The sequence below is a fragment of the Sprattus sprattus genome (genome assembly GCF_963457725.1).
Source record: "Sprattus sprattus genome assembly, chromosome: 18".
Taxonomy (NCBI): domain Eukaryota; kingdom Metazoa; phylum Chordata; class Actinopteri; order Clupeiformes; family Clupeidae; genus Sprattus; species Sprattus sprattus.
The window spans coordinates 12880158-12952246 of NC_137916.1; the positions used below are offsets into that span (position 1 = coordinate 12880158).

Here is a 72089-nt window from a genome sequence, read left to right on the forward strand (position 1 = left end):
AAGATGCAGTGTCTTCAGATCTCGAATAATGCAAAGAAAACAAGCTCATATTCATTTTTAAACTACACAATACTAATGCTTTAACTTAGGAAGAGTTCAGAAATCAATATTTGGTGGAATAACCTTGATTTAAAATCACAACTTTCATGTGTCTTGGCATGCTCTCCACCAGTCTTTCACATTGCCGTTGGGTGACTTTATGCTACTCCTGGCGCAAGAATTCAAGCAGCTCGGCTTCTTTTCATGGCTTGTGACCATCCATCTTCCTCTTGATCACATTTCAGAGTTTTTTTTATGGGATTCAGGTCTCGAAATTGGGCTGGCCATGACAGGGTCCTGATCTGGTGATACTCCATCCACACCTTTACTGGCCTGGCTGTGTGGCATGGAGCATTGCCCTGCTGGAAAAAACACTTCTCAGAGTTGGGGAACATTGTCAGAGCAAAAGGAAGCAAGTTTTTCTTCCGGGACAACGTTGTACTTTGCCTGGCTGAGGTTTGTAAAAGACCATAAGGATTGAACCAAAGCCGACTGGAGGGTCTCCTAGTTCGTCTTCTCTGATGAGTCCAATTTCACAGTAGGTGCAAGACTCTGTGGCTTGTAGGCCTCTCCAGGTCTCCGTCTAACCATCAGATGACCATGTGTTGGGCAAAGCTGAAAATTGGACTCATCAGAGAAGACGAACTAGGAGACCCTCCAGTCCGCTTTGTTTCAATCCTTATGGTCTTTTACAAACCTCAGCCAGGCAAAGTACAACGTTGTCCCGGAAGAAAAACTTGCTTCCTTTTGCTCTGACAATGTTCCCCAACTCTGAGAAGTGTTTTTTCCAGCAGGGCAATGCTCCATGCCACACAGCCAGGCCAGTAAAGGTGTGGATGGAGTATCACCAGATCAGGACCCTGTCATGGCCAGCCCAATTTCGAGACCTGAATCCCATAAAAAAAACTCTGAAATGTGATCAAGAGGAAGATGGATGGTCACAAGCCATGAAAAGAAGCCGAGCTGCTTGAATTCTTGCGCCAGGAGTAGCATAAAGTCACCCAACGGCAATGTGAAAGACTGGTGGAGAGCATGCCAAGACACATGAAAGTTGTGATTTTAAATCAAGGTTATTCCACCAAATATTGATTTCTGAACTCTTCATAAGTTAAAGCATTAGTATTGTGTAGTTTAAAAATGAATATGAGCTTGTTTTCTTTGCATTATTCGAGATCTGAAGACACTGCATCTTTTTTGCTATTTTGACCAATTGTCATTTTTCTGCAAATAAATTATCTAAATGACAATATTTTTATTTGAAATTTGGTAGGAATGTTGCCAGTATGTTATAGAATAAAACTAAAATGTACATTTTACTTTAACACATACCAATAAATAGTAAAACCAGAGAAACTGATAATTTTGAAGTGGTCTCTTAATTTTTTCCGCGGCTGTATACTAATCCTCTCACAGGAGCTCTGACAGCAATATGAAATATGAATTAGACAAAGTACAGTAATATCCATAATTAAAAGGCTGCATTGTGTCTCACAAGGAGCACAGCATGCTGTCTGTTTAAGAGAAACCCTACAGCACTTCATAGGATGGCTCCCACTCTACCACTAGAACCACTTCATGCTCAAGAGTTCCATGGCATTACTCAACGACTTTCAATACACTCACAGCTGCTCAATCAGTCAGACTCTTACAAAAAACAAAGACACAAAAACACATACTCAGATAAACACACACATATACAGTATATGCAAACACACACACACACATTTTCAGTCTCCATTCATAAACATGACAGATGACAGACTGTAGGCCTTTTACCCTAAAGCCTAATTTATACTTCTGCATCCCTCTCCGTCCTCGAAAAAAAAATGGGCGGGCGGGGGCAGGCGGTTGATTCAGAAAAAATTGAACGTACTGGTCGGGCTTATATACTACTCCGACGGCTATGCGTCCTAAAGCCTATTCAACCTATTCAACGCCAGACCGCTGGGTGGGGTAACTACTGTTTGTCGAGCCCGTAGCTACCACATAACCTCTTTATTGGAAGTCATTGATTGTTTTTCTTCCCAACTGTCACTGACATGACACGGATGCTACTTCAAGACCTGTCGGGCAGGTGCAGTCACATGGACCTTGGAGACATGTAGCACAGTTAATAATAACATGTCTAATGCTATATATTCACTTGAGTAGGCAAATGTATCTCCATCGTGGTGGTCATTTTTTTGTGAAAAACATTGCGATTTATAACAAAACGATATGCTTATCTTACATACAATACAGAAACTATTATAAAACGATCCAATAAAATGAATACGTTCTTATTTTCTTTGGTATTTTTGTCACATTCATACTGCAATGATCGCTGGGTAACCTTTGAATAACTACAACGCTATGACAATGCACTCATTGGCCACGCGACGGTTGCCCTTGTCAAAAAGTGGTAACGTGAATGTGTCACTATGAAACAAAGCATGCACACTTCGAACAAAATTACCCCCCAAACTCTGAGGACAGGGCCAGAAAAATAAACCCACGGTATTCATCATACATCTTACATCATACATCATGCAGTGTTATAGTTATATCAGACACACAGCAAGAACATGCATACCTCAACATACAGTTGTGGGACTGCGATTTCAACCATGAATATGTTGGAAAAACACATACATTAGCACACTTACTAATGATCATCTGCCAGGCTCTCACACACGAAAAGTTGATTCCAAAACTCTCGAATTTAAGACAGAGTGGACTGACAAGTAGGCTATGCATTTGTGCTGCTTGTGGGCAGGACAAAACCGATGTGTTTAATCTGCAACGAGACGGTTGCCCTTGTCAAAAGTGTTAGCGTGAAACGTCACTATAAAACAAAGCATGCACACTTCGAACAGAAATACCCGTAGAACTATGAAGTAAGGGGCAGAAAATTAAACCCACTGCAGTCTTCATACCAATCCACATGCAGTGTTATAGTTATATCAGAAACACAACAAGAGAACTAACAACTAACAGACAATGGTTGATGGTGGAGCTGCTGGACTAGTTTGAGTTATAAGCAGAGGACGTGCTTGTAGCGATTTGAGCGACAACTACAACAACAACAGAACAGGAGACAGGTGGTACGTACGTTTACTAGATTTTCCGCTAAATCAAGCGTTAGCGTATTCACAATAACTCTCAAAAGTGTGCTGCTAATAAGTACAACGTTGTCGTGCCGATTATGCTCTCACACGCCACCCTCATTGAGGCAAAAGTAATGTTTGACTCAAATGTCTTTCACTGCCGTTTTATGTAAAGTCAGTCATTCTAAATAGGTTCTACACATACATGAAATACATTTCCTATTTAATAGATGCAAAGTAATTATGCTGCCAGCATTACTCCGTAGCAAATTACGTTAGATGTCAGTTGAAGCTGGTTGGAGAAGGCACTTTCAACACCGAGCCACCAGCCAAGAGACCAACAGTGGTCGGGAGAAATGTACTTTTCGAGGGTTTATATAAAATACGGTAGCCTAATGCTGCATGCTGTGCAGCTTTGTAGTTTACCAAAGTCGTACTAAAACATTTTGACAGAAAACAGGAAATGTGAGGTCCTGACATGTGTGATTCCGGAAATGATGTTGTTTGGAAATGATGTTGTAAACTGGCCAATCACAGCCAAGGGGGTCTCCGACTCTCTCCGTCTCTTTAAGAAAAGTTAGAAAAAAGCGTTTGTCTCCGACCAGCTCTCCGACGGCTCTCCGACGGGTCGGATGGGCGGCAACACCTGGGTGAAGGTGTTACCAAGGCGTGCCAAGGCGTGCCAAAGTGTCCCTCTACGACCAAATCGGAGAGAATCGTAGAAGTATAAAAATGCCTTAATTGCCTATTGACACTTTGTTTGAAGTAATCAATCTGACTAAGCGTTGAGTCTCCCTGCCACTTCAGCCCCCCCCCCCCCCCCCTCACTATCCTAAACCCACATTCAGCTGAGTCTGGTCGTCTGGCTGCATCCATTATGGAAGCCAGTGACCTGGATGGAGGATAGCATGACCAGAGGGAAGTGAAGAGAACAAACACATATGGCCTGATACGGGATGTGTCTGTCTTTCCCCCTCTAGAAGTGGTAGACGGCCGAGGCCTTCGAGGCCCCTCACTGACGAAGCACTTTAGGAGGCTTGCGTGACACAAATTACATGCATAATTAAATGCATTTGGAAGATTTAGGACACCACCAAACAGAACACACACACATTCAATAAAAAAACCCTAATACATGGATTTTTCTCCAGAGCTGTAGAGCTACTCCGCAGGAATTGCTAGAGCTACAGTTTAATCACTGTAATGGCTGCTGTGCTTTTGTTTCACGTCACAGTCACTAAGTATATCCCAGTAAAATCCGGATATCCATCCCAATGAGCCATCCCATTTAAAAAGGGGAATCAGCCACACAATAATGCCATTTATTATCCAGACTCCCAAACAGAGAGCGCTGAGGCCCCGGGCCAACTGCACCAAGGACGCCATCTTAACTGTACAATGTACAGTGCGGGGCTTTGGTAGGACTCACTTTGCACTGGGGCAAGGTGACATGAACAGCAGGAGACGTCTCCGTACTCAGGCCATGGCATCATCCCAGCCGGTGTGGAGGGCGAGAGACTGGGCTGCTGAAGAGCTGCTGTAAATAGCCCAGAGGACTGACAAGATGATTTAATGCAGACGTGATGGACAGACGCCTCAGGGCTCTTATGGTCATCGGCTAAAAAAACACAGCCGCCGGCCCTGGTGCATTCTGTGCGAACTCATTACTCTCTTCCTCATCAGCCACCCAAGTGTGACCCTGCTCTTGTCACACACACACACACACACACACACACACACACACACACACACACACACACACACACACACACACACACACACATCACCTGCAGCCCATCACACCCTCCACGCGAAGCCCTGCATGACAAAGGCCACCTTCACCTCCTCAAAGGAAGGCTCCTTCTCCCAAGAGGCAATAAAGGAGCGTTTACACAAACCTAAGACAACTCTGAGCTAACACAGCCTTGCCAAACTGAGGCTAGGTTCACACTGCCAGTCCAAATCAGATTTTTGGCATACCAGCTCATACAATCTGATTGACTGTCTACATAACATATTGCAAGTGTCCAAAATAATGTCATCTCACTCTTTCACACTATACACCTCACTCTATCCTTCAACAGTTAGCTGCTCCATGCTGCCAGAATGCAAACAAAAGGTCTGAGGCTTGTGTAACGGCTATGCAAAGGTTTACTGCTCTCTCAGTGTACACAAGATCAGACCTCTTGACAACATACGATCACCTTTAGAATCAGATCAGATAACTGTCCTTAAACTATAACAAGAACCGTATGAACCAGGATGAGGTCAGAATGAGGCTGTGATGCAGGGCCACAGCAGACTGGTGGTGGACTAGTGAGCTGGACCACGGTCAACAGCCAAGGGGGGACAGAAGAGCAGAGAACATCCCTGCAGCCAGTCATCACCTATAATGCAACGGCTGAGAGAGAGAGAGAGAGAGAGTGAGTGTGTGTGTGAAAGAGAGGGTGAGCGACCCGTCTGTCATTTTTATGGCCTCATCCTCCAGACACAGTAATAAATTGACTCTCTGGAACGCTGCTATGAAGATGGAATCCATTTCACGATGACTGAGTCCAGCTGGGGTGCAACAGACAGGCGGTTATGGGTCAGGAGCCAATGGGACTAGGCTCTCTCACACACACACACACACACACACACACACACACAAACACACAAATACACACTGCAAGCACACGCACTGTAGGCACTGCAAACACAGAACACCCATAAATAGCTTTCCTGTGATTAGATAAAAGAGCAGTGACCGTGGGGTCTGGTGCCCCTGAGGAAGGTGAGCAGAGCAGGAGGGGAGTCACTAAACGCTAACAAGCCAGAGCCACGGCCGCACCAAATCACCCACAATATCCCCAGCTTACCAGAGCCATGGCCGCGCAAAATCACCCTCAAGATCACCAGCTTACCAGAGTCATAGCCGCGCAAAATCACCCTCAAGATCACCAGCTTACCAGACCCTCATGAGGATTCAAACATGTACGGAATGAATCAACTAGCTTTCTGCATTTATGGCTTTTTTTGAAAAATTGATGTTTCACAACCACTATGTTGGATATTTCTGTGGCTTTGCCATCAATAATTGAGTGTGTCTGCACTGATGATCATTTTGATTAAGTGAGTGTGCCTGTGCGTGTGCATGTGTATATGCACACACACACACACACACACAGACACACACACACACACACACGTGTGTTCACAAACAGTGTGTTTGGGTAAATGAAGGGCTGTGCTAACAGGAAGGGCAGGGAGTATATGAGCCACTCAAGCCTCCCATCTCTACGGAAATAAACTTCCCCTGCCCTTCCTGGACACTCAGTCATATAAACATGTCTCATTAGAATTACAGGATCACAGAAAACACACACACACACCAACACACGCACGCAAGCATGCACTGTGAAGGGTTTACCACCAGCAGAAAACTGCTGGCCTTATATTGCTAGGCAAACAATGGATTAAGCAATTCAGATTGCACTCAATTACTTATAATAAATTATTAGACTAGTATCACAATAGTTATGGTACAGAAAACACAAGAACACACACACACGCACACATATTTAGTGTCAGTACAACAACAGTTTCAAAATAACGGCACCTTTGATGTCTTTTTTCCCCTTTAAAGCTCTTCATCAAAAGCCAGTTGTGCACATTTCATTGACAGAATGATGATGATATACTGGTTATTTGTTCCCTTATAGCCTGTGATTTTGCTGTCAGTGTATTTGATCTTTGGAGGAGGTAATAAGGACCTGTTTTGGGGCAACCGCCCTCTTTTAGAAAGTTGGCTCATAAATACTTGAGCCAGGTCAGAGCTCATGCTCTCCTCCAGTTGCAAGGTGCTCCGACAACAGCCTGTCCAGGTGTGCTGTTGGACTGGAACCCCATAAAGGAACATTTTGAACAACTTGATAGAATCTCCTGTAGAAACCTGGTCCCTGGTTTCGAAAATGTCAGGAATGCACAAATTATGGGATCCGTAAAAGAAAAAAAAAGAGTGCCGTTGAAGTGTTGAAAAGCAGCGTTCCCACTCTCTCAAGCGCTCGACATCAGACGGATAGGGCCATTAAAATGCCCAGCTGAGGCGGCTCCATCATCAAGGGAATTTGTGTAGTGGCCTTTAAGCAAGGCTGGATATCTTTTGATGCTTCTGGTGCTGGAGTGTACGACTAAAAATTGCTTCAAGAGACATCAAGCACAGAAATGTCATAAACTCATGTCATCACAAATTCTACAAGGTTTCAAGAATGCAGCTTTTTGCACGTAGCAAGTAGCAGCATACTGGTAACTACCCAGCGACAACATAAGAGTGTTCGAACATGGGAAGGAAATACTAGGCGTCAGCCACCAACGTCAAAAAAGTTGTCAGGCATGTGGTAGGAAAATAATCAGGTTTGGAGCAACATGTTGTTCCATGATCAGATTTCAACGTGATATTTGCTTGGTGCAAATCCTGTTGTAAACATCTTCCAACAATAATGCCATTTCCTTTCATTCATTTAATCCGGAGACAATGAGGACCAACAAAAGCATCAGATACGAACACAAAGCTGTGAATGTCCACTCAGTGACATTTGAGACAGCTCTGGAATGCCGTGAGCTCAGGTGTTTACACATTGTGCGCTGTAAGGTTAAGCAAAGTTTAAGCGGCAGGTCATTTAGCTGGGGGTCAAAGTGACTGATGTGGATTGGACAAGAGCGAAAACACCTCCTGACCTTAAACTCTTTTTAAGCAACAACAAGGAAAATATACTCTGTGGAGATTTATGCTAAATGGTATAAAAAGGTGGTGACTGTACATCTAAAATAGAGCTTCAAAATGTGTGATTACAGTACATACAACATTATATTCTTTCAAACTAAATGCATAGCTGTGTGAATATCTACTGTAGAATGTCATTAAAAACCATTTATGTTGGAATTTCCTGTTGTGGAAAAAAAAGTTGGACACACACTTTGACAAAACACACAGACGTGCACGGACACACACACACACACACACACACACACCAGGGACAGCTGCATAACTGCGGAGAGACAAACCACTCACATATTTCAACACAGAGCCAAGCATGGGGATGCGCAGACTTACACCAGATACAAAGGGACCGCAGAAGACCCAGGCAAAAAAATACACAAAAATGTTAAGTATATGCCAATAATGCCCAGTGTAAGGCAGAGGCTGCAGAGGACAGTTTTGACACAAACTGCCAACATGCTGAAATGTCTTAATAAAATAAAATGTGCTTCTTTTTGAATAATTCTAATATGTAACACCCTTGCACAATTTGAAAACAAAAGCGTATTATCAAAACTTGATGTTAAAGCAACTTTGGATCCTGTATCCACATTCCCTCTCACTGCTCCATAAATACCTTTCGACCAAGTTGTGGCACTTGTCCTTTACTAAATGTAATAGAGATCTTGGCATACTTTAACCTTTATGTCCGCAAAGCTTTGCTGTAAGATACGATATCAGGCAGGGACAGCACTCTGCCATCAGGGCCAAGAGCAATGAGACTCAAGGACTGAGTCCTGCCTAGACTTCAGTTCAGATGTCGTTGTACAGTTTCTGACTGTCAGTCTACGTTCTTGAGACATAACCAGTGATCGGTTTTAATGCCAGCTGCAGTGAGGTGAACATAAATCAGTCTGGGTAAACCCCTTTCTCCATTCAATGGAAATTCTCGAATGGAACGGAATCCTATCTGATGTAATCATAACATGGCATCCATGCCCACTGACACGAATGGAGATGTCATGTTTAGAGAGGAGGTTTGGATGCGATTGCATAATGACTGATGAAAGGCTGAAGAAATTCAATGGCAGTACTGTGAAGTAACAGGAAGACTAAGTAATGGGTGCTTGGCCACATTAAGTGTTGAAACAATAGGCAGAAATTCAAGCTCCACTTCTCAAAATTAGAAAGCACCAGAGAGAGAGAGTCATCAGAGGCCAGACTACTAGAAATTCAGCTGACAACATGATGAGGTTTCCTTCAATCAAATGTGCAACCCTAGGCTAATGAAAGAACATTCATTTAAGGAGTTGAAATATCCATGCAAAACAAGGCTTTTTCTTCTTTGCCTCTGAAAGTACATATGCATGTTTCTGCAGCTGCAAGTTTTTGACTGATTTAGCTTATTTGACTTAAATAGCTTTCACGGTAGCGAATAGCTTGATGATAAGACATCAGCATGCTCTGATGAAAACTTAAAACTAAAGACTACTAAAATAGAAGCATACACTGTGTGCAGAGTGACATTCCAGCATGCCATTTTGGTTCAGACAGAACATTTGTTGTAGCGGTAAGAAAAACTCAAAAGTGCCACACATGATCTCCGTAAAGAAAGCAGGCGCGTTTTATTTGTTTCTGACGCATGCGTTTTGTCTACACAATGTGAACCTTAGGTTAGCTGCACGTGCTCCTAGAGGTAGTAAACGAATTGCTTGCGTTTAAAAAGAGAAAGTTTGATCAAATAACTTTCAGAAGAGGAAAATAAAGATGTAAGTCACAAGCTTCTAAAACGTAATAAGGTAACATTTAAGTTCGTTACGACATATTGTATCATATTACTGAATGACTGATTGATTCGTCTGCGTCTGAGCGATGTTTTTTAATTTACAATAAAACACTCGAATTTTGGTCATTATTCTATCAGAGGCTATTTTACACCACTATGATCTCATTCCATCTGACGAAAGGAGGACAATAACACTCATCTGATCGGAGTGGAGCGAGGCATGGATGCCTTGTCACCTTACGTGCTATTGTAAGACCGTTACTGATGGGATCAAAATTAAACACGACTTTTAAATTCTAAACTGGTAAATTATGAGAAGACAAATGTTTTGATAGTGATAGAAATAAAATGATTAACTGATTTTTTTTAGATCGTTTCACAATAAGCTATATAGCTGATCAGCCAATTTCCTGACACAAATTATGACACTCCCAGGATGCGAGAAGGGTAGTTAGCCATATTATAACAAAAATTAAACATGAAAAAGTGGGACCCAATTTTATGAAGTAGTTTAGACAGGTAGCCTATAGCCTACAAAGCAATCATAAGAACGACTTACCCAGCTCTCCATCCACCCAGCAGAAAGACGGTGTTGACAATATGTCCAGGGTTCAATAAGTGAAACAGTAGGCTATAGCAAACACAGTATTTATGTGTAACTTAATTAAGCCTGCAACCGGAAAGAAAAACGGTCGCCTTGTAACCTACCAAGATTCCGTACTCTTTTTTTGTTAATTTTACAAATGTATTCCACGTATTTGCACAATGAGCTGTCACCTCCTCATGGCACGCACCGCATCCTTCCTGTTGTTCGGAAGCCGTGTACGTTTATCTGGCGCTTTTGCAAACTGCTCATTCAGTGCATTTCCCTTTCTTTGCTGTGGACACACCTCCTCCACGGCCCCATTAAAGCAGTAGGGACCGAATCGCCGTTGTTTCCACCGCGTGCTCCCTCCCAGGCAATGTCACTTTTAAATCTCATGCAAATCATTTTAGAATACCGTCACTGTTTAAGAACTGTATTGTTTGCCTTTATATAGCCTACTTAAGAGATTGACAAACGCAGGCTATTTATCATACGAACGCTCAGTTTTGAATGGTAAAAAACCATGATTGATCATTATAAAAGTGTAAAAAGTGAAGATTTTAAAACCACCTAACGCTATGAAGTTATTTAGCAGTGCATTTCAGATTTTAATGAAATAATGCACTGTAAGCTTTTTTTGGATGTAGGCCTACAGGAAAACATATAGGCTAGTCTTTAAGTAGATAAAGGCAAAATACAGGCGTGGCTATATAGAAACACATTCAGTCTTCTGATAACTGTGGAATTCCCTTAAGGCCACAGGTAACACAACAGGTATCATCTTCAAACGTCTCTTCCCCCTCTCCCTTTCTGAAACCTTGCTGCTCTGCCGACCCTCAGGTGTAATTATGTGGTAAGAAACATGTTGGGTCATTGTCAGTCACACATTTGTTTGAAGAGCCAGTCAGAACCCCTGAGGCAGTTGTGTATTCAAGATGAAGCCAATTGACTGAATCCAATTATGCAATTTGCGCCTCTGCTGTGGGCTCAGCATGAAATGGTTTTCAGTTGGAATAGACTTCCCTTTTTGTTACGGGACGCCGGCTGGAAGTGCTCAAGGGAATGAGTTGTATAAATGGAATGATGACTTATCAGTGGTCAAAAGTCATGCTGTTTGAGCGATGGCAATTGTCATTGTTGGTTTAGTGGAACTGAAAACACCCATTTTCATGTTTGTTATCTGATGTTGTGGCATGCTCTAAAATCAAACTGCTATTTCAGTTGATTTTCATAGTAAAGAATGGGACAGAATGAAAGACCCTTATATTGTGTGGGCTGCATCAATATCAACACGTTAAGACATGGCTGCTCAGGGTCCTATCACAGGCAGAACAGGAGAGCAGAAATGTATTAGCTGCTTCTTAAACAATGTTTCTTTTTAATGGCCTAAACCGCTTCAGAGGAGGCTGCACTGGAAAATGTCTTTGAGCCATTTGCTCCTATTTGGCCCCATGTACAGATCCCTAAGACCCATCCAGGAGGAGCACAGAGAGTATTTCTGTGACTTTTAATGAGTTATTGACACTTAAGGGTAACCAAGCAATGGTTATAAGTGGTGTGAAATCTGAAAACGGATTGTTTTAACGTTGCATTAATGTTTAAAGATCAGGTCTGGTGTTTGACAGTATAAATTCATTATGCGGTACATTTGAACCCCCCCTCCCCCCCCCCCCCCCCCCTTCAGAACTATTTTTTCTGTCTCCCCATTTGGCCTCATCAGTCTCTTCCTTTTAAATCCTCCCTACACCACCACATCACCACCACCCCACACCCACTCCAAACACCATCAAGATCAATGCTTTCCGGCCTGGAATAAAGAGATTATCTCCAGCCAAACTCTCCCACCCTCCCCTTGACTGCTTGACAAAGTGCTTACTTGTGATCTGGGTAAATTTAACTGGGGACTGATGAGAATCCTCATTTACCCTGAATCAGTCTTAGCTGGCAAAGGGAAATAAGAGTTGAACTGCAACAGCTGTTGTGAGATTTCTTCTTAACTGTACCAGTAAATCAAGTTACTTGTTTTGAACATGCAATTGGAATGTATAAATCCAAGATACCCCCAGTCCATTTTGAAAAATAAAATAATTTATTTTGGAAAAGAACCCTGACCAGGTCCATAATAATTCCTTAAAGATTCATACAGTGATAGTCACCTCACAGGGAACAAGACAAGAGATATCGTAGATTGTGATGACTATTTTGTCCCCCCACCCCCACTGGATTATCTCAGACCATATTCTCATCTAAAATAAGAGTGTAAATGAAGTATTCATTATAATTCTTATTGTGGCTCTGCTTTCATAGCACGTGTACAGATGGATATTGTGAAAACACATTCTACAGTATATTCAATAAAGATTTGCACAATGTAAGAAGAAAGAAGGACATCATAATGCATTTTTTTTTGGTGAGATGGCAAGGGCTGTCTAAACTTGTTCCTCCAGGTCCTTTTAGTGAGAACAGGTTTGCGGTATATGGACGTAAAATGTTCTTACAGGCCCTAAGTAAGAGATCTGTACACAGATGTAGGCACAGTTAAACCATTTCTGTCCTCTTCACTGCAAAATGATGCAGTACCATTGCTGGATAGTCAGACCATGCTGAGTCGTCCATGAAAACGACACTGGAAGTTTTTTTGAGGCCCCAAAAGCAGTAAGAGAACCTCCAAGTGTCTGGTCACGATTCCAAGTAATAACACACAACTTGTGTGTTGGGGCTCTTCTGAAAAGTCTAAGTTCACACATCTGTGTATATCCTCTTCAAATCAAAACAAACCGACAAAACACTTCCAACACTGTTAACATAATGACAACAGGAAGCCATCTTTGTCTCGGGACATAAAGCAGAAGCTGAGGCAGAAGTCAAATGATGTAACTGCTTGGCAACAACCCATACTGCCACTTGCTGAAATCACACACTGAAAAAAAAAAACACTGGACCAGCCTAAAAGCATTAAATGACAAGCATTCAACAATTATATTAATGACTGATACCGTACAGACAACCTTTGAGGAAACAGGAATTGTGTTTAACACTCCCATACACTGTACTACCACTGCAATGCGATTATAATTCTATGCTGGATCAATTGCATATCTTAGTGTGCAATTGAGGGCTGCAGTCCTGGCCGTCATCTGATCATGACGCCCCGTATAATGATATGATTTACAAAAATACGAACTTCTTCCACAATCATGTCATGCTGGCTGACTTTACTTTTACATATGAAACTTTTCTCTGACTGTGCAAAATCTTCTCATTGCCACAACTCTATTGTGATAATGTTAAGTAATAAGCAAAGTGCTATTATTATAATATTTGCAGGAAATAAATAAAACCATGTTACAGCCACCATTCCAAAGGCTATTTAAAGATGCACAGAAATAATGACAGCACTGGGCCTTGGTAGCATTTACCATTCACCATGGCCCTGTTTCAAACTTGATATCCAGCTTCCATTTCATCTCTGGTTAACATTGGCCCTTTGACTTGAATTCTAACAGGAATATGAGGGATTCATCCAGGAATTTTCCCACATGCTTGTATTTACATACTTCAACGTTGGAATTACACTTGATATTGTGACCATCAAGTATCCTACTGTGGTAAAATGCAAAAATGTCAAAAAACAGTTGTTATATATTGTGAGGTTAAGAACAAGGGCATATCAATCTCAGTCACAAACGTTTCTTAGAACATGTACCTTTGTTAAGTGACATGATAACTTTGATGAATCTCACTGATTCATCCTAAAATAAATGTTTTGGTGACTTCACCCATTTGTTCAAGCAACAGAAACATTCTCTCTGAATGATTGTCTGTTTTGTTTGTAGTTTTTTTTGTTTTCTTTTGTTTTCCAGAAAAAAAAGCTCAAACACACAACCACACACCCACACGAGGGGAAAATGAAAATCAAAAGGCAAATTGAGTGTGTTTGCAACACGGTGTAACACCTTCCTATGCAAATACAATTAAATAAAAAATAAATAAAAACAACCAAAAACAACCCCACAACATCTAGCTGAAGTCCAAACCCCTAGGTCTGATGTTGATGCTACTGCTGTTAGCGGAATGGGAGTCTGGTGTCAAACGAAAGAGGAGAATCCCGTGGGAGGTGCCTGATTGGCTGAGCCCAGGCTGCTGGGGGGCCTGTAGAGGGTGCTGTGCTGGCTGTGGGGCTCGGAGGAGAGCAGAGATGGGGTGGGAGTCCGGCTGCCCTTGGGCCTGAACAGGGTGCTCCCTTGGCTCTGAGGCTGGGGGGAGGGGTTGCTCTGCTGGGGTAGGAGTGGAGGTAGGGGGGGAAGAGGAGGTGGCTGTGGTCGGGACTCCTGCTCCGCCACGATGTCAGGCTGGCCGTATCCGTATGCTGGGGGGCGGGAGACGCCCTTCTGCTGCCGCCGCCACGAGTTATAGTAGGTGGGGTCGCTGATGTAGTGGTTGACGAAGGAGTGGGTCTTCTGCCGGTTGGGATCCATCTCGTATTCGCTGTCGCTACCCTGCAAGGAGAAGTATAAAAATATATAAAAAATACATTCATCTAAGCTTCTGATTTGGCAAAATAATAATAAAAAAAGTTGTCAAAATTTCTACTTCACATTCACCGATCGGATGAATGAAGGAATGAAGGGCCTACACTCCTAGGGTCTTCTTTTATCTACATACTATAGGCTCTACCAGTGCCTCTGGCTCCAGAGTCTACACACACATCTACAGAAAATGTCCCCTAATTGAGACTTTCCTTCCTACTGGCAAACACACACAAACACTCAAACCTCACCCAACGCTCTTGGGAGCTGAGATCTTATATGAGAACACGAGCGTCTCCTGAGTGGACAAAGACAAGGGTACAAACGAGGTGACTGATAGAGTTCATCCAGGATGAAGCCATGGTGTGGTTATATAGTTTGAGTCAAGGGCCACCAAGTGCTGACACAGCCACAGCCTAGTCTCTAGAGAACTCTAAGAGTTGGCCACCTCACACAGGAAGCCTGGGACTGTGTGACAGGGAGCTGACAGTGAAAGGGAGTGAAGCTCATTACTGTGCACCCTGACACCCTGGCTGGTATTTTTATGACTTCTCCCAACAAATATGTAGGGCATGGTCTCGTTCCTGAACACCCCGTGGGTTTGTGTATTTAAACAGGAGTGAGGTAAACGGTGACAGGCCGTCTGCACAGAGGAGGAATAACAGGCTTTTGTTGCTCCCAGGAGGGACCCCCCCTTTATTTGTGCCCGGATGAACAAATGTTATCACTGAGAGGGTACCTGACAAACACATGGTGGAAAAAGCAGGCAGGGTGTGAGAAGACAGATGTTCCCACTGACAAAAGTGTCCACTTCCCACCCCTCTCCTTTTGCTAACATTAGCATCAGTCGCACCATGCAGTATCAGAGATATGCAAAAGCTTTCGGTGTGAAGCCGCAGTTCAACAGACTGAACTCAGGGAACACGAGCTCCAGTGCCATGGGCTAACTTTTAGCCATTTCCTGTCATGAAATTACATTTTTAATCCAGTGGGGACTGTCTGCAGTCCTCATCATGTTCCTCACTCTAGTTAGTAAGTGTAGCCTGCTCTCTTTGATCCAGAGATTTAACAAGGCTATAAATGACGAGAGGTGGAAATAGGGGTTTTGAGGAGATTGCTTCTATTACATACTTCAAAAACAACATCAACATGTTATTATGTGCAAAGCAGACTTTCTGGGGACATGGTAATTTCCATTCACACGGACCAATTAAACATTCCACATTTGACATATTCAGCTCAGAAGTTGTCAGTTCTGCTTAACAATGTTATTTTGTCCACAAAAACATTGTCTTTGCTGTGTACAGTACAGTTCATTCATACATTTTTGGGTTGTGTTTGCTGTCTAACTGACTAAATGTAATATAAACATGTATTTGTCATCTCTGCGAGGTTAAGCACCACAGGCTGTGGGTACCTGGGAGTCTGAGATCTCTGAGGGCTTCTCAGTGAGGCTGCTGCTCTCGGCCGGGATCAGGTCGTTGTACTTGGTGCTGACGTCCTCGTCGGAGTAGTGCAGGCTGCCGGGGCTGGGCCTCGGTGGAGACCTGAGGAGGGACCAAGATCAGATAGGGGAAATGAGAGTCAACAACCGAGCCCTTTACAGCTGTCGGCGATGTGGAAAAATGCACATGATCTTCATACAGGAAACGAAACGTTTGGATTCAAAACATCGGGGGGGGTAAAATCCCATCAAGAACTGACCCTGAATCAGAAGTGAGGATTAAAGAAGCACACAGACTTGTTGACCACTCTGAAAAGTGGAGAGAGACACGGTGCAGGAGGTCATACTTGGCCATAAAACTCTCCAGAGCCTCTGTGATCACTGAGCAGTTAGCGAGGCGTCCAGGCGTCCGGCTGCACTCGCGGTATGGGATGGGCCCATTCTCTAAAACCGATCATGAGACATACACAAGACCCCTCTTCTTCGTGGCCATCTGCCACGGTCTAGTTCCCCTCAGCTGATTATTCCTGTGCAGATACCCCGAGAGAGGCCTGAGCGCCTCGCTTCAAAGAGTGCAGGAAACAGATGCTCCACTTAGCGCGCGCTGCACAGGAACCCTAACCCACACGACGAGAATGAGATGAAGCAATTCCGGGGCTCGAGCTCACTCCGTCCAAAGCAATTTAGTCCAGCGGACCAAAACACAAATGACATTCCTCTGCGGCATGAGCTGTTTACATCATTGGACCATAATGAGGTCTGCTCTCCTCAAAGCCAAGGTCAGTGGAGACTATTACCATTTAAATAAGTCTGACTCTAACTAAGCCCCCTTGCTTCAGTGATTTCTATCAGCTGGCTGAGGTTGGCATGTGAATGAGGCGGAGGTCAGTCAGCTGGGGCTGCAGGTTTGTGCAGGGTGAAAATGTAAAGGCCACTACCTCTAATGATGCATTTTGAGAGGCCCTTCATAACAGGACGACTGAACTGGGAACTAGCGGTAAAGGTAGAGACCTCAAACTCCTGACAGTTTAGACATGTTCATTATATGATCTCAGGCACCAGCTGAAACGTGGTTGAAAACACTGTTGGTGCGCCATGTCAACTTCCCAGAAAATGTGTTGATGAGCGGAACCTTATGAGACCCAACAAACAAGCCTCTCTATTGGAATGATGTACTTGAGTGACAAAGGGGACACACACCCCCATGGGCAGGGAAGGGTTAACATAACAAAACAGGGCCCCCTAAGGGACAGCCAGTAATCAGTTGGGGGTGACAAAATGCCTGCTTAAAATTCAGAGGCTACAGTGGGATGGGCAGAGGGAGGGGGAAGTGTCAAACCACCAGCCATCCACCCACTGCTACGGAGCATGCTCAGAATGTGAAAAGGCCTTTAAATTATTCAATTGCTCTGCAGCCAGCTCCAGCTCTCTCTCTGCACCCCAACAACTCCTCTGAAACACCAGCAGCCCCCTATCCCAAGTGCCCTCCATCCCAGGGAGACATTCTTCCTTCTCAGGGCAGCGAGCTCATTACCGGGCCTGCACCCGTGAGGAGCTCTTCAAAGGCTGAGGCCTGCACCCGCAGCCCCACCCCTCCTTTGATCTTCAGCAGAGACCATCCCAAGCCAGGCAAAGGAACTAGAAGAGCCCCGTGCCCCTCCCCCTCTAACCTCCACCCCTGCTCCTCTCCCTCAGCCTACCTTGTGTATTACACCTCAGTGGGCCATTGGGAGCCTCTCTGGTTACCAGCAGAGGAAGCTGACATGAACCCAACCCCTCCATCCGAGCAGCACTGCGTGCTTCCGCGTTTCCTCACCCCACTCAGGCTCTCCTCAGGGCCCACATCACAGGGCAGGGACTGCAGTAGATAGGGCTGGAGTGGGGTAGCAACTCTATCTGCATTTGCGTACATACAGCACCTAAAAACTCGCCAAACTCTTCCTTTTCTTTTCTAAGTCTTTGTTTCTTTCTCTCCTGCTCTCATTTTCTTTCTTTCTTTCTATCGTTCTTTTCTTTATCTTCCTCTCCCTTTAAGAGAGGAAGGAACATGTCCGTAATGAATATCGTCCGTTCTCAGCGCGAGCAGTCTTTGTCTGCAGGACAGACAAGTGTGATCCTCATGAATATAAAGAAAGATGCATTGTGTTGCCTACTAACAGAAATTGTAACTCTCTACACTGCGCCGGCAGAATCTTAAGTAGGCACCGAGAGGAGACGGGCAGATCTCTGAGCTTTGACTTCCCCAGTCTTGGCATACACCCTAAGGCTGACAGGCTGCACTAAAAGGGGGATTGCTGGCATTAGTATACAGGCCCAATACCACCACTCAATAAAGCTAATGGAAAAAAGGCTATGCTGAATCTTAATCTGCTACCAGTCGGGACAAAGTCAGGCTCATTTCTTTGAATGCACTCTCCCATGACCATACAACTAATTTTATACCCATCAGAGTTGTAGCAACATACGACACAGATTGAACCGTACATTGCTTGCTGCAGTGCCTGAGAAAAATGTAATTGCACTGGTACAAGTCTGGTAATGAGTATCAAAAAATCAAATATTGTGTTCACTGACCGGGTATAAATTCCATTCTTGCGGCAGAAAGAGTTCTTCACGGAGAGTCGCCTGTTGTTGAGCTCCAGGGAGGGAAAGCGGCCTTCATCCAGCCTCACCATCTCTCCATGGCTGAGGGGCAGAGACGTGCAGTTGGAGTGGTTACCTGTGTGGAAGGCAGTGGGGAGCGACTGTGAGGGTTAGAGACCGATCATGCTAAAGTCTGGGGCCAAAGCATCAGGTTGGGCTGTTTCTCTCTGGGTCATTCAACAGTCTCTTGAAAAGTATAGGTTTCAGGGCTCTCCGGGATGGGGTGCTGAAAGATTGCTGCCAACCCACAACCTAACACATAAATACACACACACGCGCGCGCACGCACACACACACACGCGCGCACGCACGCACACACACACACACACACACACACACACACACACACACACACACACACACACACACACACACACACACACACACACACACACACACACACACACACACACACACACACACACACACACACACACACACACACACACACACACACACACACACACACACACACACACACACACACGGAGCTCTTGGCTTTCTCTCTGTGTGCTGAAGTGTGATGTGGGGGATGCTGTGGGCAGTGACCTCTCCACCCTCTTTTGCTGGTTGGTGTGATCTCACCTCCACCCACCCCCCTGCCAGCCCCACCCCCACCCCACCCCTCTGGCCTCCATGCTCCCCATCTCTCATCTCCCTCTCTCAGGTCAGCGGGACTGGACCTCAGTAACACAAACAGTCATCAGTGAGACAGTGCTGCCGTGGGGTGGTGGATGGAGGGCGTGGTGGGGTGGGGAGGGGGGGGAGGGAGAGGACACGGGCCCTGAGAGTGGCTCTTTGTGCCCCGCACAAACAGCGGCCTTGTGTTCCCAGGGCTGGAGGGAGCCTTGTTTACTGACCCTGGCCCTGGCCGTGCACTAAACGCTGACCAGGCGAACACGCACTGGAGTGAGACCTCCGAATTGGATGACCTCTCCTCCTTCCAATTTCGGCAGCTCTCTCTGCTCTCTCTCTTTCTCTCTCTCTCTCTATCAATCTGTCTCAGTAGGTTTGTATCTGTGGGGGGCAGAGGGGGAAAGGGTAGGCTTCTCCCCCATAGTCGGTGTCACAGAGTGTAAAACTCTTCATGCTCAGTTAAGAGGAAGTGACCTGTGTTTTACCCTCTAAGTCTCTAATTATGTTCGACTGACATCTATGAGGCCTCTTTTCTATTGGTGTTGCACTTAACACTGAAACACAGCACAAGCTAAATTACAAAAGCCATCCAACTGTTGAAAACAAACATTTAGACAGACACAGCCAGAGCCACAGCCACAGCCACACAAACACAAACACAAACACAAACACACAAACATGCACACACACACACACACACATACACACACACTCACAGTGTGATGTGAACTGGTCTGACATGGCAGAGTCACAGTGTGGAGCGATGTGGTTATCTACATTAGTCTGCTGAGCTTGCCTCTTGGTAATGGCTTTGAGCATCACTCACACTCAAATGCCGCAAACAAAACTGACAGCAATCTCCAGATTAAAAAATAAAGAAATGCTGCAGGCACTTTTTTCCCCATTTCCTTGTTGATTCATGGCAGCCGCGGAAAAGAGAAGGCTTTTAACTTTGTTTTTTTAGAGCTATCTCATCTCACAGTGGATGAATCGGACTAACAGAAAGAGCAACAGGGCATAGGGTGACAGCTATAAAAATAGTCCTCTGATGCTGAGCCCACTACCTCAGATTGTAATAGGCTCATGTTAAGGTGGTTAAAAAATACTATATTTTTTATGTGTGTGTGTTAGAGAGAGAGAGAGAGAGAGAGAGCAGCTTTAATTTGATGTCACAAACTGGGAAGTGTAACTGTGCTGCTCACCTGAGTCAGATTTCTTGGTGTACTTCTTACTCTGTCCACGAATGATGAGGATGAAGACAAGGAGGAGGATGAAAATCAGGCCCACCAGCGCGATCACCACCAGGAACCACCACTCCTCATAAAACGGCGAGATCTTCTGGGCTACAAGAAGATGGTGTGTTAATTTAACGGTGAACTCAAATTGGCCAAACAAAGTGGTTTATGCTTCAAAATAGCTTGTGCTACTGAGCACAAAGTCACTCACCTGATACAGACGGAGAAGGTGCACTGGGAGAGCCATACCCATAATCATTCACTCCAATGACCCGGAAGTCATAGGTGACCCCCTCCCTTAACATGTCTAAGTCAAGGGTGTATGATGTGACCTCCTTGGGAATGTCTTTGATAAGAATATCCCACAAGCCTTCGTCTATACGGGATGGAGTGATAAGATGCCAATGTTATAGTTATTCAAACACATTAACCTGTACATGCTATGCATAGAAGACAGTTAATGTACCCATTAGGCAGATGCCTTCATAAACAGAACACTTACAAGTGAGGCTGTATATGATTTAAAAGTAGGTACTCACTAGCTTGTATATATTTACTCTTTACCGGATAAACACAGTCTGTCTCATATCCTTCTCACTTACCGGATGGCCTAGCCTCAATCACATAGCGTGTGATGGGGGCTCGTCCGGGATCGCCGTTGGTCCAATGCAATGTGAGTGCGCTCCCATAGCGGGTAATAAATGGCTCCCCTGGAGGGCCTGGGGCACCTGAGGAAAGGAGACAAATATCATGGTGAACAAGAAATCCCCACTTGTGAGATGATTCAAAAACACCACGAGAAGGAATGTGAAATAACCATTTAGAAAACACCACAAGCCAGGCTATAAAAACTAATCAGCATAACTGTTAGAGACAGGACAGAGTATTAGTAACTAAGGATCTTCAAAGAGACACTCAAATTAGATGTTTAAAAAAGCACTTCCAGCCAGAAGTTTTAAGCTAGGGCCTATACACCCCTAGTTACACACCATTTAAAAAAAGCCATCATTAGTGAGGCTTTAGCAAAGCTACCATCCGAAAACCTAATTATAAGACGATGTGTAGTTTATTTAGTGTATTTTACGCTCATGTACATAATTATAGCATCAACATGGGGAAGCAAACCTTCTCCAGGCCCTGTGGTGATATTGGCTTGCACTTCTGGCCCGTACGTCAGAGTTTTGGCTCGGATGCGGAAGGTGTAGGTCACACCGTCTGCCAGGTCCTTGACTTTCATCCAGAGGGGAGTGCTGCCCTTCACATCCACTGTCACAACCTTACTGACACCTGGAGTGCGAGGAGAGGAGTCTGTACAGGAGACACTATAACTCTAGACCACGCTTAAGAGTAAGCACACACACACACATACACAGACACACACACACACACACACACACACACACACACACACACACACACACACACACACACACACAGACACACACACACACACTCACACAAACACGGACGTGGACTACACATGGCAGCACGGAGGAAATATATTCACCCACCAACCTTTCACTACACAGAGACATTCCGTACAAACACGCGTTTTTTCTCAAATATATACAGGAATATAGACATACTTAGCAACTACATAGCTACAAACTATACAAACATACTAACATACATAGCAACCTGTCCATACATACTAACTTGTTCTATACCTATACAAGCTCTAATGTCTTCAAGATACCAGCCAGTGAAGCATACCCACATGCCGTTGTCTCCATCTCCCGCTGGCAGCCATGTCATGGTGCATTAGCATTGCCAATAAATAGAGATGGGCCAGTGAACTGAACTGAAGCGCACCCTGCCCATACTGAGAGGCCTTCTGTAAACAGCAAACCAGTACATCTGTGTCTCCCATATGCTGGATGTCAACACACACACACAAGCATACACACACATATACCAACACACACACACACACACACACACACACACAAACACACACACACACACACACACACACACACACACACACACACACACACACACACACACCCACACACACACACACACACACACACACACACACACAGCCTTCCTGCTTTCCCACATATATGACCACTCCAGTGTCATTAGTGGGTGACCGTAAGACCACAGCAGGCTCTGGCACTAACCCCACCTCTGGTCTCAATTACTTAAGAATCTAGCGAGGCGAATCCCAGTTAGCAGTATTCCAGGCAGTTCCCCGCCCAATGAGAGGGCACAGTCGGAGGCCCCTTGGCGGAGGTATGCCATGCAGAGGATATATCGCCCCTACTGCTCTGTGAGCAGCAGGGCCAGGGCCCAGCTTGAACACATTTAGATGACAGGCCGGGGGAGATTTGTAAGTTAAAATGCCCGTGACGGCCCACAGGGTGTTAATCAGCGGCTGATGGAAAACTATCTCTCTCCATTTCCCCCCCCCCCCCCTCACTTTTCATGTGCCAGGGAGCAGAGTTTCTCACCATCCACGGGCGTGCAGGGCTCATAGACCACGCGGTAGCCCTCGATGATGCCGTTGGGATGCTTGGGCTCGCCCCAGGACACGTTGAGCGAAGTGGTGGTCAGCTCGCTGAAGTGAATGAAGCCAGGAGTGCTGGGAGCTGGAAAGGGAGGAGGGGGGGGTTATACAGTATAATCAATACAACAATCCGAGCATTCATCACAGCTCTATCTATTTTTGATTCTGATATGACCACAGGAGCGCTGCCAAGGCCTTAAGGAAACATTTTGTGGAATTCTACACTCTGTTTTGGGGTCAGGACCCACGCTTGTGTCAGAACTTTGCAGCGTTTTTAACTTGAACTCCGAGGGAGCTTAAGCTGGCACGTGTCCCAGTCTCTTGAAAACGCCAAGAATCCCGCCTGTGTTTTCGGTTCTCAGCGTCTCGGCCCCACCGCGGCGTCACAATCTTCAAGGCAGCGGAAAAGACCAGAGGGATTTTTCCCTTTTTTTAACTGAAATGCTCTTTTTTAACCCCACCCCCAGCAAACCCACAGACGGGAGCCTGGGAGCGCAGAACACAGCCGCCATTGTGCTACAGAGCCAACACTACTCCATATGCGTCCTCTCTCTGTTTCCCCCCTCGTTCTCTCTTTCTCTTTCTACCCTTCTCTTTCCCTCTCTCTTTCTCTCTCTCTCTCCCTCTTTCTTTCTCCCCCCTCTCTCTTTCTCTCTCCCTCTCTCTCTCCGTCTCTCTCTATCTCCCTCTCTCTCTCCCTCTCCCACACAGTCCAATGCTTCCGCCCCTGTGGTTTTCCCAATACACAGCCAGTGTTACAAAAAACCTTTCCCATTGTAAAGTTCATGATGACTGATGGCAAGTTCACGACGACTGCCCCCTTTACACAGACACCAAAACAGCGGCCTTTTATTCCACAAAAATGACAGAAAAGTCACAGTGGCCATACAGTGAGGGAAGACTGTGGCTGGGTTGGAAGAGGCCATCAGTCTTCAGCACAGGGAGTGACGCTCTGAATAATGAGGTTGACCTAAGGGCTCTGGACACCTCTTCTCCAGCACTCAGCTGGCTGTGAAGCACACTGCTGAGGTTTCAGAGAATCAGTTCGGTGGCGATAACATCAGGACAGCTTATGCTCACAGTAGCAAATGGCCACACGTAGTCAAAGTTCAAACTGATGTCACAATCTCAGCAGTTGAAAGCTGTTTTTACAGCTGCATTCTTATTGTCTCAAATGACTGAAGTTGGGAGATGGATGCTATCACCCCTGACCCCCGCTCCCCCCTCCCCCTCAGCCAGTGAGCTCACCTGCTTGCTGAGTGCGCCCTCTGGTGGGCGTCGAGCGCGGGCCGTCTCCAGCGGCGTTGAAGGCGGCCACGCTGACCATGTAGGTGGTGTATCCCGTCAGGTTCTTCAGCTTGACGACACCCTCGGGCAGGAACAGCGTCCGCAGGCGTTCCGTGTCGTTCTGCAGTTGGAACTCCCAGTAGTAAATCTATAGGAGGAGCAGATGAGGAGCCAGGGACAGAGTGAATCACACACTAGGCTTTATCAGCTTTATCAAATATGAAGACTTATTTCTGACAAACAGTGGTGCTGTCACTGTCTCCCTATGGGTCCAGTGTACTGTGCACCTACAGAACTACCTATGGTTCCCACTAGTATCAGTAACATTATGAGGATTTAAGGAGCCATATTTCCTACTGCACAATGTTGTAAATTAACGATGTATACATTAAGGCTTAACATTTATATATCATACCTTATAGCCTTGGATGTCTCCATTTTGGGCGTCTAGAGGAGGAGGATCCCACGTCACGTCCAGCTGAGAGGCGGTTGAGGACTGGACAGCCACATTCTGGGGTGGGGCCGTGGGCACTGGGGAAGAAGGGGAGGGGCATTTACATGGCCACTGTTATTTATTCGCTGATGCCATGTTGTTGTGGTGTAATATTCTCCTGTTGACTGTTGACCAACCAGCACCTACCTGCTTCCCCCACGAACACCTCTTGTGGTGTGCTGATGGGACCCTCGCCCACGGCGTTGTACACACTCAGGCGGATCTCGTAGCGCTTGTTTTTGCTTAAGTCTGCGAGAAACCAGAGTCACATATTTGTTTCCCCATCAGAACTGAAAACAGGACTTTTAAATGCATTGACTGATGCGTGCCAGTTAAACAGGAGGGAATGGATTGGAGGTGAATGTGAAGGTCAAACCCACACTGCACAGGAGGGAGTGAGAGGGCAGAGACGGACACACACAGAGAGACGATAAGAAGAATGAGAGTGTTATCTGGAAAACGTCAAATCGAGACAGAAGCTCTTTTAAGATCCGGAGATAAGAGCGGTTTGGATGATGGGATGGAACGATGACAGACACAGTCACACATACACACACACACACACACACACACACACACACACACACACAAACACACACACACTCACACACACACACACACACACACACACACACACACAAACAAACCCACATACACACAGACACAGACACACAGCTCCAGGGTTAGATGTGACACACGCACACACACAGGCCTCCAGGACTTACTGTCCAGCTCGTACTGGGTGAGTGAGGACTCGCTGAGGTTCCTAACGCTGTAGGGGGCTGGGGGCACAGCGGAGGGTCAGGAGGGGGACATCATTAGGTCACAGGGCAGGGCAGCCAGGGTTGGGGGGAGAGAGGGAGAGAGATGGAGGGAGGAAAGAAAAGGAAAAGAAGGCCAGAGAAGAAGACGAGAGAAGGACAAGGAAAACACGAGGGAGACAGAAATGGAGAGAGGATTAGAGACAGACATTCACAAATAGATTAGAAATACAGACAGAAAGAGAAAAAAGAAAAATAGGAAAAGTGGGAGAGAAAGAGAAGAGAAAGATGAATAGGGGAATTGAGCAAGGAAAGAGAGAGAGAGTGAAAAAGACAGAGAAGAAAAAAGAAAAAAAAGAAAAGGTTAGTGCATTAGTCAAAAACCGTAGCAGAGGCATCAGCTGGGCAGCAGGGAAGCATGCATGACGCACTGCTCCCATCTCAGAGCGGCAGAGACGTCTGGGAGACAAGTGAACAAAGAGCCTCAATCATCTCTGACATAACCAGCCAACCAGCGCAGCACAGCACCACTCTTGCCCTCCACCCACCACCCCACCCCACCCTCTGCATGTCTGCTTTTCTGTCTTTCCATTTCAAACCCCTCCTGACACTACAAAGTGAGATATGATGTGATGTGAATTGTGTATTAATCAGAATACACTTGTGTACTGATGGAACTCAGAGGGGCAAATCAGAAGGGAACCCATTCTTGAAGAATCTGTTGCAGGATCAAGCCCACCAGCATGGTGGTTAAATGGTGATTTCAAAAACCTGTCAGAGTGTGATAAGAAAGTGGGTGTGACGTCCACTATTACTTATTCATCATCTTCACTCTGGTCAGCAGCTCTGCTATAAAAGCACCATTTTCTCTCCCTAAATGAGGAATCTATCATTGTGGCATTTAGCTTCTGGATGCAACCACTGAGATCTCTAATGGCAGTGTGCCTGGCTGTGATTCTCTCACTCTCTCTCTCTGTCTGTCTGTCTGTCTGTCTCTCTCTCTCCCTCTGGATCAGAGTGAGCCGCGGGGGACGCAGACAGACGGCAGACTGAGAGGGGGGGGGGTAGTGTGTGTGTGTGTGTGTGTGTGTGGTTGGGTGGTAAACCCAGGGTGGTGAGACCCACCGGTGAGCTCGCCCCAGCTGGCAGCTGGGTTGTTGACCGTGCGCACCGTGAAGCTCCTCAGGCGGTCGTGGTGCAGCTCTCGGAAGCGCACGCGGAAGCCCAGCAGGACGCCATTGATCTGCTCCTCAGATGGCGGCTAGACAGAGAGAGGGAGGAGATGAGAAGACTGTGAGGTCGTGAAAAAATGGAGAAGAAAAAGCAGAAGAAGAAGAGAGAGAAAGAGAAAGACAGAAGAGCCCCTCCAGCTCTGTTCTTCAAACTGTAGCCTTGGCCCTGATCATGCTTCTAGGGGGAAGAATTATATAATTCTACTCCTGCTACTCATTTCACACCAGGCGTGCTCACTTATCTGCCAGCCTAATTTCAGGCCAGACTAAGTCATTGTCAGTTTGAATAGCGATGAATTAAACATGCAAAAGCGGAGCAAACCGGTGCGCAGACATTCAATTATTCTCCTTGCACCATTTATTTTTCATACGACACCAGACCTGATGGTCGATAGCCACATCTCCGGCTGCATTATCATTCGCCCGGCTCTCTGCTCTCTGACTCGGTGAGTACTTCTTACCTTCCAGCGGACCAGCACGGACGTGGTTGTGTGCGGCGTAACAGAGAGGATTGTGGGGGCTTTGTCTGGCGCTACGGATGGGTAGAAGGTTAGATGGGTGGGGGGGGGGTGGGGGAGGAAGAGAGAAAGAGAAGACATCTGAGTCAAACAATACTGAAGTGGAATAAACAACTTGTGATCTGCAAATGCCAGCTGTGAAAACACAAACAACACAAACACTGAACGTACTGATGGCAGGACAGTCGTTTGCATGTTGACAGGCTATTAGCACGTCTGAGAGGCCAAACGATGCCTGCAATTAAGTATGAAGTCATGGCTGGGGCCAGAGAACAGCAGCGTTCTGTCTTAGAACTATCTACGACATCACTTCCTATTGTGAGACACACATAAAAGCTCTTCTTTGTGCAGAGGCGTCCAGGATGAGGATATTAACACGTGCTAGAACAGTTCATTCCTATCTGGCTGTGTCGTTATAAATAATGATGAGTCAGAGTATCTGGTCATGTGATCTTACCATCCTGCAAGGTGGTGATGGCCTCACTCTCTTCACTGTATTCACTGTCTCCAATATCATTGGTGGCCTTCACCTTGAACTGGTAGGAGGTGAATGGCTTGAGTCTGCAGACAGAAACCAGCTGAATGAATGCTACTGCATCAGCCAGATCCACTCAAATGTTGCCTGATTTTTATATAGTGTTAATATCTCATTCTATTCATTATGCCTGATTTCAATGACAGCTACTGACTTACAGACAAGCCACCATCTAAGCCTGATTCCTTACTTGTCCACGATGTAAGAGCTGGCCTCGTGGCTGACTGAGGCTGAATGCACAGTCCAGTTGCTGTCCGGCAGCTCTCGGTACTGGACCGTGTAGTAGCGGACCGGGGAAAGGCCGTCACTGCCTGGTTCCCATGACAACAGCACGCTCCTAGCCTGGACCTCCTCCTGGGGCACCACAGGCCTACTGGTGGGCTGCGGGTGAGCTGAGGATGAATACACACACCCCCACACACACACATACACACACACACACACACACACACACACACACACACACACACACACACACACACACACACACACACACACACACACACTTAGATAAGAAAAGAGGGAAGAACGTATAATAATAACAGAAGTTCTGTGATACTCCCATTTGTGAGTTGTGCTGAGGCAGTTTTGTACCTCTTTTTTCCGTGGTGACCACCAGGGCCTCGGCAGCCTCTCCCCAGCCCTTCCTGGTCTGAGCCGTGAGGCGGAACACGTACACGCTCTCGGGCTTCAGGCTGGTCGCCGTGTACTGACGCGCACTGGGGCTGAGGACGTCCACGGTGGCCGCGTTGCTAGTGGACGAGTTCCGGCGGTAAGTGATCTGATAGGCTGTGACAGATAGGTCGGACAGGGCACAGGAGGGTCAGTGGAGTGTGAACATGAGGGACACATGAGAGGAACAGTATGGGGGCTGTGTGAACTCACCCAGGATGATGCCGTTGGGCTGGGCTGGAGGCTGCCATATGAGCCGGACTGAGGAGGTCCTCACCTCAGGGAAGAGGATGCCCATCGGAGGACCTGGCACTGCAGCGGGTAAGAGTGAGGAGAGCACATATGTCACACCCTCTCTCCATGACAGTCACCATGCAGAACAGGAAGACCCTTCCTCATACATTTATATGTGCTGTAAGCATAGTACCAACAGTCTTGTCGGAAAGTAATACACAATGAACAGCTAAGCTGTAAAGCAATTTAAGCAGTTCAGAGAAACATCAAGGCATTTCAAACACAGTTCAGAATGCTCTTTGCGAGTGGACACCCAGTGAGGGGTGCAGGGTGAGGTCAGTCCAACCCCTCACCGTCATCAAGGGTCCTCTCCAGAATGGGGGGCGAGCTGGGCCTGCCGTCTCCAATGCGGGTGAAGGCCAGGACCTGGATCTCGTACAGCACGTACTTCCCCAGCCCGGTCAGCTGCACGCTGTGACTGGTGTTGCCCTCCACCGTCCAGAACCTCAGGTCCGTGTCCAGGTCCTTCTCCTTGTAGGCCACCTGGGGGAAGGAGGAGATGTGTTCAGAGATCCCCACCATGACACTGTGTCTGGATCAGCCCAACAGAAGGGACATGTGAGGCTTTGCAGGGAAGTGGATTATTGTAACATACGATATTAAACTGAAAGTTCCACAGTAATGTTTTAAGGGTAATTTAAAGAAAAGAAAGAAACGTGAAGAAAAACTTTTTTTCTAAAGGGCAATTTTTCCTTTGGTAGAAAGGCCCTATACATACTTTGTAGCCCAGGATGAGACCATTGCGGTCGTGCTCAAGGACCTCCCCCCAGCGGACCAGGATGCTACTGGAGGTGGTGGCAAAGGCCGAGACGTTGCTGGGGCCACAGGAGGGCACTGTGGGAGAGGGGTTATAGGCATGGATTAGACCTTGAGGAAAACAAAAGCATACTGTGTGTGATAAATAGATGAATCTGAAAAAATAGGGAAGCAATTTGTTAAACTGAAGAAAGGTCGAACAACATGGGTTAGTGTGCAATGCCATCTGTTGAGGGGATTTCATCAGACATACTGTAGTGTAGAAAAGTGGGGGCTGAAATCATCTTAAATGCAGCCGACGAGAGGAAAATTGCGATGCTCACCGGACTCGCGGGTCCTGCCGATGATGGATCGGCTCAGGGGTCCGGTCCCGATGCCGTTCAGTGCCTGCACGCGCACCTCGTACTCCGTCCACTCCTCCAGGTCTTCTATAGTGAACTCCCGCTCTAGGCGGTCTGCTATGACGTGGGACAGGACCCCAGCCTTTGACCCCGCCCGTGAGTACTGCACCCGGTAGCCCACCAGGTCCTGGTTCCCATTATACTTCCACTCTGGCAAAGGCTAGTATGAAACCAGACAAACACTTAGACTCAGCTGTAACTCAGGTAGTATGATGTAGTTCATGCTAATGTGTTCATAGTCACTTGCATATACAGTTAGTCATTTGGAAGACGCTTTCTCATATATCATCATTCCAAAGATCTTGTTCTCAAGTTGAAGTTCACAGACAAGTTTTATCTACTTATTTTTCATGTTATTGTCAGGACACAAAAGGATACTGGAGTTGTAGAAAACCACTGTGAATGTGTGGACATTCATACTAAGCAGATGAACTTACCACCCATCTAAGCCAGAGGCTAGTCTCACTGGCCGTGCGTAGGGTCACGTTGGCGGGGGAGATGTCTGGAGGAGCCTGCAGAGTCTGGATCTTCCTGGAGGGCTGGCTGGAGGGGCTGGTGCCCACTATGTTTACCTGCCGCATGCGGAACCTGACAGCACAGAACCGTGTTCATTGTTTATATGTGTATCTATGACAACTATGAGGTTCGATTTGCACGGTGTTCATTGATTATATGTGTATCTATGACAACTAAAAGGTTCGATTTGCACGGTGATCATTGCTTATATGTGTATCTATGACAACTAAAAGGTTCGATTTGCACGGTGATCATTGCTTATACGTGTATCTATGACAACTATAAGGCGTGCAGTTGTAGGAGACAGAGGTCCTACCTGTAGAAGGTGTAGGGGTTCAGGCCAGTAACCTCCAGTGATCGGGCATCTGGCTCATTGGTCAGCTGGTGAACTGTGAGCCACTCCTCATTTTCCCCGATCACACCAATCTGTGGACATAGACAGCAGGAGAACAAAATATAGGGAGAGTTCTGAAGCAAGTTCTTTCACTAGCTGTTATAAATTATAAATAAAAGTGAGCAAAAGAGTGAGCCAGAGCGAGAAAGAGAGAGAGAGCGAGCGAGAGATAGAGATAAAGCGAGAAAGAGAGAGAGCGAGAGCAAGAGCGTGAGACCATAAAAGATCAATATGAGGTGATAGAAAGGGCGCTGGATGAGAAGCTAACATGGAAAGACAAGGTGGAAGACAGAAAACAAGTGAAAGACAGACAATTTGATAGCAAGATCCCGAGCATAGCAGAGGGAGCCAGAGAGAGAGGCGCATCCACAGACTTCATGTCTGCTGTACCTGTGCTTCCACCTGCCAGCGTGAGATGGAGGTCTTGCCATCGTAGCCGGGTTTAAACTGCAGTGTGACGGTGCGGGGGCCGATGTTGGAGATGGCGATATTGGTGGGGGGTCCAGGCATCTCTGCACAAAGAGTGTAAGCAATCAGAGGCTTGGCAGGAAGAAACACTGGAGGTCTGGACTGAGGTGTGGCATTTACAATAGCAATTACAGCTCAGTGTGACAGAACCCACACATGTGACAGCACACTGACGCACAACAGCACAGCGCCCTCTAGTGTCTGTGCCGTGTAAAGCACCATCAGTCAGCCCCAGGGAGAGGATCTGTTTGACTAGGAAGCAGGAATAGGGCAGACTCTTCACTCCACAGTGCCCATCATCAGACAAAGGGCATGTTGTTCCTCTCCCATCAACGCAAAGGGCATGCTAACTGCAGTCAAGATCTGCTCTACCTGTCGGACCACAATTACTCTCTGACAGATCTACAGCATTTCTCCAGCCTGACACTGCGTAATTGTAACAGAAAAGTACTGGATTTCTGGAGTGTGAGCAGGCTGTGCACTGGCTGACCTGGCGGAACCCCAGAGGAGATGGTGGAGGAGGAGAGCTGGCCCTGGCCCTTGGAGGTCATGCCGGCCACCTGGATGGTGTAGGTGGTGAGGGCAGTCAGGCCGGTGACGCGGTACTCCTGGGTCTGGTTGGCCAGATAGTGGGTGACGCGAGTGTTGGTGCGGTTGAACTCCTCCCAGGAGATGCGGTAGCCTGCCGTGGAATAGAGAGAAACATTATTTCATCTCAGAGGGACATTTCTGACACTGAAGCCGAAAGGTTATGATGAAGCGATGAAACAAACGGAAAAAGTTCATATCATTAACTGTTGGGTGTTTTAATGGGGCTGCTTACCTGTGAGAACGCCGTTTTTCTCGTTTGGTTCTTTCCAGCTGACTTTGAGGGAAGTGTCCAGGATGTCTGTGAAGCTCAGATGACCCACGGGGCCCGGGGCTGCATGGAACGTCAGAGATGTTAACACTCTCTTACAAAGCATTGTTGAAGAAACAGATTCACTTTCTACTGAGAAAAACTCTACTTTATTGCTGTATTCTAACAAGGTCTGTCTGAGTCATTGTAGTCTGCATGGTGTGGAAGCTGCTGTCACTCACTGTCCTCGTGGGTGCGCGCCCTCATGGCCGGGCTGCGGGGTCCGTCCCCTGGCGTGGTGAAGCAGAGCACGGAGGTGGAGTACTGAGTGAACTTCTTCAGGCCTGAGATGTAGCCCACGTGCACGCTGTCCTGGAAGTTGGGCCGCACCGTTACCATGCTGACATCGTCCTCGTGGCCAGGCTCCCATGCCAGGAGCTACATGTGAAGGACGTATACAATAAAAAACAACACAAAATGAGGTTGGGAAGACATCATTATGGCAAGAGAGATGTGATCTCCTGCTCTTCTGCCTTTGGACACTGGAGGGCAGTGGTGAGACACAGACCTTGTAGCCCTGGTTGATGCCATTGATGAACTGTGGGCTCGGGGCGTTCCACGTGAAACGCACAGTGGTGGAGTTGACAGCCTCCGCCTGGACATTACCCGGGGGAACAGTGGGAACTGCAGGCAACAAAACGGGAATTTTAAGGTCAGAGGGAAAAGATGGCAGGAATTATTAGGGCAGAGGATGTCTGAATGATTTAGATATTAACTCTAAGGTTGTGCCTTTAAACATCCCATTTTAAGTAATAGGCTACTGTGTGCACAGGCATACAGCTCTTAGTAAATGTTAATAGCATAGCACAGAAAATAGCAAAGAAAAGAACCACAGAGTGCCTTGCCAATGTTAGTACCATGGGAAATTGACCAGAGTTACTTCACACACAATCTCCCAAACCAAAAAAACGTACTCCGTACAACAAACCTAAAAAAAATCACCCATTTCACAGACAGCAGCCTGTGTGTTTCTCCTCACCTCCCTGTAGGGTCCACTCGGTGACCCTGTGGCTAAAGACACCCTGGCCCGCTCCGTTGTAGGCTGCCACCTCGATCTCGTAGTTGGTCCAGATGATGAGGTCCTCCAGCAGCATGTTTGTCTGGTCAGCGTTGGTGATGTTCTTGATCTGGCAGTCCACCGGCAGACCAGAGAGACAGTACCTACCGACACAAGCCAGGACAGAGGGAGATGAGTCACAGGCTTTTTGGGACTGGCTCGCAACTATATGTATTCAGCTAAAACGTTCACCGTAACATTTTGCGAGAAAGACTTTGAACCAGGCACTTTTCTCCCCATTATGGGGTTATTAGTTTCACACTGTGAATATGATTGCACTAATGGCATCAAACGGTACTCCATGCCAAAAACCTCGTTGAGTTATTACTGTTTAGCCCTTGAGGTTGTTCCTAGCCTCAGCAGGGCTCTTTGCGGTGAACGTGTTGAGCTCTTTGGACCTTTCCCAAACACACACATTCTGTCCATGGATCTCTAGTCTGAGACAGCACAAAACATTAAGTTCCAATTCATCCGTCACAACCAACTACAGTATAAAGGAGGAAAGTCCAGTCGCATGAGATAATCATATGTATGAATGAATCATAATAGAATGAAAAACGAACTCACTGAAGGCTAGATTACAGAATAAACTGTTCTGGCTCGGTGCATGAATGCAACACAAACATTTCAGGACCTATACTTCCTGAACTTGAACTTGCTAACTGCAAACCTCCAGATAGGAGAACCAGTCTGTGAAACACATGAGGGGGCAGTGTGCTGCTGCAGGGCAATGAGGAGCTGTCCCTGCCGGCTCGTACCTGATGACGTAGCCCTGCAGCGGGCCGTTCTGGTGGCTCTCCGGGGGCGGCTGCCACTGGATCATGATGGACTGGTTGGTGCGGCCGCTGGCAATCACCGTCTGAGGTGGTGCGCTGGGGGGCTCTTCAGGCAGAGACAGCCTGCGGAGGGACGAGTTGAGTGTGAAGATAGATGGAAAGAGAGAGGGGTGGGGGGTGGGGGGGGGATTGGATGGTGTAGAACGGAAAAGCAAGTGGGAAAAAAAGATGAAAGAAAATGAGTGAGAGAGAAGGAAAGAGAGGCAGGAAATCAAGAACAGCATTGGTTCAGACAGTCATAATAGCATGCCTACTCTGCCCTACAAAGCCAAAGAGCAGTAAGTGCAAAAACCCCAAACTGAGAAAAACAGCTTTTTGTGTTTTTTTTTACACCAAGTAAAAGTTTTAAATTATATTTAACAACAAAATGTATAATTAGATAGATTAAAGTGAGGTGAACACCACCCTTTAAGTTTTTTTTACATTTTTGCAAAATCTGGTAATTTTATAGGCTATACTGCGTTTTGCCTTTGTATTACTGCTTAAAATTACACACGCATACATTAAGGTATTGCATGTAGAAGCAGGGAAAACTGCAGTAAAGACATATACTGCAATTGGCTTGGTTTTACTCTACTTCTACTTTTCTATACACACTGCAAATTTAAATTGCAAATATTTACATGAAACAGTTTATTGATCAACATAAAATTTTCACAGATTGAAGAGCTGACCCTGCACTTTCAATTTCTGCAAAAAAATTTTTTTTGAAAAAATGCACATACTGCTCTTTGCCTTTGCAGGGCAGTACTGTATAACACATCAGACCTTCAGCTGATGAAGCAGCACTAACCACAGTGGCTCTCTGAAATAAGGTGGTGCATTTTATCATTCAAATGTGCCTGCTGGGCTCGCTAATCAAACACACACCACCACCCCAGCTCCACCTCTTGTCATTCAAATGGTCATACTGCTTGTCCGACTTGTATATGTAATTGTGCTAATGGTCTTTGTATTTATTTAAACTTCCCGGTATTTACTTTTTACATTTACTATCTTGGTATTTTTGTTTTACTCCTACACCTACATTGACCAGTATGATGAGGTGAAGCCCCCCCAGAACTAGGCCATTCCGCCAGAGTTAATAATTGTATGAAAAGGGCTGGGCTGACAGAGCTTTAAACAATGCGTTGCCAGCGAAAAGTATCAGCAGGGCGGTAGCAGTGGCTATTTCCCTGGCTTTACCGCACTCCCCCCTCTCCTCTCCTCTCCTCTCCTCTCCTCTCCTCTCCTCTCCTCTCCTGTCCTCCTCTGCAGCACCAGTGTTCTGCGTTTCTGTGGAGGACTCCCTGGAGGAAGGCTTTTCTCCTCCAGCGCCGGGTGGCCGGCCGGGTGCTGATCAAAGGAGAGCCGTGGAGAGAATGGGCTAATGCCACAGTGCCACACTCAGCACTGACGTTCCTTAAATCAATTTAAGCTGACATCTTGATTTGGACTGCGTGGCCCAGCGTAACTTGGTCCGGGGTGGGTTCAGATAAAGCGCGGTTGTTAGCATCAAAGGCACGCTGCCGGAGACTCACTTTATCCACACACACACACACCCACACACACACACACACACACACACACACACACACACACAAGCAGCTGTTATGTCACCCAAAACCCCTGTGGTTTCCACCCTGTCTGGCCTGATCTCAGTGTGTGAATATGTGTGAGATTGTGTGTAAAAATGTGTGTCTGTGAGTGTGTGTTTGTGTACTAGTGCGCATGTGCCTGTCTGTGTGCATTTGTGAAAAAGTATGTGTGTGTGTATGCGTATTTTTGTATGTGGAGTGGTATGCGCTATGTGTGTTTTGAATTGTGTCTGTGTGAAGAAGGGATTCAAAGCTATTCCTTGAGAGAGCAAGGCAGGTTTCACTTTAATCACAGAGACAGTGCCTCTGTAAAACAAGACCATTAACTACTGAAAACATAGCATGATGAAACATGGATAACAGAGTCCACCTGTGTGTCTGCACCTGCATCGTGTTAGTATGCAGCACAGGTACTGTGTGTCTGTAGAATACGTGTGTAGACATGCATACCTAAGTGTGTGTGTGTGTGTGTGTGTGTATGTGCATGTGCGTGTGTGTGTGTGTGTGTGTGTGTGTGTGTGTATGTGTATGTGTATGTGTATGTGTATGTGTATGTGTATGTGTATGTGTATGTGTATGTGTATGTGTTTGTGTGTGCATGTGTGTATGACCATGTGTGTGTGCGTGTGTGTCAAGTCAAGTCAAATGTCTTTATTGTAATTGTATAGATAGAGTGAAAATGAACAGAATGGAAGGGAATAACCCAGCGGGAGGGTCAAACAGGTGGTGGGCTGGTTGTGACTGGTCTCTGATGATGCGGTAAGACCTGCGTAGGCAGCAGCATGTGTAGATGGTGGTGATGTCTGGTAACTGGGCCCCGGTGATTTTCCCAGCAGTCTTTATTACTTTCTGAAAAGCAGGCTGCCCTGACCGACATGCAGTATGTCAGTACACTGTCAATGGCACAGTTCACCAGATTCACCAGAAGCTTCTGCTGTAGGTTAGCCTTCTTTTGTCTCCTCAGGTTGAAGAGGCGCTGTTGAGCTTTCTCCAGCGCTGAGGCAGTATTGCTGCTTCAGGACAGATCCTCACTCACCGTCAGGCCCAAGAACTTGCAGTTGGCGACCTTTCCCACAACACAACGCCTTGCCACTTGTGTAGAGTGGGGTGTGGTTGTGGTGTCCATGATCACTTCCTGGGTCTACTTGATGTTCTAAGGCCAGTTGCGACTGTTACACCGTACTGCCAGCTTGTGTACTTCCCTCCTGTGCAGGTCGTTGTTGTCTGAGATGAGGCAGGGCACTGTGGTATCGTCTGCAGATGTAATGATGGACGTAGAAGGATAGGAGCGGGAGCAGTCATGTGCAAACAGGGCATAAAGTATTGGACTAAGCGTGCATGCTTGTGGAGGACCGGTGCTTAAGGGATGGAGTGGATGATGCGTGCTTGCAGAGTCTGACAGCCTGTGTGCGGTTTGTTTAGAAATCTAATACCCAGCTGCATAATGAGGTGTTAAATCCCAGATCCTGTAGTTTGGCAATTAGTTTGTTGGGCAGGACCGCGTTAAAAGCACAGCTCTAATCGATGAAAAGGATTCTTGCATATGTGCTCTTGTGCTTCAGGTGTTTCCAACGCAGTATAAAGCGCAATAGCTATTGCATCTTCTGTCGATCTGCTCTCCCTGTGGGCAAAAGGAAGCTGATCCAAAGAGGCTGGAATGACATTTAGCGGCTAAGGGGGTAAAAGCCACATGGCTGTAGTTATTCGTGCATGTGACAGCTCACTGTTTGGGTACTGATATTATAGTCAACGTTTTTGAAACACAACTTTGCAAAGGCTCAGGATGGGCATAGTATTATTAATAGGGTGTATCATTGAGTGTGTGTGTGTGTGCTCATATCTCTCATCTCTTGTGAGTCATGTAGCAGCACAGCCTGTGAATAATAACTTTGTGTGTATTGGGCTTAAAGGCCTGCTTCCACTCCCATTCTCTTGCACAGTGTTGCACGAGAGTGTCTCATGCACCCTTGCTTCACGTGCTGCTTTTGTTTGTTCATACATTTATATTGTCTGATGCAGTAAGCAGGCCACATGCAAGTATGCCCCATCTAAAGTATACTGAATCTTGTGTGTGTGTGTGTGTGTGTGTGTGTATGTGTGTGTTTGTGTGTGTGTGTGCGTTTCTCTGTGGACTGTTTCAATACAGGCTGAGGTCGGTCATACAAGCATACCGGCCTATCCCAATTTTGGCTTTTATCTCCACATGTCGTGATTGATGGTCTTTTTTACTCTGCAACTATGTAAAAGCAGCTCCAGCCTTCCCCCTTTTTTTGTGGGTTCTGCCCAGGATAGCTCCGGAGAGATTAAATGTGAGAGGGTCATCATGAATATATCATAAACATTCAAAATATATTTGACATGCGTTAACTTTCAAGGCATCCTCAAACCGCCTCTAGTTCCTATCAATTAGTTTCTGTGGGATTGTGTGATGGAATCTGTGTGTGTGACTGTAAGTGTGCGTATGTGTGTGTGTGTGTGTGTGTGTGTGTGTGTGTGTGTGTGTGTTTGTGTGAAGCTGTTCTTGAGACATCAGAGTATTCCCATGGGTTCTGAGCCCGTTTGAAGTCGTGACTCATTCATGCTTCTCAGTGCTGGTCTCGAGCAGAGAGCAGGCAGGCAGCTATGGAGGCAGCATTCTCTATGCATCCTGCTTTATTAATCACACACACAAACACACACACACACACACACACACACACAGGCACACGCGCACACACACACACACACACGCACACACGCACACACGCACACACAGACACACACACACACACACACACACACACACACAGACACACACACACACACCAGGTGGTGCAAAAACAAACAATGTGGACAAAATAACTCGTGCAGTCTTGTGCTTAGCCTTCAGTTGATTTTCAAATGCTCCATCCCACGTGGGGGTTACTGTATCACCCCATACTTTGTTTGTTGGCAAACAACCGCCACGGTAAGAAGGGCAAGGACAAAGGCAGCAGAGCACAGCAGAAAGCAGGAGAACTCTGACGTTATGAGACTTTGCACCCCTGCACCCCCCACCCCAGACCATGAAGAAGCTGCTGCTCACCGCTCCGTCTCGCGACTGAACTGGCCACGGCCCACGTCGTTGACGGCACACAGGCGGAACTGGTAGGAGCGCGCAGGGATGAGTCCGCCCACCGACACGCTGGCAGCCTCGGGGTCAATGTTGGCCAGGAGCACGGTCCATGGCGCGTCTGTTTCAGATAGACGGACAGACAGACAGACAGAGAGATAGAAAAGGTGCAAATTCTAAGTGACTACTAACATGCTTACACTGAGCCTAGTTATTTCCCTCATTGCATCCACCTCTCGCACTCACCTAGAGTTAACAAATCCTAGTTTGGACTACATTGCCCTTTATTCATCTGGACACTACATTTCCCTTTATTCATTTAGCAGATGCTTTCATCTAAAGTAGAGGTCAGAAACACATGTCCATCAGTATGTATGTTGAGCCACAAGAACACGGTAAGACCACTAGGAGTGCACATTTTTCAGTGTTCTAGAAGCTTATTCTCCAGAGAGGGAGCACAAGTTAAGGTGACTGGCCACGGTGCGGTTTGGCTCTCAAGCTTTCAGACTCTAATGGGTCCACTCACTGTTCTCGGACACCTCCAGGATGTAGCGGATAAGTGGGCTGTTTCCGTCGAAGGCCTGCGCCCAGGTCAGGTTGATGCTCCGCTTCTCGGAGGGACTCAGGGTGGCCGCTGGGTTTTCTGGAGAATGAGGAAGCTGCCTGCGAGAGTGGGAATGAGAGAATAAGGGAAAAAACAGATGGAGATGGAGTGTGTGTGTGTGTTGAGCAGAGAGAGAGAGAGAGAGTGAGAGGAAGGGAAAAGTGAGAGATGAAATATGAGGAGAAGAGAGAGAGAGAAGAGGTCAGACAGAGAAAGAGAGAGAGAGAGAAGAGAAAACAAGCAGCTGAGGAAGTGAGAAGGCTGTGCCTCTGGGAGCCATCAGTAAATAGAATAAGACAAAATGATTGAGGAGAAAAGGCCCAGCAGACAAGGACAAGGCAAATCAATGACAAGATATATGTGTGTGTGTGTGTGTGTGTGTGTGTGTGTGTGTGTGTGTGTGTGTGTGTGTGTGTGTGTGTGTGTGTGAGAGAGAGAGAGAGAGAGAGAGAGAGAGAGAGAGTGTGTGTGTCTATGTTTATATGTGTGTGTGACATGTTCAGCTACCTAACACGGAGGTGGGCATTCCGTGTGTCGTTCCCCCCGACAGAGGTGACTTTGCAGGTATAGGTGCCGATGTCTCCCGACCAGGTTTGGAAGATGTGGAGAGTGCCGTCCGAGTCCAGGCGGATGCGTGGAACAGCCCCCACATCGATGGCTGAGCCCCCCTTCTCCCAGACGTGCCTGCAGGAGCCAGTCTTCTATTAGAGCACATTTAACCCCACTGCCACACACACAATAGAGCTAATTTATTATTAAAACCTAATCGAGGCGCTCACACACACAGACACACACGCACGGACACACGCACGCACGCAGGCACACACGCACACACACACACACACACACACACAAGCAGCTGTTATGTCACCCAAAACCCAACTGCAACTCACAACCAACTGCAACTCAGACACGCACTGTCAAACACACAAAAACACACACACACTCACACACACACACAAACACACACACACACACACAAACACACGCGGGCACACACACGCACAGGCTCATTCACGCACCCTGCGTTTAATTGCGGCTGCTTCGATTCCCCATCTAATCTCCTCTGTCTTGTGTTTAATTAAAGGCTGCATCTAAGTTATTACTCTGCTTACATATTCATCTGTTTATCCCCCATGAAATCAATGGAGGTGCTGTGGCAGGTGACAGTAAATCAAAGCCCAGTCTTATGAGACGGAAGAGAGATAGGGGACAGCTGTGGAGACAGAGAGAGAGGAGGAGGAAGAGAGAAGGAGAGAAGGAGAGAGAGAAAATGAATAAAAGAGCAACAGATCAAGAGAGGAAGGGAATGAGAGAGAGAAAGAAAAAGAGGAAGGTTGAGAGAAGGAGAGAGTGAGTGTTTGAGAGACAGAGGAAGAGGAGGGGGTAGAAGATGGAAGAGGAATCAGAAGATGAAAAAGCAAGAGTGTAAATGTGTGTGTGTGTGTGTTTCAGGGTCACCTGACGGTGACACTCGGGTCATTAGTAACCCCACAGGTCATGGTGGCCTTGGTGCCTTTGATGACGCTCTGGTCCTGTGGAGGGTTGCTGATGCGGGTCCGAGCTGGAAACACAAACACACACACACATAGGGACTTTACAATCCTGCTGCATCAGTCTGTACCATTGCCTTTCAGCTCTGGATAGCGTCATTTATTATTAATGCTTCCCCACCGCATGCATACACACAAACAAACACACACACACACACACACACACACACACACACACACATACACACAGTGTGAAGTGAAAACTGATTTGTCCATACTCTGAGCCTCTGAGCAAGCTAATCCTGCCATACTAAACCAGCGTGTTTTGGGAACACAGACCTGCAAACACAGTGTGAGGTGGAAACCTGTTTGCACTATTCTTTCATCCTCACACACATTCATTGGGTTAAGCCACATCCTGTCTCACATTCAGATGGCTTACAACCACACGCCTACATACACACACACACATATACACACGTGTACACACACATGAACACACACGTACACTCTCACACACACACACACACTCACACACACACACACACGCACATGCACACACACGTACACTCCCACACACAATCCCCCACACACACATACACACACACACACTCTCACACACACACACACACACACACACACACACACACACACACACACACTCACCCCAGACCACCAGGTCGGAGGAGGCCTCGTCGATGCCACGGGAGTTGCTGGCCATGCAGGTGTAGGAGCCGGCGTCGGACAGGTGGGACGGGCTGATCAGCAGACTACCAGACTCCAGCAGCGTGAAGCGGGGCAGCTGCACAGAACCACTGGCCAACACTCTCTCACCTACACAGAGAGAGAGAGAGACAGAGAGACAGAAAGAAGAGAGAGAGATGGGGGAGGAGAGGTGGAGGGGAGAGAGAGAGAGAGAGAGAGAGAGGGGGGGGGGGGGGGGGGGGGGGCATGATGACCATTTGTTGTATCACCCATCCTAATAACTACTATGTCTGGGTTGCAGTAATGCCTCCGTTCCCATAGTAACGGAGGACTTTTTCGGCCTCAAGCATCTCAAAGGCTCTATTCCTGTGCCCGCAGCCTGGAAATAGACTTCAGTATTGACAGACAGACAGCAGTGTGTGCGTGTGTTTGTGTGTGTGTGTGTGTGTGTGCGTGTGTGTGTGTTTACTCTGGGTATGTGATCAGCAGCTGACATGTCTGCGGAGGTGAAGCATGATTAGCTGTGAAGTCTTCTATACACACAACGCCATTGGTTCTGGGAGAGCGTCCGGAGATTGCAACGTGATTGGCCACTCACCTCTCTGCCACGTGATGGCGGGCCGCGGGGCTCCAGCGGTCTCGCAGTGCAGTATGATGGACATGCCGTCAATCACGGCGCTGTCTGCGGGCCCCACTGTGATGTTAGGAGCGATACCTGAGAAGAACAGAGGGAGTGAACGCACGCCGCTGATTTCGGAACAGATAACCCATCACAGAGCTGGCCACAGATACCAGTTTTGAATATGAAAGTTGCTCCACCTATCTCTCCTCTTTATTCTTCAACCCTGTCATCTTTTATTCCGACAGATGAAAAAGAAATAACGAAATAAATAAAAAAAACAAAAACCACAAGATGCAGACAGCCTGGCTGCGTTCTCTCTTGTCTATCTATTTCTGCTCACACCTCTCTCTTGCTCTCACTCACTCATTCTGTATCCTTTTGTCAATGCGCCGTATTCTGCTTGTCTATCAATCTCTTTCAGCGACTCCTCCAAAAACATGCGGTAATTTGTTGGCTTGTGAAATGATGGATCTGACAAGGAGACAGATAGCGGGGGAAACACTGGAGGGGTCGGGGCATGGAGGGGGCTGGTGGAGGTGGAGGTAGAGGTGGTGGTGGAGGCGGGAGGCGGGTGGAGTGAAGACAGACTTGCATGCGAGTTTCCCTCTGGGTTATTAGACTGGAGGTGGAGCACTGTCTTACTGGTGACGGCCAGGTAGGTGTTGGTCTGGATCTCGCCAGCCAGGTTGCGGGCGAAGCACTGGAACATGCCGGTGTCGTCGGGCAACAGGCCGTTGATCTGCAGGCTGCCGCCCACCAGGACCCTGTAGCGGGGGGTCTTCACTGGACTTATAAGTGCGGCGTCCTTATACCACACGATATCAGCCTGAGGGGTTCCTGGGTGGAGGAGAGGAGAGAAGCTGTCTCAAAAGCATGCAAGCCAGCAGAAACACACACACACACAAACACAGTGTGCCACCGTGTATGCAGTCAGCCACAAACACTCTGTTTTGTCACAAACAAGTGAGTACACACACAATCACACACACACACACACACACACACACACACACACACACACACACACACACACACGCACACACTCACCTCTGGCCTGGCAGGGAATATCCACCACCTTCTCCATCTCTGCACTGATGTGTCTCTCAGGCTCTTTCACAAACATTGGGTGCTCTGCAGAAAGAGACACATAGATAAATAGAGCGAAAGAGACAGATAGAGAGAGAGAAAGAGAGATAGAGAGAGAGAGGGAGAGAGTTGGAGGGAGAGATGAGGAAGAGGGAGAGTGAGGGGGAAAGAGAGGGGGAGATGGGGGGAGGGGGGGAGAGGGGGAAGAGAGAGAGCTAAACTAGCCTGGACTTTCTTGAGTAGCTCCCTGCATTGATTACCCATCTCTATGAGAGCACTTGTGCAGTGGGACACGTAAGCCACTCAGTAAGGAACTGTGAGCATCAACTCCACTCCGTCCCAGTCAAAACAACACCACTAGCCTACACCATACTCGCCACCTCACCTCAAGTGTTGTTGAGACAGTTGTTGAGACAAAGCTTCGTGAATGAAGTGATAATAAAGTGTTGTTTGTTGAAGTGATAATAGTTGTTTGTTGAAGTGATAATAAAGTGTTGTTTGTTTGGTGCCAGACTGCATTATAGGGGAGCAGATGATTAGAAGAGAGTGAGCGTGAGAGTGCAAGATGGGCAAGAGAGTGGGATGGAGCCATGTGGTGTTGGTGACCTTGAACAACGAGGTCAAGGTGAGGGGGATTCAGTGGGAGTGTGAGGTGATGGTATTAATTAGCATAGCGCTGTGCTGTTTGCCAAACATGTGTGAATATAGTGTGCACTGCATGATGAACTACAAAGCTGCAAAAGAAGGTTAGGGGAGGGAGGTGTGTGTGTGTGTGTGTGTGTGTGTGTGTGTGTGTGTGTGTGTGTGTGTGTGTGTGCGTGTGTGTGTGTGTGTGTGTGTGCATGTGTGTGTGTGTGTGTGTGTTTGTGTGTTTGGTTGTGTGTCTGAGTGTGTATGTGGGGGGGCACGGGGGTGGTAGAAGGAGGAGCCGTGAAGAGAAGAGGATGGAGAACAGGAACTGGAATTACACACGAAAAAGACACTTCCATGTTCATGGTTTCAATTTGAACCCTTCCCACAGCGACACAAACACATTCCACATTTCTGGGAACTATGACTGAGAAATTGTGGGTCATTTGTTCTGGTTGTATATACAGCAGTCTCTCAAGAGCCTTGGGTCATTTATGAGCCTAGTTCAATAAGTTTGGAAAAGGTCAACCAGAAAATAGACAGACATATGGATGCATGGCCACCTAGAGTTAAAGAGTATAAAGTTCCACGAGGCTGGTGGCTGATCTGATAAATGTCCCACAGTGGTGCCCTGTGCTGGGTCAGTGGGGGGTCACTGGTGTGTGGCAGTAAGTATTAAGAGAACATTATTCATTTTCAATCGGGCACTGGAATGACGAATACATACCCAGCACGTGCAGGTAAGCCCCAGCTTTGACGGTAGGCGCTCGACTGCTGCGCAGGGAGGCCTCGCACTCGTAGTACCCGCTGTCACTCACGAGTGGCCCGCTGATGCTCACCCGCCGCCCGAAGTCCCGGATGCCACGGGTGAACACCTGACCGTTCTTACGCCATGTGATGGCCAGCTTCACCAGTGGCCTGAAGGGACAGGAGGAGGGAGAGAGAGAGAGAGAAAGAGAGATATGACAGGTAGATGAGAGAAGAGAGGAATATTCCAGGGGACAAGAGGATGAGAGAGAATGAGAAAGAACTCATTAGAGAAGTCATCAGAGACAGTGATTGCAGCGCAGACTCAAGCCCATGCATTTTTAATGCTGTGATAATTCAACTGTAAATACATCTGTTCATACGTGTGTGTGTTTATGCAAGTATGTACTGTACATGTAGTATGTACACATATGTGTGTGTGTGTGTGTGTGTGTGTGTGTGTGTGTGTGTGTGAGTGTGTGAGTGTGTGTGAGTATATGAGTGATTTTGTTTACCGTCTTAGCTTTACCATCCAAACTGCAGGCTATGGCAATAGCTAGGTCATTCTCCATTCAGAAACCAGACTGTCCACACGAGAGACTAATGGTGGATGGCAGAGCTAACCTTAAAGTAGCTCAGCGTCAGTTGACTGGGCTCACCTGGCATTGGCCACACACTCCAGGGTGACTTCAAACGCTCCCACCACCACACTCGTGTTCTTCGGGGGCACAATGATGGAGGGAGCAATGGGGTCCGCAGGACCGCCTATGTCTGCCGAGAGAAAGGGACAGAAAGAGAAAAGAAAGACAGATAGAGATGTAAAGACCAGGTCAAGGTCTCTAATGGAAAGGTGGAACATGTAGCTTTTCAATACATGATGACGATGCTAATGAATCCAACACGTAGTCAAACATGGAATCAGTTACGGTCACGTTATTCAGGCATACAACAAACTAATTTTACATAATGTCCCTGACAGCTTCTGTCAAACCTGTATGACCCTAATTACCACCATTAGACTGCTGAGCACAGCAGCACCTGTGTGGGCCTCCATTCTCCCCCTCAACAAAGGCTCCATCACGCTCCATGGTGGAGGCTAGACTGAAGGGTGGGGGTGTGACGGGGAGGCTGATTAACACTCATACTCACTCGCTAATTCAAAACACAGCCCAGAGCCAGCCATTGATTATCTACTCTCAATCAGCGCGCTCTTTTCCAAACTACCCCCCCCCCCCCCCTGGTCTCCCCTGCGTCTCGCCTCCTGTCTGGTCTTACCCTGTTGCTGTTTTCTGTGGTGTGAGACGGGGCTCAGCGAGCGAGAGCATGACTCCCCCTGGTGTGAGCCTCTCTCCATAAATCTGCTTTTGTGGTGGGCTATTAAATGGCAAGCTCGTTTTACAACCCGGCTTAATCACCTTGTCAGAGGGCTAGTGGGGGGAGCAGAGCAGAGGTGGATGGGGGACAGAGAGAGAGAGAGAGAGCTCATCACGGGGCAGCCGCGGACAGAGGATGCAGGCCCATCGCAAAGCAACGGTGAGGCCCATTGAAAGGGTATTGATTCTGAGCAAACATAGTGCATCACTGCCTCAGAGAACGCGTGAGGGAAAGGGAAGAGGTGTGAGTAAGGTTAAGGGAGGGAGGTGTGTGTGTGCGTGTGTGTGTGCGTGTGTGTGTGTGTGTGTGTGTGTGTGTGTGTGTGTGTGTGTGTGTGTCTGAGTGTGTATGTGGGGGGGGCACTGGGGTGGTTGAAGGAAGATCCCTGAAGAGAAGAGGATGGAGAACAGGAACTGGTATTACACCACCAGAGGGAGCCAAAACGATTTCTGTTATTGTTTCAGCAGAGCTTGCCCACCTGTTGGATGTCCAGTTTAGGAGTTCTGGGTTAGACTGAAACACTGTAAGAAAACAACAAACACACACTATCTCTCTCTCTCTCTCTCACACACACACACACACACACACACACACACACGCGCACACACACACACACACACACACACACACACACACACACACACACACACACACACACACACACACACACACACACACACACACACACACACACACACATATACACCTACACACTCAGTTCTTTTTCTTTCACTCCCTGAACCGGATGGACCTCTGTGCTTCTGCTGAACAGCAAGCTGTCTCCACCATGCTGTTTTGAATTATATGATTCGGTTTGTGTGTGTGTGTGTGTGTGTGTGTGTGTGTGTGTGTGTGTGTGTGTGTGTGTGTGTGTGTGTGTATTTGAGACTGTACTCACTCTCCACAGTCAGGGTAACCGGTTGGCTTGTCTTGTTCTCCCCATTCTTATCGTTAACGGCCTGTGCGTAATAGCGGCCCGCGTCAGGAGCAACCGTGGACAGAATGATGAGGGTGTTGTCCAAGCTGATGGCTCTGTGTGTGGAGAGGAGAGGAGAGGAGAGGAGAGGAGAAGAGAGAAGGACACATATTGGCCATCTAGCGCAGACATAACATGCAACAGACGAACACATCTGCCTGTAACAATCACAAATACCTTAACTCATGCTTCATATACACTACACACACACACACACACACACACTCCACTCTTCACATGAACATATGTTAACACAACGTATGCGCACACACTCCAACACATTCAAATTCAATTACCCAACACATGGCAGGTCCGCACACAGGCTCTTCAGCACGCCTCTGGTATCTTAACCCCAGCTGGTTAAGATCACACCACTCTCTATAGCCATGCCAGCACTTCGTTGCATCAATATGATTTACTTTCTTGCCTTATTTTTTTTCTTGCGTGGAGGAGCCCACGAGGACAAAACCACTTTGGGATTCCACGGGGCCGCTCGGCAGGGCCCCGGCCGTGAGCGCATGCCGGTAAATGAGAGCCGACACTCCCTGCGCCGGCAGATTAGGGCCTGTGTATCTGTCAGCACAGGCCCGATAAGCACAGATTAAACAGACTCCCGGACAATTATACTGAGGGCTCTCACGAAAGTCGGCGCGACGCCCCACAGAATATCAATGTGCAGAGGAAGGAAAAAACAAAAAAAAAACAAAGCAAACAAATTCTCCCTCTGTCAGAGTATCTCAGATTCATAAAGAGACAGGTGCTGCCGTGGCATGATAGGACACCATACCTTTGCAGGGAGGAGCCGCTGTTCAAAGTGAACGACGTGATTGCGGGGAGGGTGGGGCTCTAGCCTCTCTGAAAAGTGCCTCTGACGTTTTTTTTTATATAACCTCTGCCTGTGCCCCCCCCCCCCCCCCCCCCCCCTCCCCCTCCATTCCCTTTCCTCCCCCACTCGCTTCGCTTTTGGGGGATTTTATGTGGAGAGCTTCAGAAAAAAGAGTAGTGCACTCGTCTGGTTAAGCCTCGGAGGGGCTGGGGAATACAATCCCCCCCGTAAATGTCTGAAGCCCTCACGTCAGCTATGACATGCCGGACGAGCTCGATAAATTATAGATCATCAAACACAGCGCTGTTCTCGCTCAGCCTCGCACTGTCGAGTCAGGTAAATTAATCTCAGGTGATTGCCAAAGACCTCCCTGACCCAGACTAGATACACACATACACACACACACACACACACACACACACATACACAAACACACGCACACACACATTTCTGGTTTAAGCACCAACACACGTATTCATGCACCCCCCACCACACATACATATATACACACACACACACAATCCACCCACCCACACTTACCTACCCCCCAATACACACACACACACACACACACACACACACACACACACACACACACACACACTAACTGGCTAACTAACACATAAACGCTGCAAGCACAGTTACTGAAATCAGCCCACTGCTGTCAGTCCCGAGGTCATCAATACAGGGCTTTTGTCCATTTGGTGTAATTGGCTCCCCTGTTGCTCACGTCCTCCTCCCTCCTCCTCAATCAGCTCCCTCTCCTAAAGGCAGCCGTGGCTTTTGCACAGGCTCTTATTATACCAGCCTCCATCACCGCTCCAGTCATTTACAGAAGGGGGCCTTCATGACCAAACTTAACAAAAACACACGTGTAGCAGAGAGCAGAGCACAGCGATGGCATGCAGGCGCTGCCAGCTCCATGGGCACAGTGGCCTCGCCGCGGCAGCACTCCCTTCATGTCAAATACACGTGAGGACATGCATCTTTGATCGACGCCACAAAACGACAGACATAAAACATGTATCTCTATCTCCTCCCTACCTTGTCACGCACACACACACACGCACACATGATTGCTACCCTACAAAACACACAGACACTCACATACTCATGAACACATGCACGCATACAAACACGTGCACAAACAAACACACACACACACACACACACACACACACACACACACACAAACACACAAACACACATAAATGACTGCTTGTGAGAGCACACAGGCAGAGATGAGGGGGCGTTTTACATGCGGCTGCTGGGGGGGATCTTGCGTCCGTCCCTGAACCATGTGATCTGGGGCCGGGGGTAGCTGAGGATTCGTGGGGTCAGGATGACCGCTGCCTCTCCCTGGGACACGGCCTGGGTGCGCTCGCCCTCCACAAAACCACCCATATCTGAGGGAGAGAAATAGGAAGGGATGTGATGGAGGGAATGAAAGAGGGAGATAGAAAGATGGATCAATTGGTGTGAGGGTGCACATACAGAGAAGGAATAGATTAGGAGATAGATAGATAGAAAAGAAAGAAAGGCATACATAGAAAGTGGAAAAGAGAGAACGAATGAGTGAGAAAGACCAAAGGAGAGAGCAGGGAGATGGACAGAATGATTTGGAAAAGGAGTGAGTGAGGGAAATGGAAGAGAGGAAGAGAGGAAGGGAGAGCGAGAGAGGGAGAGAGAGAGAGAGAGAGAGAGAGAGAGAGAGAGAGGGAAAGAGAGAGAGCACATTTTAACAGTCTGCACAGCTCCTGCAGCGACTCGGCGGGTACATGCAGTGCCTTTAAAAACCACTTCAGACAGCTGTCCACGGCTCGGGGGGGAACGCGCACTTACAGGCCACTTGCACCTGAGTACTCCGCTGCATCAGGGCGCCCACCCGGTTCCTCACGATGCACCGGTAGAACCCCGCGTGGGCACGGTCCAGCGCCGGGATCACATACCTGACAAACACAACCGTTAGGACTCCACATCATTCCAGACATGGGAAAAATGAACAAATGAGCCCTCTCTGGCAATTAGGCGGGAAAGCCACACACACACACTGCAGTCAGAACGATGTTCAGGAATTTTTTATAATATTGTGCACGCCATGTAGGCGAAAGAAACACATTTGGTGTGTGTGTGTGTGTGTGTGTGTGTGTGTGTGTGTGTGTGTGTGTGTGTGTGTGTGTGTGAGATGGTGTTAAGTTTGGCACGCTCCACCACTCTCAGCACCCTAACCTGTCAAAGTAGCTTCATTAATAATGGAGAAGTGTTTCAGCCTGGCTTGATGTTATGATGACAACACAAGGTAGGGAAAAAGGCCATCTACACAATTAAACTCTGCCAAAAAAAACAACAGCAACAGAACAAAACAAGCACTGAGTGGAGGGAAAAAATCTGCAACATTTGCAATCTGATTTCTATCGACAGGAATCAGAAAAGCCAAGACCACACACAAGGAACTGTACATTAAGACATCCTAACAAGGGCCAGGGAAGAAGTATTAGAATGCCTTAGTTCTTTAGGGTGTGTGTATGTGTGTGTGTGTGTGTGTGTGTGTGTGTGTGTGTGTGTGTGTGTATATGTGTGTGTGTGTGTGTGTGCTCCAGTGTGAGAGCTATAAATAGAAAAGGGGGTTTGTTGAATGAGACACTGGCATCCGCAGAAGGCTTCTTATCTGCCCTGTTGAGTTCTTGCACGACTATTTGCAGAACGGTGACGCCTTGGTTAAGTGGATTCAAGTTCTCTCCTTTGATCAGGAATGGTGGGGAATAACAAGCAGAACAGTGATCCTCACAACCCCGCTCTTCCACACACACAGACACACACACACACACACACACACACACACACACACACACACACACACACACACACACAGAGAGCGCTGTCGGCTCAGAGTGCTGATGACTGGCTAAGGAGGGGAGATGTGGGCTGATAATGATGGCTAACAGGGATCTAATTGTGTGGTTTGGAACCTATTCACACTGTTTCTGCAGACAGGAAGAGGAGGCTGAGAGCTTTTCTCCTCGCCGCCGCTGACGCTACCAACATGACTAGAACAGAGCAGCATCCAAAGAGGACCAGCGGCCTTAAAGCTGGAGGCGGTGTACGAAAGGTCTTTGCGCCGCTCAATCCATTAAAAACCCTGTTCATTTCGGTGTGAAATGTTGACCTTCTTGGTCAGCAAAAGAACTGAAACAATAACAAGAGAGAGTGAAGTATTGTATTATTGACAGCAGCCGAATGCAAGGCAGGAGCGCCCACTGCGGTGCTGCAGTCGGGAACAATTCACTTAGCGGCGCCTGGCATAAATATTGGAGGAGCCGTGCTAATGTTGAATGCGAGGCTTTTGTGAGGGGGTCTTGTGCCTTTCTGCCATTCCTGTTCTTCATGGGGTGTTGTGTGTGTGAGTGTGTGATTGTGTGTGTGAGTGTGTGTGTGTGTTTGTAAGTGTGTGTGTGTGTGTGTGTGTGTGGGGGGGGGGGGGGGGGTATTGGGTGGTGGTGAGAAAAGCAAAGCCCTGTGGCTGCTAAACAAGGGACTCCTGGTGAAATGAATGCTGCTGTATTTGTGTATTCTGAACGAACAGAAAATGATATCTGCTAATATGTGCTTGGAGTGACTGCGCAAGTCATTTCATGCTCATATTGAAAAGGGAGACATTGCATCTCAAGGGGGTTACCACGCCAGAGCCTCACTGAATATATAAATAAAGATGAGATTGAATTTGAATTAAACGCGGGGCAAATGAGGAATTTGTTCAATTTAAACTGTGATTAGTGTTCCTATTTACTAAGCTGGTTATACACCCAGAATTGAGATGGAGGACCAGAGAGGCAATTTGTTATTCGCATCTTTTGCTCTCTGCACCTCCTTTCTGTTCTTTCATTCTGCTCTGTCGTCCTCTCTCTTACCTGTACTCAAGCGAGAAGCGCGTCAGCTCGGTTCCGTTGTAGATCCACTTGAACTCGAGAGGCCAGCTTCCCTCGGCCATGCAGGTGAGCACCAGGCGGTTCCCCTCCAGGTGGACCTGAGTTGGAATGGGCTCCATCTTGAAGTAGGGAGGAACATCATCTAGGCCCACAGAGAAGAGAAAATAGGAAGGAAGGAGGGAGAAAATTAGAGTGGAGGTGGGGGAGAGGAGGGGATTTGGAAAGAAAAGGATGAGAGAAGGAATGGGGAGTGAAAGAGATAAGAGAGGGGGGGGCAGAGAGAAAGAGGGAAAGAGAGTCAGGGTTAGACAGGTACGACCAATGCCAGATCGATGCACCAGAGCGGGAAAAGAGCAGGGTTTAAGCAGATGGCTGCAAAAACAATCCTCCAAACTGATTTGTATGTCAGGCGCACAATAAAAGAGCCGAGAGCTCTGAGAGGGAGGGCTGCAAGAGCACTCCTCTAGGTAGCAGCCCTGAGAGCTGCAGGGGGGGAAGAGCGCGGCGCAGCAGCGAAGCCCTTAAGGAGTATTTGTTTGGTAGCCCCACAGCCCAGAGCAGCTGACAGAATGAGCTATGCCCTGCACCGCCGTTCATTTATCTTTACTGTTTCTAATACGGGGGAGCCAGATTATGTAGCATAGCCGTGCACAACCACTCCCATCCACATCGTGCTACTAAACTAAAAACACCACTGAGGCTCATGGCCGACTAAGCGCGGAAGTCCCCGTCAGCGCCGCGCGAGACAAAGTGCTTTCATTTTCTCCCGACGAGAAAGAAATGATCAGACGTATCGATCCCCCTCCCACCGTCTGTCTCCGCCAGGCCCCCGGAGGGTGACAGTGTGCCGATCGTAGCAGCATTAGCGAGGACGGGCTAATTAAAGGCAGTATTAATAGAGGCGGAGGATGGCGGCTCAGTCCCAGGCCCCCGGTGCCACGTGGTGATGGTGGGCAAAAAGAAAAAAAAATGGGCTGGTTTTCCCCACTGTCATCCCTCCTGTACCATAAGTCTGCTGTGTCGTAGATCATCCCCAATGACTGCATTAGTCAGCCTCCTATCAACACCAGCACCACCATTACCACCTGTAGCACCAGTGCCACCTCTTCTAACACACCCCAGCCCCCCCCTCCACCAGCTCACCTCACCTCTGCTGTGAAGGCTGACACCGGAGGGAGCCAGCAAGCAGCAAGGAGTGGGAGGTGAGAGAGGGAAAATGAGAGAAAATGAGAGAAAGAGAGAGAGAGAGAGTGAAAGAAAAAAACTCAGAATGGTTGAGGGGTATAAAATGAAGTTAATGCAGTCATGTATCCAAGCTGGAAATGAAAGTTTGAACTAAAACTGGGATTTGCCCACGCTCATGTGCACTGTTAGCACACACACACACAGGCAAACAGTGGTAGGCAGACAACGTTTCTAGGGAGCAGAAAAAAAAACAAAATAGATAAACAACCAAACACTCTCTACCTCTCTCACACACACAAACACACATGCTCATACACAGAAACAATCATCAGAAAAGGACAGTGAGATGCGATACCCGTGGACTATTATCAGGCTAATCAAAGCCCTCAACGACCCCCTCTGACACCCTCCGCCATTACCGCTACTGGGTAACTGCTCTAAAAAAAAGAAAAAAGAAACAATCACCCATGTGGGCCGAAATAAAGCATTTACCAATCTCTATCCTCCTGTTCTATTCCACAGACACACACCTACACACACACACACACACACACACACACATATATACGCACACACACACAAAGCTCCTCAGCTCCAATGCTCTCCTGCAAACACCCCGGTAATTTCATCCCCCCCCGGTAAATGCATTGCCATTCCCTCCAGCCGGTGGAGGGGCAACATCCACTTAGCGATGCAGCACTATAAACGCGGGCCCCATTAGGGACCTCCAGATGCAAAAGCTGACTCCCACATCGATTGGCTGGGGGCGGGCAGCAGGACTCGGGAACGCCATGAGAGGGACTAGAGAATATGAGGGGGGCTGTCGCCCCAGCAAGGAGACAATATCGCCGCCAACACCGCTGCAGCTGCCATTAAAATGAATGCAAATGGCAGTGGCATTTTGATGGCGGTGGCGGTGGCGGTGGCGGTGGCGGTGGCGGTGGCGGTGGCGGTGGCTTTGGCGGTGGCGGTGCTGGGTTGGTGTGGGGTGGGGGCGGTTGGGGGTGGTAGAGAGGGGAGGTGGGTGTTGCTCGTGCAGCTCAAAGGGAAATTGCTTTGAGATCGAAATAGGACTGAATGTACTAAAGTTACTTGTTGCCAGGGGGGTTTATTGTCCCGCTTGTCGGCGATGACAGAGCTCAGGTGTGGAAAGCTGATCAGCGTGGCATAGGAAATAACATAGAGGTTAGGCTCCCAACACACCAAGGCTGGGTTTACATATCAATCATGGTCCATTCTAACCATAGTATAGTTGTTTGCGCTGGGGGAGGGGGATTCATATCTACTTGTTCAGGTGAATCAAATAATTTACATTTCTATTGACATGTGTAATAAAGAATCATTCCTCTAACATATGTGTGTGTGTGGAGTATAATTGCAGGTACATAAAGATGTTCATGAGCGCTTGATAGGATACCTTTGGTCTGCAAGTGTTTGAATATGCAGGCGTGTGTGTGCATACGAATGTGTCACTGTACCAGAATTACATTGGCTGCCTTTTTCTTTCGCATGAGTGTGTATGTGTGCACACCTGAATGCCTATGTGTCTGTGTCTGTGTCTGTGTCTGTGTCTGTGTCTGTGTGTGTGTGTGTGTGTGTGTGTGTGTGTGTGCCTGTGCGCGTGTGTGGTAGTGCCATTCTCAGCTTTTTGATCTCCCCGGCAGGTGATTGAGGTTAAATGACTCAGCACCTCGTAACATTGAGGGCAGACAGAGGCAGTGCAGGTGGCGGGGACAGAGGCAGAGTTCCACTCAGGTCAACATCATCTGCAATTCACCCTTAATGAGCCTCAAGTCCGCCACCTCTTCCTGCCGTCACTGCAGCCGTCACTCAGGGCACAACAGTGAGACACAGTAAGAAACAACCAGTGCATACAAAAAAAATACACCTCTCCTCTCCCCGCTTCTCTTCTCGGTTGAATGTCAGTTGACAAAACACTAGGATGAGGACATCTTTTTCAAAAGCAGTGTAGGATTTGGTTTGGATGCGAATCCGCATTAGGTGGTTTTGAACTGTGGGAGAATGAGAGAAGAGGGGAGAACAAGGGGAGGGGGGGGGTGGCGGGAGGTGGTGAGTTTTGGCAGTGCAGGGGGAACAGGGGCCAGATGGAGAGCCTGGGGGTGGGGAGGAGGAGGGGGAGAGGACGGGATGATGGAGGAGGAGGAAGAGGAAAGAGAGGAGGATGTTTCTGGACCAAAGGCACTGCGCAGAGGAGAGGTGGAGCGGCGGAGCGGTGGCCAGTGGCAGGAGGCGTTTAATGTCCCTCTCGGCGGAAACCTTACCATCATGCCCTCCCACCATCCCTCCCTCCATCGCGCACTCTTTCCTCCCCCTTTCCGTTTTTAGAGCCAGCCAGGTTCCTGGGCAGTGATAAAAACACCTTATTTCAACCTGACAGCTGAAGCCGAATGGGTGGCAATGCTCCACGCAGGCTCCCCGCCGCGCAGCCTGAATTTTAATAGCCGCCAGACAAAGGCCACAGGCACAAGCCAGGATCCATAAAACATGCCCCATTGTGTTGCCGCTGCACCATGCTGGCATGCAATCACACAGAGAGGGGGGGTTGGGTTGGGTTGGAGGGTTCGGCGAAAGGGCTGCATTCAGCACTTGTTATATTCGTCACCTTCCCTTTTTATTCAGGAAGCAGCAGGACACACTTCATTCTGTGGAACCTGTGACGTACGCCAATGTTTGCTCGCTGAAACAGTGTGTGTGACCCCATCGCATCGTGTGGGGCATCACAGCCATGCCCTGGGAAGAAGCCCCGAGAAAGGTTTGCCATCGGCTCACTGCCAATGAATGAACGCCTGCCGCCCGCCCACCCACCCGCCCTCCTTCCCTCCCTCCCTCCCTCCCTCACTCTCTCTCTCTTTCTCTCTCTCTCTCTGCACACTTTCGCTGCTTCATTGTGACATCTGCTATCTTATTCATGTCACTCTCGCTGACATTCAGCGGCAGAACATTCAAGGCCGTTTCAATGGGCTCTTTCTAGGCGGGCGGCAGAAATGTCGAACAGAGGGTTTTCTTCGCTCACCTTGCACAGTGCCTTTACAGTACGCACCGTTGTGTGTGTGTGTGTGTGTTTGTGTGAGCGTGGGTGTATGAGTGTTTGAACAAAAGTTAGTGAGTGTGTGCGTCCTCACGCCCTTGGCTGGTGTAAAGTGAGACTGCGGACACTTGCGCTCGTCTCCAGTGGGTGGCTCCAGGTGACGGTTACAGACTGGAACGTCGGGCAAGCGCCAAGCCCTCGCTCCTCCGCGCCAGCCTCACAGTCCCGCTTGAAGGTCAGTGCGATCCGTCACTCTGTCACTGCCACTGTCATCATGACAACCAGCATCCTGCTTCTGCATCAACTCCCACACGCAGCCATCTCCCAAGCAGAATGCCCTCTACCTTGGCAGCCAAGGTGAGGGGACCCATTACAACAAGGGGCTGAATAACAATGTCAAGGCATTAAGACGAACAGCAGATATAACAACAGGCCTTATCACCTCCCTCTCCCATTCATTCACCGTTATGGCCTGGATGGCAGCATCTGCATAGAGTGTAGTATCGTGAGTATCTACGTAGTGTACACAAGCAGGCTAGTCCACCGGTGGTTTACACCAATCGCCCCAACAATTTATGGCCATTAAATCATCCTGTAAGGCACTCAAGATGGGCTCTCTGCATCAGTTGCAACCGGCGTTATTGTAGGTTGGAGCCAACATGGCAGTTCGATTACAGAGCCTCTGATTAAAGCTGAGGAAAGCCATCAGTCAGGAAAGAGTGTTATTGGAGGGGGTGGGGGTACTAGAGAAAACTCCAGCCTTTGTGTCAGATTATTGCCTGGGTGAATATTGGTCTGACTTCCATCCTATTTCACTGGTAGGGCCCAGTCTCCACAGGTAGTATTTGGATGAAATGACATACGACAGATGAACAGGTTGCCCTGGCTGCATTGATTCGTAACCGCAGGCATTAATTGAGGTGTGCCGTGGCACAACATTTGGACTTTGATCGCAGAGCTGTGGGCAGCCAGTGACGTAACTCAAACACAATTAGTGGCAGCATTGAGCTATCAAATGGAGATTTAATTAGGAGCGAAGACGGAGCAGGGGGTGCCGCTCGATGGCCTGCAGATTGAATTATCTACGCATAGTCTTCCTGAAGGCGACACTGAGAAAAAGCTGCCACAACACCCTCCGTCGCGCACTTTCTGTCCCAACCTTCTTTTCCCTCTTCAGCATCCCTTACTCTTGTTCATTCTTCCAGCTGGCTCACATTTTATAGCACTGTCCTCTTGTTTTTTTCCCAATATCCCATCTATTCCCAATCCCTTCCAAATCTCTCTTGCTCTCTCCCTATCTCTCTGTCTTCTTTTTTGCTCTCTCTCTCTATCTCTCTTTCTCTCTCTCTCTCTATATCTGACTCACCGCCAGGGGAGTTTGTGTGCCCAGGGACGTGTCTCTGATATCCTAGAGCTTAATTAGGCTCCAGAGCACTTGGCACAACACGCAGACGAGCAACCGCAAAAGCCAGCCATCGATTAATGAGACACCGTGCACCCACATACTCCTTCCACATCTATTATGTGCCCGCTTCTGCACAGAGGCCCGCAGAGACCAGCTGGATCTCGGAGACCTTGCAGCAGGCGCCCTGCTTCTCCCTCTCTTTCCCTTTCCCCTCTGTGATGCTGTGATGTCGACCATCGCTCACTTGAGATGGACTAAGGAGGCACATCGGGAGGCTCTTTGCTTGCTGCAAGCAGGAGATCCCTGCCTCCTAACTAGCCATTAGACACTGTGAATTTAATGCAGTGGTCGGCGCTAAGCTGATAACCGTTTCACCCGAGAGCTTTAGTTTCCTTTGACTTGGAACAAATCAGAGGTTTGATCCACAGACCCGCAAGGGAAAGAGAAAAAGTAACGAAAGACAGAATCTTTTGGGGATTTTGACTGATGTTAGGTGAGTCAAGAGAGGCACAGAGCAAACTGATGAGGAAGGAGAGCAGAAAGAGGGATGCAGGAAGAAGAAGAAGAAGGCAGGCAGGCAGCATTTTCTCGGGGCATGAAGAGGCTGGGAAGAACTGAATTTAGAAAGTAGGGCAAAGAATAATAGAGGAAAAATAACAAACAGAGACGCCGAAATGGGAATTCCACCGGGCCGCGGGTCATTAGAGTTAATTCCGCGCATTCTGCCATCTGCTGCGATTGTTTACACTTGCCTGGATAATTAGATCCTAATTAGTTGATGGTGTGGTGGGATTGCAGTTCGTGCGCACACATACAACCTCACACAAACACACAAGCACACACACATGCACGAGTGTGTTCACACACACACACACACACACACACACGCACACACACACACACACACACCGGGCGGGTAGACGCTGTCTCATGACCAGCACCTGCGCTTGATGCTGCAACATCCAAGAAGGCTACTCTCTCAGGGACGGACCTAACACACTCAATTGGAGAAAGAAAAAAAATTCTAATCTTTTTCTGCAGTGTAAGTGGTGTGGGTCCTCGTCCAGCGGGTATCACAGCCCACCGGTGCTGCCGGCCTTATCAGCCTACTCTTAACGTGGTGAGAAATTATTTCAAATTTGCCAGGCACTTGCCAGGCCCATCTGTCCCCTCGCTCTGCTGTTCGGCGCTGTCTTTTTGCGACAGCGAAATACTGTCACCATGGCGGCACGGAACAAAGTGCCAGATCCTGGAGCCATCCTTTCCCCGGCAGACCGCCCCTCCCCTCCCCTTCCTTCAGCCGCTCCTGCGTCTCAGAGATAGCGCATATGCTAATAGTTTTGAGCGCAGCATTCTACCGGGCGGATGGCATTGTAATACATGTGCGTAGAATGGGAGGTGATTGTGATCCTTATCAGAGAAAGACAGAGAGAGATTGGGAAGTTGGAGCGAAAGAAACAGTGAGCGAGAGAGAGAGAGAGAGAGAGAGAGAGAGAGAGAGAGAAAGAGAAATGATAAAAGCAGCGGAGATGATGATAAAAAAGACTGGGGAGAGAGAGAGGGAATATAAGATGTAACAAAAGAGAGGTATGAAAGGCTGAGCAGCAGAGAAGAACAAGTAATACAGAAATGGAGAGAGAGCGAGAGAGAATATGTGAAAGCACTTTGGTGGTGAGTGGCAGTACTGGAGGTAAATGCTAATGATCATGTGTGTGCGGCTGACAGACAGAAGAGTTATGAGCTCCCTTCATTACATTTACAGCCGCCCTGCCTGCCAAGGCTGTCACGCCGGTGCATGGACACACCGCCTTATTTATCTGCAGTGAGAGAGAGGAACATGGCTCACATTAAAAGCATTATTCACACTTACGGCAGATCCTCAGCGCAGAAGAGAGAGAGTGCTTTTCCAGTGGGGCTGAAGGCAGTAGCTCACCTGATATGATTCAATTCCGCCATTTCATTAAAAGAGGGAAGGCAAAATGGCAGAGACCCAGCACAACATCAGGGATGCCTCAAGATCTAGAATGTGTACTGATAAATGGCGAGGAACTGGGAGATGGTTAATTCAATGCTTCCAACCACACAAATAAACAAGATTTGGGAGGGGAGAAGAACTCAGTGGTGAGAAGTTGAGTTTAGGAAAATAAAATCATTTTGAGTACAAAACAATCAAAGAAAGCCATGGCAGTTTCCTAGCAGTGCAAAAGGCTGACAGATTACTGTGTGCCACATTGCTTCGTAGCACAGACGCACCTCTGGCAGACCTTTTGACCGCCATTTTCTCCCATCATTCTTCTTAACGGGTTGGCTGGTGCACCGACTGATGGTGCAATTATCCCTCTTCACCCAACCACACACACACACACACACACACACACACACACACACACACACAAACACATCCAACACCAACAACTCACTCGAGTGCCTCCCTCCCTGTGACAGCAGCCACATCGCCTCTCTAAACGCTTCATCTGTGACCTCTGACTTCAACCACCACCCAACAACCCCCTCTGAAAAAACTCGGTGTCATGTCATCTGATGGCATCGATGTTCTCATAAGCTCGGCTGCCATCAACCCTTTGTTTAGTCGGCGAGCAAGACAGAGAGCGATATGGTTAAGAGAGCGACAGGAACAATTCACTTGGGCGTAGTGCGAGAGCGTGTTACAGAACGCTGACACAAGTCCCCAACACTGACATTATGCTAATGGCATTGTTCCTCTGCTTCTTACACAACTTTTGGTGAAAGCAAATCTCATCTCTTCTCCCCTCTCTCAATGACTTGGATGTTATGTTCCGAGAAGTGGCTGCTGAGTTGTGACTCAAAGACAAAAGGAGAGAGAGAGAGAGGGGAAAAAAGGTCTTTCAGAAACACTAATTATTGTGTTTGCACAGACACAATGGCAGCTCATGATGGTCCTGCCAAGCGGGGGCTGCAGCAATTAACCTCCAGCGTCAGCAGAACCAGAGCCTGGATGGGCTCTGTATGGTCTCCACCGTGGCCAGACAGACCAGCTTCCTGGAATTTGGAGTCCGGGGGCGAGACTGACCACAACTCCAAAAACAGACTAAAATAGAAACAAGGAAACCAGGCCGATAAAAAAAAACGCTCTAAAAATAAGGCAAAATTGCAGATTCGACATGAAAAGCACACAAGTGCAACATTTGCGAGGAGATTAGTGCCCATCCAAGGTACGCTAAGGTAATAAAAGTTCGCTAAGGTAATAAAAGTTCTCTTTTACTCCCTGTTGAGTTTAAACCTGTGAATCCACTGAATGTGGTAAGGTGAAAGCTGGCTGAGGTGAAAAGACTTCAAATAAACTATCAATCAGTGACACTTTCATAGACGCTCGAGAAAAAGATCCATTCACCGCCTGTCACCCTCATGTCCACTACCCTACAGTGTGATGCGGCACTGCCCCTAGCTGCTGTCACTCATTCCCTCCAAGGGCTTAATCATCCACACCAACTCATTTCACATCACATAACCTCCCACCACATTTTTGGGTCAGATAACTAGTGTAGCAAAAAAAAAACGGTTCCCCCTGCGGGTCATGTCATTTGGATCGACCATGAGCCTGCTGCCAACATCCAAATCTGCAGATCAATAGTCATAAAGCAGAGCAGTGTATGACCGGGCAGGCCTTGACAAGGGAGGGCTACAACACTGCAGGACAACTGTTGACAATTGTGTATTTTTTCCCATCAACACAGACCATTCAGGGCTTGTGGCTTTGTAGGGATCTAGTGGTCATGATGTATGCATAAGTAGACGCCTTTCGCTTGTGAGTGCATGCCAGTGTGTTTGTGCTCTCTATTTTATATATATATATTTTTTTACATCACCCCAGATGGAGATCTGAGATTGAGGATCTTGCTTGGGGGGGAGGCACTCCCTATCCTACCTTTAAGTCAAGTCGGCAACCTTGCACTCACAAATCCAATTTATATGCAAGAGTATTGGAAGCCGCAGCTGCAGAGGTACAATGTAGGGTTGAGGTGGTGAAAGTAAAATCAAGGTTAGCTCTATTTTTGACATGATCTTATAAATATGCAGGAGCTCCTTAAAGAAAAAAAAGAGAAATTACAGCCACAGCACTTTTGCTTCTCACATAATGTCAGGTTTATCCCTTAGGTTATGGTATGAAATTACATAAATTTAGCTGAAAAATAGAACAAATTCACTTCCTCTTCTCACAGCAGATCTCCTGCATTCACTTTTCCATGTCCCATTTTCTTTGTAAGGTATTTTTTATGCCTGTCACAAAGTGCACAAAGTAGTAAAAGAAAGCTTAAGCACAAGCAATTTTGGTTGATTCTTTCCTCTCACCATTGCAAGCTCCCGCTCACATGGTCTCCAATCACGTGCTGAAATTTTTGTCTAACAATCAAAGTGCTTGCGGCCCAATGTCCCTGGCACTGTTGCGTTGGCTGGCTGCATAGGAGTTCTGAGGTATTAATGCTGCTTGCTACACCATGCTGAGTTATGGCCTGTGATTTGCATCATAAACGTTTGTTAGCTTTCCACTTCTGGAAATGAATGCCACAAAATGTGACAAGCAGACAGGAAGTCAGGCGAATGGGGAGTGGGAGGTGAAGGAGGATGGAGGAGGCAGTTTTCTGTACTATAAGCGAGCACCCCGGTTTCATCCAGCCAGCCTCTAAACTCTAAGTAAACACACAGACGAGTGGCTTTTCCCTCCGACATCGTAATCCTGGGATAATCTGCATCTACAATTTTCAGAGAGATAAACTGGTGGAAAAAAATCACAAATGAACATATTTACATGAAACCCATTAGGAACCGAGTGATGGGCGAGAGAGATGAAGTGAGGGAGGGAGGAGAGAGATAGAGTGGGGAACCCTGTTCGGGCATTTTAAATCGGCCCTAAGCGCTTACAGTTTTATTAGAATCACTTAAACACAGCCCTATCGAGGTAAGTAATGTGCTTTAACACAGAGATAATGCACTGGATTACAACGGCATGTATTAATAAGACCTCCATCTTCTATTTTATTCATGCCTTTCTTTTCTTCCCCCTGAATGAATACAAGACATCTTTCATCTATTTGAGAGGCACGTCTTAGCCAAGCGAGTGAGAGCAGGTATTCCTAGCTCGGAATCTTTGTTTGCGGCAGGAAGTACATGTTTGCATCGGTTTGCTTGTTTTGTCAAGGGATGATCGATGAGTTTGTCAAGAGTGACATTAGCTCGTATGTCAAGAGAGCCCTAATGACAGGCAGATCAAAGTCTGCTAGAGTCTCCTGGTCAGTGGGATCATCATCAGAAGGGCAGTGGAGCATCATGAAACAAGCCTCCAACCTTGACAACGTGTGGAATGCCAAAGTGGATTATTCATGGGTAATTTTGTTTTGCGCCCTCTGAAGTTAGATGTTACCCAGCTCCTCCATTTGTCCTTTAAAAAAATGGTGGAAAGTTATCCTCAATCTATGTAGGCAAATGTCTATTTGCAATCGATTAAAAACTGCTCTTCTTCAATTACTGATTCTTGTCAAATTGGATCGTGTTGTTATCTCGGCTCATATCTCTTCATTTCGCATCTAATTTCCCCATCTCCAATTTTCATCATAACCGCTCCGATTCTGACCGGATCGCCTGATTGGATCTGCTTCGCAAAATTAGACAGCCAGTTCTGGCGGGCGTCCTCCCCTTCATTCTCTTTCCCACCGCTCCTCCTCAACACTTACAGCTCCGTTCTTTCCCCCACCCCAGTTCTCATTTTCCAGGCCTTTAACAAATCCAAATGCTCCAGCTCTCCTTTCCTTGACCTCGGCACTGCTGACTCGTCCCTCCCCTCTGCCTCACCTTACTGTTCTTACTGCTCCCCACTTCGGTCCTTGTTAAGCTAACAGCCCTCCACCTGACCTTGCCACCCAGCACCACTCACTCTACCACATCCCCTCCCTCTGTGTGTGAGAATATTCCACCCCATCCCTCCATCTCCACAAGCTGCAGCATGGTTCTCTGGTCCACTCTCTTCGACCGATGGATGGCAAGCCCCGATAGCCATAGATGAAAAAATCATGAGTGCTTTTAGGCGCACAAGGCACAGGTCTAACACCGCTCCCGTTATCCCCACCCCCAAACTCCTTTGCGGACAGGCTGTCTGAAAATAGCCCTTTGTGTTTCAGAGACAACAGAGAAAGGAAGAAAGAGAAAGGTGGTGGTGGTTGTGGTGGGGGTGGTGGCAGCGGATGCAATGGTGCACTGGTGCATGTACTGCCCAGTGCTCTTAACAATGCCTCCAACTCTGGGCTTTAATTGAAATATCTGCAGTGAGTGGTGTCCCTTGTGAACTCCGCTGGTGCCGGAGCCACGGCTGCACCTGCTGTAGAGCCCGGGTTTAAGAGTTCCGGGCTCGTGGCTCGTAAAACATTCAGCACTTCTTCTCGCCTGCGTCCATCACACATGCACGCCAGACATATAGAGAAAGACAAAGAGGGGGGGGGGGGGGGGGGAGTCCTTTGAGGGGCGGAAAGCAAGCGGGGTGGGTGGTTGTGGGTCTTCCAAGGTCAGCACCCCTACTGAGCACCACTGACCACTGGTCACCCAAGGCGGAGAAGGATCGATTTTGTTCTCGCTCTGTTTATCCAAAAGAGCTGCAGGATGTGGGGTCTCCTGATGCTGAACGAGGTGGGAAGATGCAAAGCTATGGAGATCACTCCAAAGAAACCTACCTAGAGGCTGTGCACACGGAACGGCAATAGCAAAATGACTAGCTTGACCAGTCAGCTCCACAACTGTTTGGATAAGGCTTAAAGGTTAAGCCACGCAGTCTTTGGATTAGACTGGTTCAGACCTGACCATGGCGAACTTCGAGGGGCGGTGGGTTGGGGGGGTCATGTAAAACAGGGCCACGTCTAATGAGATCAATGCGCTTTGCAAATATTTACAGGCCGTACGACACTTCGGCGGATCAATTCTAATCCATAGGACAATGGAAGGCTTCAACGCGGCCATGTTTCAGGTTCAAAATCAATACTGTGTGAGAGTTTTTATTTTAAAGGAAGGGGTAGAAGAAAAAAAAACACCGCTCAGGTGAAGTATCAGGTCGGTCATCAATCTCAATGTAAATACTCCCTCCTGACCCCTGTGACCTGCTGCAGTGCACGTGATCACACTGAAGGGAGACTAACGCCGCAGGCAGCCAGCCTCCCTGGAGGTCTCCCCCTGATTAAATTAGGGAAAAAACACAGTTGGACGGGAGGGCTACTGGTTCCAATACCGGGCTGGTTAAAATCAACTTGCCTCTCAAATGTAATACCGGGAGGGGAAGGGGGAGAGACGGATGGAGCATTGAGAGAAAGAGAGGAGAGAACAAGAGAGAAGGAAAGATCAAGAGAGAGGAAAAGCGAAGTGGAAAAAACACAAAGGTAGAGAAATTTGGCAGGGCTACCACACCAGATCAAGGCCACTGTGATATCCTATCAAGTCACATTCAGAAATACTAATATGAAATTATGACAGGGAATCCCAAGATTCACCCCTCGAATGTGAAAAAAATGTCATGACACAATCCAGTGTGTTGGAAAGAGTGATTCACAATTTTGGGACCTAATTTGGATTTGAAAGTGGGATTTGCATAACCTCATTCAGTCAGACTCAGCACACCCTGAATTGCCCAAAATGAGCATTCAAACGCACCAGCAAACCCCAGGCAGTTCCAGTGGAACCTGTGAGCCGTAAAAAAGAGCATTTACAACCTACAGTCTGGAGCAGTTAATCAGAGGTGAACATCTGGGTCTCGGCGGAGGCTGGGACTGTTGCACCGCGTGTGCCCCACTCCTGGAGAGTGCAGCAATAGAAACGTTCCAACACCCAAAGACAAGGAAGAGATTTTCACCTGGCTCCACCTTTCTCTGCGAGCTCTGTGAGCTCTGTGAGCTCCCAAGACTACAATGAACGCTGTATTATATGTCTTACATCTACAGAATGAGCAATACCGGAAAATTAAGAATCTTTGGCTCTTATCTCAGAGAGAGAACACATCTCTATCTCACAGAACCATGATGCATCAGTCCATGGGGTATTGTTTTCCATCTCCTATTGTTCTGGCATTCATGTACATGTGCACTGACATTTCTGAAAAACATCTCTCAGAGAGCTCTTCCTTTGGAGCATGTAAATCAGATCAAAGGCTTGTTCGAGAAGGCCCTGTGTATACTTGGAATCAGAAAATACTGGGCTCTGAGTCAGGTTGAATCTAGTGTATGGATTACTTTGAATCATCCTTACTGCGGGGAAGCATTCATAAGGCATAAAGCAATAGAACCTGGGCTATGATATTTACCTGGGCTATGATCCTTCCATCGCTACGATATCTTGGTCCCAGAATGGATTTCAAATTTTTGCTATTACTCTACTACTTTCCTAACGGTGTGAAAGTTTTATGAGACTGCTGGAACACTATCAAAACTTTTCAGGATGCCTGTTCTCTCAAGAATGTTTCCTTTAAAAAAGAAATGTGCGCAATTTTTTTAGGGCAACTTCAATGTTATTACAATGCTGTTGTTTTTTTATCTCGTTCCAGATTCAAAAATGCTCCACAAAGTGTTGTGAATATCAGCCGAGTGTTATTGATCTAAACCTTTATCACAAAGTCAAAACACAGAAGCGAGCTGTCATGAATTTCGGGTATGAGGTGCTGCATGGCTCTTTCACCGCAGCAGAAGCTTTTGAAGTGGAGCGATCTGACTAATCCATGCTACACAGAGAACTGACAACCACAGTGTTATTCTGGGCCTTTTTGTTAGCGGCTCAAAAACGAACATGAAGGAAGAAGGTTTTTTCCCTTCAATATCGCTCCGAGAAATTAATGAACAACTTTGGCACGGCCCCCACGTCTGAACTTCCGATACTGAGGAGGGAAATATAACTTGAGGGCTTAATCATTCAGTGCAGTGGAAGTCCAGCAGCCGCAGCAACAGGGTCCACTTCAACAGGACACGAGAACACATTATCACACTGCTTCTATTGATCAACCTTCAACATTTTTTAAATGGAGTCTATGTGGTGTGTCTCAGATGAAATCCTAGCATCCCTCTAGTGTAGTAGAGAAGTACGAAAGAAGGCGTGAAAAAGACGGAGAAGAGCGACAGAACACAAGTCAGAGAGAGTAGCTAGCCTTGTGTGTGAGGCAGTGCTTTAAAGAATGAAGGATCTGCTAAAGGGGATAGCAAATGGTGCACATGTTGGAAGTGACATGGATGCTTCTGGACCAAACTCTGTGGCATGGATGTGCTGCAGCAGAAGACAGGAAGAGAGCGACACAGTGAGAGAGAGAGAGATACAGACAGACAGAGAGAGAGAGAGAGAGAGAGAGAGAGCAGTGTGTGAGAGATAGAGGAGAAAAAAAATAAGGAATTGGGAATTGGAAAAGGAAAGAGAGAGAGGGCAAGAGGGAGGGAGGAGGGGGGGGGTTGATCCCACACCCTAGTCCATCCAGGCAAGGCCTCTTTTAATCCTCCACGGATCAAAGCAGGCAACCCAGCACCAGTGTCTCTCCATCTCTCCATTAGGCTGTGGACACGCTGAGCCCTCTCCCTCCCCTTTAGCCCCGGCACATGTTCTGATCAATACCCAGCCAATCAATCTGGCTTGCTCTGCTGCAAGGGGCTCTACGAGCAGGGAGGCAGAGAGAGAGAGAGAGAGAGAGAGAGAGAGGGAGAGAGAGGGTGTATATATGTGTGAGGGAGAAAGAAATAAACAACATCATTCGCCTGCAGAATTTTCTTTGGCCAAGTGAGTGTGTCAGATTACATGGTGTTTTTATGTTGCACTGAGATGCTGACAGAAATAGAGAGAGAGAGAGAGAGAGAGAGAGAGAGAGAGAGAGAGAGAGAGAGAGAGAGAGAGAGAGCAGAACCACTCCACCGGGCAAAGAGACCAATGTGGGTCCTTTTCAAGAACCAGAAAAACAGAATCTCAAGAGCAGGGCCACAGCAACGACAGCAAGGACTCTCTCCAACTCACCCACTGCTCGCAGCCACCAAAAAAAGTGACCTTCTACGGAAGAAGGAGAAGGCAGCGTAATCACAGCGTCCCGCCTCCATTTTTCCTCAGAGGGTGACAGGCCAGCACATCGCTTATTTCATTTCATTTGAACTACAAGGCCTGAGCTCTCAGCACCAGCTCCAAACCTGCCACCTAGTCAGCCTGCCGAGGAAGGAGAGTGGCATGAATAAGAGTGTTAACGTATGCCTGGGCTGTTTGTGCACACAGGCCTCTTTGAGCTCCGCCAAGAGGAGGGGTGTCACTGAAGGATTACTGATGGGTACCGGCTTGCATAAAGCTCTCAAATAATCAATCTGTCTATGACTGTGTCTCTCCCTCCCTCTTTCCCTCCTCTCTCTCTCCATTTCACTCTCCAAATGAATTGCAATGGGCTTCAGTCAGACCACCATGCAGACGACTCCATTGTAAATGTGAACTGTCTCTTCCCTGCAGCCTGAGAGCTCTCATCTACATGGCTGTCATTTCAGCAGAAAGGGATGAAATGTGGATGAAGGGGGAAAAAAATAAAAAATGAAAGAGAGGGAGAAAAGAAATTGGCAGATTTGTCAGGAGGAAATGCAACGCGGCATCCGACAGATCTAATGCCCGGGCCCCTTATCGTGGCGGTATCAGCACTGGCACAGCGGGCTTCACACAAGATGAGCCGTGAGTAAATAAATAAAAAACTCGGCGAATCAAAGCACATCAAAGCGTCCTCCTTCAAAAAGTCCATATGAAATTAATCTGACATAATCAGCTGACGGCAGGGCTCAGTAAGGAGAGAGTCGGGGAGCAGCGGCTGCAGTTGGAGAGCTCTGACCTACATCACATTACAGCACCCTGGCAGTGGTGAAGCAGCAGGATGGCGGGACGCACTAGCCTCCGAGTGCGGCAATCGAGAGTCTACTCCGAGAGACCGGGTGCATGCTGATTGAAGAAGGAAGCTCAATCTTTCACACCAGCAGCTCAAAAACAAATCGGACTCCGTGACCACCAATTCTTAGCCCTGTGCACAAAACTGTGTTGTTCCTCTGAGGCGAATAAAAAGTTCCCTATCAGTTGAATCAGCCCCTATATTCCACCAACTAGGTTACCCCTTTGCAAGACCACCAGACCTGGGGGTACAGGAATCTACACACAGACCAGGGACTAATAATGTAAGATAGATCATTTACTTATGGACCTCAACAGACCAAGTTCAAACCAGGACATTGATCATGAGACTACTGAGACTCAACACACTAATAATACACTAAGGCTTTTTCAGTGCTGAGATCTACTCACAAACGAGTGCAGTAACAGAACAGAAATCTCTGATCATCAGACCTCCAACAACAAGATGAAGCAGATGAAGTCTATAGAATATACTTCCATTCAAAGGCAACCAAGCTCCAGATCTCATGTTTTTACCACAACCACAGACTTGCAGAACTCCATGATAAGCCTTGGGTGCATTGTTAATTCACAGTCAGACACAAAAGGAGAATCTATTTCCAAGGCTGACAAGGCTTATCCATGATAATGAGTGCATCAGAGAGAGACACCGGAGAGGTAAAACGTAGTGATGTTGTATTGATCACATCTCTGAGCAGGTAGGAGTCTGCAGGGTGACATTTTAGATACTACTGCATTACCAGGGATTAGGAATTAAGTCTCATTTCTCCAGAGAATGAATTGTTGAATTCTGTCCTGTATGCAAACTGGGACGTCGCTTTTGTAATAAGGGTTGGATACACTGGGTTGGATAAATGTATCTCTTTGCCTGGTCAACACTAAGTAGACTGTTATCTCAAAACTACCTCTTAAATTAAAATCGGCACACTGGATGTTTCAATGAAACAGGCAGTACCCCTATGGGTTATGTGTAAGTCATTTCAAGTTCATTGGCCAGGTGCTATTCACGGACTGAGCTGCTGGTCCTTCATGACCCTGCATCTGTCCCTGTCCAGGAACAAATAGTGCTTTGAAGAACCTGGCGGAAACACTTCACAGATTCAGATCAATCCCATATTTCTCAAGGGCCGACAGCCTTTCTTGCCTTTCACTGTCCACTGAGCATTTCAAGGCTTTTAATGTTGCTGCCCGCTCCCCCTCAATGAGCCGCACTAATGCTGGAGAAAGGGCCGGTGATGGCCACAGCTCGATGCCACAGCAACGTGACCCACCCTTTGAGAGCAGCTAATGAACCCAGGGAAAAAGAGAACAAGGCAAGAAGGAGACGGTGTGCAGAATGAATAGACCACAGTGACAGACACAGAAGAAGGAGGAGAAGGGAGAGGTGGAGGTGGAGGTGGTGGTGGTGGTGGTGTGCGGATGGTTGGGCGGTAGGGGGATTAGAGGGGGGTGGGAGCTGGGTGGCTATTAAAAATCCCAGAGAGTATGAACTCAATCAGCACTGAGGCGCAGTGGCCATTGTGCCGGGGTATAATTGGAACTGTGAGATTTTATTAAGAGAGAGTAATTGCATGTGCTCCTCATCAGGGCTGCCATTGTGATATCCTTGGTCAGAATGAAGTCTCCGAGGACAGCCCGGGCTATTTACTGTCTCCATTTCGTCTGAATGGAAAACAGGAGAAAAGAAAAGTTGGAGCAGCGGGGGAGCTCTATTACTTACTCTGGTTGGCAACCCTCCCAATAGCCCCTCCACCGCCATCCACCAGCACACACTCTCTCCTCTCACTGTTCCAATATGTGAGTATGCCAATCTGTCATTGTCTTTATTTTTTTTCGCCGGGGTGATTTCTCTCCCTCTGTGGACTCGGCGTCCAGAGACAGCCCCATTTGGTCGGCCGGACGAGCGGGTAGGAGTGTGCAGGCAGTCAAAGCCCTGAGAGGGAGTGATGAGGAGAAGGAGGAGGCGCAAGCGTGACTCTGTTTCTCCCAGACGAGCTCCTCACCTGAAGAGCTTTCCTCCTCTCCAGCAGCTGTCCCTCCTCCCTCAGCACAGCATGCTTGTGTTAATTATTCCTAAGCTTGCTTATGACTCATTAGCCATATGGAAAAAAAGAGAGGGAGCTCATTTGAATTTTTATTTTGCCTTACTGTTTGATCCTCACTGTTTTCTTTTAAAAAAAATATTCTTGCACAACAATAAGGGGTGGACGGGAGAAGAGTTTTGTTTCTGGGTAAGAGTCTCTCTCTCTTTTTCCTTATTTTCTCTTTCTTTCCTTCTTTCTTTCTTTCTTTCTTTCTTTCTTTCTTCCCTGGCTCAAACCCAGCTCCCAGGGGGAAAAGAGGATCTTGTAGCTGTGTGCGCTACCTCTGCTCTCCAGCATCGCTCATCTGATAAAGGTACAGCGGGCGGATATCATGAGCTTCTCACGCTAATCCTGCATGTAATCCACACATGGATGCTTTTTGGCTTCTTCCTACTGATACTCTGAGCCTTTGGGCCTTTCCCCTTTTCCCCAGGCTATTGTTTTCCATTCTCTGCTTGCTTCTACCTTTTCTGTTCAAGTTTATCTATCAAAGGGTAATAGCCTGGAGCCAAGGGAAGGCGGGGACTTAGAACTGACCTTTCACCTTTCTCTCCTGTTCTGGCACCCAGACGAGACTTAGTGAAACCTGTCAGACTTAACAGGGTTTGCCACAAAATCCAAGATCCAGGGGGGCTGAAATAGGGTGGAGGTGGTGTCTGCAGGGGGTTGGGTGGTGCACTCAGGGTGACACAAGCCACTGCCCATCAGTGTCCTAGAGGGATTACAACCCCCAGCCCCCACCCCCCACAAACACACTCACATACACACAACAAAGGGCTGCCACAGCAGACCATATGCACCTGTCTAATACAATCTGATTTGATTACAGTGAGATAAAAACTGAGGCAAATCAACAACAGCAGGTCGAGGGCTTGAGCCACTGCACCTGACAGCCTCCATGAGCAGGCGGGGTACCTACGGTTCAAACGGGCACTGGTGGCTCCGTGGCAGGCCCAGCGATTCTCTCCCCTTGCCTCCCTCCCCCCCCTCAAGAGAGCCGCGGGGCTCCACGGTACGCTCCGCCGACAGTCAGTCTACCGCAGACTACGCTCCATCTGGCCGGCTCCCTGAATATAAAGTGATTGCTGTCACGCATAATATCTCTTTTGATCGCAGACGTTCCCTCTTGACTCCCTCTGGTGTTGCCTTCTTCCCCCTCTACCTGCCTTGCCTCCTTGCCCCACGCCCCGCACACACACACACACACACACACAAACACACACACACACACACACACACACACACACACACACACACACACACACACACACACAAACACACAAGTGGTTTGCCTTCCGACATCATCAGTGTCTCTAATGGCAACTTCTAACATACCAAGTCATGCGCAAGGTGCAGGGTGCAGGGCCTGCCATATTTGCTTCAGTGACTCTGCAGTAACTTTTGCAACAAAAACGACAAAGACTGCGCAAGGACAAAGAGCCTGAT

At 47.6% G+C, this 72089-nt stretch overlaps 2 protein-coding genes across 2 annotated transcripts in view; both read right to left on the bottom strand.

The window, feature by feature from the left end:
• The window catches only part of cdc42ep4a (CDC42 effector protein (Rho GTPase binding) 4a), a gene marked incomplete at its 3' end in the record, with an annotated part of 16939 nt that extends 6558 nt beyond the window's left edge, over positions 1 to 10381 (bottom strand). The window contains exon 1 of the mRNA XM_080856160.1: positions 10209 to 10381. The remainder of the gene's footprint in view (positions 1 to 10208) is intronic.
• A 3942-nt stretch (positions 10382 to 14323) lies between these two features.
• LOC308379684 (protein sidekick-2-like) lies at positions 14324 to 52146 on the bottom strand (the record flags this gene model as incomplete). Its single annotated transcript, XM_080856923.1, has 44 exons — positions 51992 to 52146; positions 49926 to 50032; positions 49342 to 49489; positions 47180 to 47313; positions 45567 to 45678; positions 44888 to 45078; positions 43492 to 43575; positions 43087 to 43281; positions 42421 to 42537; positions 41784 to 41951; positions 41086 to 41188; positions 40132 to 40308; positions 39547 to 39683; positions 38994 to 39141; positions 34275 to 34415; positions 33439 to 33620; positions 32968 to 33083; positions 32642 to 32837; positions 32385 to 32483; positions 32052 to 32243; positions 31484 to 31605; positions 31016 to 31125; positions 30621 to 30771; positions 30106 to 30343; positions 29745 to 29860; positions 29320 to 29509; positions 28946 to 29044; positions 28655 to 28849; positions 28251 to 28452; positions 27983 to 28086; positions 27469 to 27539; positions 26901 to 27036; positions 25740 to 25796; positions 25162 to 25263; positions 24937 to 25052; positions 24483 to 24669; positions 23179 to 23316; positions 21848 to 22009; positions 21325 to 21450; positions 20934 to 21098; positions 20690 to 20830; positions 18783 to 18927; positions 16182 to 16311; positions 14324 to 14734 (listed from the first exon to the last, which is right to left on the bottom strand). The coding sequence occupies exons 1-44, from the start codon at positions 52126 to 52128 to the stop codon at positions 14324 to 14326; spliced, it is 6498 nt and encodes a 2165-aa protein (XP_080713049.1). The 5' UTR covers positions 52129 to 52146.
• Between the last annotated feature and the right edge of the window lie 19943 nt (positions 52147 to 72089).